Raw genomic sequence first — 60,948 nt, forward strand, 5'->3', positions numbered from 1 at the left:
CCTCTTGCCTTGGATTGTGTCCAAAGTGGCCACTTTCCATCTCTATTCCTTAATCATTAATTCCAGGGCCATTAGAAAGCTTCATCTAACACTCTACACCCATTCAGTGAGGTCCTGTGTCATACCCTAAGGTGATACTTATAAGGACTGAATTGAATTTTTCCTCCTCCTAAATCCATATCATGAAGCCCTAATGCCCAGTACTACAGAATGTTATTGTCTTTAGAGAAATAACCTCTAACAAAGTAACCAAGGTAGGGTGAGGTTTATATGGTGAACCCTAACACAGTGTGACTTGTTTCCTTAGGATATAGAAATGCAGACTCACACACACACACACACACACACACACACACACACACACACACACACATACTGAGGGGGATTGAGACTGCAGCTAACAGCATGCAAAAAAGAATGGGATCAGGAGAAACCAACTCTGTGTACACTTTGATATTGGACTTCTGGCCTCTAAAACAGTGAGTCAATAGATTTCTGTGCCTTAAATCACAGCTGTTTAAACCACCAAATCTACACTGTCTTATTTTGGAAGACCAGTATAAAATCATTCCCTCACTTTGCTCCTAGGAAGTAAAAGCTATGGCTGTTTCAGAGGGACCTGAAGCTCTGAGGGGTAAAGTACTTTGCTGAGGATAATACAGGCTCTGTGGCAGCCACTTCAAATCTGGGATTCAGTTTGGCCAGACATCAAGTATGAGGTACAACTTGCCTAGCCTTGGTGAGGCTATAGTCTCAGGTCACCCAATTTGGAACATCTGCAGTACTTTTCCAGGTACATTCCTCCCTCTGTTTCACTGTGGGCTCAGGGGCTTCCCGGCATAATGCTGCTGCCCTGAGGCCTATCACACACATATTTATCCACATGGCTATCTGTAATTTCTGAAAATTTCTTTGTGCTTTGCACTCTTGTCCCAAGATGAGATGACTATACAACCTTGATTCCTTGACAGGAGGACAGGGGCTGAAGAAGCACAGAGAGCATCCCTCCAGCCTGGAAGAATCCTGGAGGAACCGGTTAGAGCATTGACAAGTAAGCTGTAACTTATAGAACAAGATGCTGTGGGCAAGGGGACAGGAGGAAATAGTGCAGACATCAGGATGCACAAGCCCTTTGGGGCATCAAAAGCTCCAGAGAAACAGATCAGCAAATACAATAAAGAATGGCTCATAGGATACTATACAGGGTCCAGAACAAGGTGTGATCAGAGAGAAACAAAACAAAGCTTGCTGTCATATTTGAAAGCTATGTCTGATCCCAGAACAGGCAGTGTCTATTTGATGTTTGCATCATATTTTAGTTCTTGTGATCAATGGCTGTTTCACAATACATGGAGCAAACAGCAGGTGTTCCATGACTTTTGTGAGCAATGTTTAGAGTAAATGTGAATGAATCTCTACCTAAGACATGATGCTGTTGAGCAAGTTATAGATATGGAACTATCTATGTACTACATCACAGCATTGATTGGTTAAGGAATCCAAAATTCATTTATCACTAGTGTTTAAAGCAGCTAGTATCAAAGAGCAATGTAACATTGTAACACCTAAATGCACATCAAAGCTCATTGTCCCAATATCCAATTTTCTCAATCTCTAGACATTTGCTTCATTCCATCTCCTGGAACATATGTTTTAAGCTGTTTAAAATCCCTTTCAGTAAAAGTAAAGTATGGACACACATAATTATGCTCCCACACATAGATGAATACATGTCTGTGTCTGAAGCAGACCATTCCCTAGCATTTCTTTTTACTACCATAAGCCATATTGTCATATACATGAGTCTGTTTCAACACTAGTTCTTTTTAGGCCAATGGTCTGTTTACTTGTTCCTGGGCCTATACCAGTCATTATGTACTATGCTTCTTTCTCTGTAATATTCAAACATTCACAAGGCTCTCCCATCCAATTTTTTTCTACTCCCATCCTGAGTATCACCTTGCTGGGCCACTAGCTATTATCCTATGTCCTTCTATCATTTTACAGTCAAATTATCAAAAATATTTTCTTATATACAGACATACAGAGATATATAGATATATATTCTCTATGCTACTAAATCCAAAGAGAAAATCCCAGCCTTCACACAGTGTCCTCTCAAGCCCTGAAGACTTCCACTTTGCTTTCCTTTAGTCACTTTGCCTCCTTGTCTCTGCTGTTCCTTTTCCTATTTCTTAAACACTGAGGCTCTGGGATGTTTGGCCCATGATACTTCTTTTAACATTCCCACCACACAACTTCCCTAGGAGTATTTCCTAACATCTATAGTTTCCCTTATTACACATTACATATATGCATACAGTGTGTTCACCAGACACCACTTCCTTTTCCTCCTTTACATGTAGCTACACCACATTTCCCAGAATCTCACTATTAGGAATCCCTTGAATAATAATGCGGTCATATACCATCCAATGTGATGTGGACAAGAGGTTGTATGACACTTTGGGATCCGGCTACTGAAAGGCCACATATGATCCTTCATGTGCTCTCCTCTCACTTATCTGCCAGGTACAAAAGGGAAGATCTCTGAATACCTATGAGCCAGATAAGAGAAAGCTGGATCCCTAATAGCTTCCATGGAGAAAATCTCAACCTGCATCACAACCCTCCTTCATCAGCTTTGGGCCACAGTACAGCTACAAAATAATTCTTTATTGAATCAGCTCCCTGAGATGGAGAATTTAGCCTAGTCCAACTAATACACAGTCTCCAGGATAATTACAAGCAAATACTTAAAATCTAGGCTCATGCTTCTAAATGTACATAAAATAATTGACAAAGGTGCCCAAATGATAGGCTATAGAATCATTTAAGCAGATTAGGAAGTTACAGATATTCATTTATTCATTCATTTAATCATCCAACAAACATGGATCAAGTACTCAACATACCAGATACCGTGTTAGGCACCAAAGTTGCAGTAAAGAACATGGATAAATCTAGTCCTCATGCTAACAGTTTTCTGTAACTGAAGGACAGAGGATCTACATGTTTTCATATCACATCATAGCTACTAGAACTTCCACAGCATTTGCTCTTTCACCTAAGCATACCATCCACAAAAATACCCATTAAATAGTAATTCACTTCCCTTTCTCCTAGTCTCTGGTAATCTCTCATTTACTTTCTGTATGCATTTGCCTGTCATATGTACCATATATAAGCGTAATCATAATATTTGTCATCAATGTTTATATTTACTCAGCAAGCAGTGTTTTCATAATCCATGCAAGAGGAATTGGTAAACATGATATTATATATTACATATATATAATTTTCAATGATAAAGAACAAAGCTATGTCATTATTAGCAGGAAAAAATGCAACTGGAGAGAATCATGCAAATTAAGTCAGTCTCAAAAAGACAAATATTGAATATTTTCTCTGATTTATAAATCAGCTATGTATACATGACATGAAATTAGAAACAAAACTGTAGAGGAACAAGTATTCCTAAAAGGAAGTGTGAGAGGTAAGAGATGAGAGGGAATAGACCATGGAGAAATATGCTTAAAATACATTATATACTTGTTTGGAAATATCCTTATGAAATCCAGCACCATGTACAAAAAATATATGCCAGTAAAATTACTTTTAAAAATTAAATTTATCCATTCTATGGATGACAATATTCCATTGTATGGATTGATAGACTGCATGTTATTCACTCATCCATCAACATATGCTTGAAATGCTTGAAGCTTAAGTGTGAGTAATGTGTTAAGAACATTTATGTAAAAATCTCTTTGAAACCCTGCTCTTGGTTATTTTGGCTATATACGTGGAAGTGTACCTGTCAAAGGTACCACCATGCCATTTTACATTCCCACAAGCAATGAATTACAGTTTCAGCTATTCCACATTAACAACAGCTATTTTCCTTTTTAAAATTATATCCATCTGGGACTAGAGAGATGATGGTTCAGTGTTTAAAAGCACTTGTTGTTCTTGTAGAGGATCTGAGTTTGGTTCCCAGCACTCACACACTCATATCTAATCCCATGATGGTGTTAGACAGCTAAGGTTTACAGATACTTATATCTTAGGTATGAGTAGCTAAGTGCTAGCTGTGTTACTACAGTCTTTGATGGAAAGGGTTTACATATATTTGCTTTTTGCACTACCTTAACAATTATAGGAAATAGATTTGTTGTTGTTGCTCTAAGAATGAAAAGTGTGAGGAATGAAAACGTTTCCTCAACAAAAATGGGAAGTAAGAAGTCACTCACAGGTCTGCGTATTTAATCATTACTCTGCAGTTATATCAGAACCAGTTTGTTAGATTTAAGGGAACTGGAAAGAAAAAGTAGCCACCAAAAAAGAAAGAAAAAACTTAATGCCAGAAGAGAGCAAAAGAAGAAAAGCAACAATCAACTGTAGCTTAGGCTACCCTTAAGCTCCTCTCCCTGTGCAGAGAAAAACCATGATTAAAAGCATGGGTCTTTTCAGACCTTGGTATATATATTCAAGATTGTGCATTGTCACTATTGATGGTTTCTCTCTGTATTTCACCCATTTCATTGGTCCTTCTGTTAAAGACATTGAACTTCTAAAGTTTTGACCTACCTAAAACTTATCCCACTAGTTATAGGATGGCCTTTGAATCTCGGGAAGAGAAGCTGTGTCGGAGAGTGTTTTTAGAAACTGAAATTTGCTATGTCTCGGACAGCACACAATGCCTCAGGCACTGCAGGACTGCTCTAGACTGACCTCATGTCACATATGTCATAAACCCTTTATGTTACTCTGTTTCTCTGGTGCTGCCTTCATCATCAAATAAAAAAAAAAAACAAGAATTAAAAAGATTGTTCTCCTGAGAGTAGATCAGTCATGGGCCTAAGGGAAAACCCAATACTAATATTGTACTAAAGCAACATAGCAATAAAATAATTGATAATGACATATTGCTATACCAAAAGATAAGTTCATTGCTCAACCCTCATCTGAGAAACTTCGTCCTTCAGCAGATGCTATTTAACACAGAGATCCACAACTGAACATTATGCTGAGTGTAGGAGACTTTGGAGCACTCAGCCCTAAGTGGGACATCTGTATCATACCCTTCCCCTCAAGTCTCAGGGATCTACGAGGAAGAGGAGGCAGAAAGACTGTAAGAGCCAGAGGGGATGGATGACTCCAAGAAAACAGCATTGTGCAGACACAGCTGGGGCTGATGCACATATGAACTCACAGAGACTATGACATCATGTACAAGATCTGCACAAATTGAACCCAGATAAAATCCCAGCATGGAAAAGTAGACACAAATTCCTACTTCTAACCAAGCATCTAGCAGCCGATAACTGCTGAGAGAGGGAAAACAAATCAGTTTTCTTCAATGGAGTGACACTTGAGTATTTCAACCACACTCCAAGGCATGCCCCATATCTGGGAGTAGTTGACCAACACAAAATGGACTCCGTGTTTTTCACATGAATTTTTGTTTTGCTATAATTAGGAGTTTTTTGTCTTATCATTTGTTTTGACCTGTTTTTTGTTTGTTTGTTTGTTTGTTTGTTTTTTAGAAAGAGACAACATAATGGTGAGTGGGTAGGTAAGTAGGATCTGGACGGACTTGGGTGAGGGGAAAGAGCATGATCAAAGAAAACTCTTTCCACCATATGAATATGGGAAACAAGCCTAACTTGATAAAAGATTGTCCTCTGTTGGCTGTGTTAGTCAAGGCTCTCCAGAATCAGTACCTCAGGGTAAACAGGAATAATCTACAAATACTTTTACATAGCATATATTTTATGCTACATACACAAGTATGCGCATTATGCATTATAAAATATGCATATATATTAGTCCTTATGGGAAGTCTCAAATCCTACAGGTTGAATTAGCAAGCTGAAGGCCCAAGAGAGCTGATGTGTGGTTTCAGCCTGTAGACACAGCAGGCTCAAAACTCAAGAGCAGCCTATGACACAGTTCAAATCCAAAGGCAAGAAAAAGTAAATGTTCCTGTTGTAAGCAATAAAAAATTCTAAATAAGGGACTTAGGAGATGGTTCACTGGATGAAGAACTTGCTGAGTAACCATGAGGACCTGAGTTCAAATCCCCAGATATGGTAGTGCATACCTTTAACCCCAGCACTCAGGAGGCAAAGATAAGAGTATCTTTGTGAATTCAAGGCCAGCCTGGTCTATATCACAAGTTCCAGGATACAGAGTGGAACCCTGTCTTCTCAACAGCAACAAAAATCCAAGCATAGTGATACTATCTGTAACACTAGTATTGGGGGACAGAGACAGGCAAAATCCTGGAACTCTCTGGCTAGCTTGTCTATCCAAAATTGTGTATTCCAGACTCAGTGAGAAAATAATTAAAAATAAAGTGAAAGCAGTTGACAAAGACATCCTAACAACAATCTCTAGCTTCCATCCACACTCACATTGGCAATCACATCCACACAAACACACATGTGCACACATGCATATACTACACATACACACAAACCAATAATCAATAATTCTAAATGAGAAACATTAAATAAAGAAAGTATGTAAGCCAAATTGGAAAGAAAAAGAATGTATTACCAATGCCTGGCATCTTACTATACTTCTTAGGACCACATGATTACTCTCCATTACCTACTACAGAGCCTACTAGGTCTGACCCCATCCCATACTATCTTCTGCTGCAACCAGATGGGATTTTTCATAGTTCCCCATACTCTGTGCCAAGACTGCTGCTGTCTCAGGACCTTTTTACTTGCTATTCTCTCAAACTGGGCACTTTTCCCACAAGTCTATGTAAGATTTTAGGCTTTTGCTCAAATGTCATCTCCTTGGTTAGGTCTTCCTTCCCTAGTCATCCTGTCTCCATTCATTTTTATCTTTGTATCCTCTTTTATTTTTCTTGAGCTGGTAGTCTGACTCCTTCACTAGAATACAAATACCACGAGGCTTTGTTTTTTTCATCGCAGGCCTTGATTAAAGTAGGTATGACGTCTTTGCTGAGTGAATGAAAAAATGAATTAATCCCAACAGTAAAAATCTTCTTGTTGGTATTTTTCCTTCAACAAGATTAATCTTCAAGCTAAAAATGTCAGAGATGAGGGAAAGAAGATAGCAGAAAAGTCATGCAAAGGGTGAGTCTGTTGAGTCCCAAAGGCTCCAAGCAGTAAATGGTTGCATAGACATCTGACCAGGACAAAGACAATAGCAGTGTGGTCCCAAGGGTCCAGAGCAGTCAGGAAACAGTTGTCCTGGGTCCTTGGGCATGGCATGGAATCAGGGCTAGATTGCATTGTGGGAAAAGCAAAGGTAGGTTAGGAAATCTGTGAGATTCAGAATTCCTTGTGGATGAAGAATCTCAAAACCAGGTGTATTCTGCACACTCCTACACATACATGTACCAATATACATGCATATATACAAACACACAGATACATGTACACACACACATACAACCATAGCACAGTGCTGTGGGTTTACATATTTCATGTTGTGCCTAATTCCAATTCTGAATTCTTTTGGGCTTCTGGAAGTCTTTGAACAAATCTGACACAAACTGTCCACCTGTGTGTACCTGCAAACTGAGCATATAATGTCAGATTAGGAACTTCTTCAGAGCAATTCATGGAATCCTGATGTCTATGTAACTTGGATTAGAAGCCCCTGTTCTAATGGTATAACCCTGTCTTAGTTAGGATTGCTATTGCTGTGATGAAGCACCATGACCAAGAAAAGTTGGGGAGGAAAATATACTTCCACATTGCTGTTTACCACTGAAGGAAGTCAGGACAGGAGCTCAAACAGGGCAGGATCCTGGAGACAGGGGCTGATGCTGAGGCCATGGAGGGGTGCTGCTTACTGGCTTGCTCATCATGGCTTGCTCAGCCTGCTTTCTTATAGAACCCAGAACCATCAGCCCAGGGATGGCACCACCCACCATGGGCTGGGCCCTCCCCTATTCATCACTAATTGAGAAAATGCCTCACAGATGGATCTCATGGAGGCAATCCTGAGGCTCCTTCCTCTCTAATGATTCTAGATTGTGTCAAGTTGACATAAAACTAGCCAGGACTACCCCTTAATTGCACCACTGGGAACCATGATGCACTTCCTGGATTCTGTAGTGAAAAACTTCAGCCAAATTCTTGTTTTATTAATTGGACAATATTTATTACTTTTATGTGCAGGGTCTTTATTGGCTTGATTATAATTCTCACAATTGCTCTTCTTCTCATTTTTTAAAGATTATTTTTTATTTATTTATATTTTATGTATGAGTGCTCTGCATGTATACTTACATGCCAGAAGAGGACATCAGATCCTATTATAGATGGTTGTGAGTCACCATGAGGTTTCTGGGAATCAAACTCAGGACCTCTGGTTCTGAGTGCTCTTAACCACTAAGCCATCTTTCCAGTCCTCATAATTGTTCTTGAGATGGTTTATATTAACACACTCCTTGTAGACAGATGAAATGAATGAGGTCCTGGGACCTTGAGTAACTTGATGCAGGTCAAAGCAGCAGCAGTGGAACCAGGCACAAAAGCTCAACATTTCACTGCTACTCCTAACAATGCCTCTTATGAGATTGTTTATCTGCTTTTACAGGTATCTACATCCTTTCTTGTAGGAGGACTGTTTGGGGGTTTTGTTTAATGAGAGAGGGTTTCATGTAGCTCAGGCTGGCCTCAAAGTGCTCCACAGCCAAAACTAGCCTTGGACTCCCAATCTCCTGCTAGTACCTCTATGGTGATATTTTATTTGTATTAAAATGTTATTTGTATGTTAATAAATAAAGTTGCCCGGGGGTCAGAGCTATTAGCAAGCCATAGGAAAGCAGGGCAGTGGTGGCGTACGCTTGTAATTCCAGCACTTGGTAGGCAGAGCTGGGTAAGTCTCTGTGTGTTCAGGGATACAGCCATTATTGGATACACATGCCTTTAATCTTAATACCAATCATGGAAAACCTGGAGGCCTATACAGACAGGCCGTGAGGAGGCGGTCATGTGGTTGGGTTTACAACCAATGAGAAGGCAGGACAGGAACTCTATATAAAGACTTTAACACAGGGGTAGCTCTGGTTCGGAGAGGTAGGACCACCGCAGGAGGAAGGGTAAGGTTTTAGCTCTTAGCTCTGACCTCTTGGCTTTCTTCTTTGCATTGGTTCTGTGTTTCTTATTTAATAAGAAGGTTGGACACATCTACATACCTCTCCAGTGCTGGCATTCCAGCATCACCACAGCCAGCTTAGCTAGGTTCCTTCAGAACGCATTTCTCTTTAGCTGCATATTGCAGGTTAAAAACAGCAAACCCAATACCAAAGCCACACTGAGGCTGTTAACATGCCTTGGCTTTCATCTTTCCCAGGCTTTTTGTAATCAGTATGAGGGTTTGTGGTGACATGTGTACCCCAATAAAGCTTACTTGGTTATCAGAGGACAGAGCCAGCCACTAGATTAGACATAGAGGTCAGGCAGTGGTGGCATAGAACCTTAATCCTATCACTTGGGAGGCAGAGATCTGTCTGGATCTCTGTGAGTTCAATGCCACATTGGGCTACACAAGATTGATCAAGTATAGGAGAGAAACGAGAAACAAGCCAGGCAGTGGTGACACACACCTTTAATCCCAGCACTTGAGATCTCATGCTTGGGAAGCACACATGCCTCTAATCCCAGGAAGTAATATGGCAGGACACAGAAAGGTATAAAAAGCATGCGAAAGAGGAACTCTCTTTCTTGAAGCTGAGGATTTCGTAGAGGTAAGAACTAGTGGCTGGCTGTTCTGCTTCTCTGATCTTACAGTTTTCACCCCAATATCTGGTTCTGGGTTTTTTATCATAAGACCTTTTAAGATTTGTGTTACAGGGGTTGATCAGTATTTTCTCACATCAACTATCTCATCTCAAAAGGAGATGGCCCACCCATATATACCTATCTATGCTCAGACTACACATTGAGTAAAAGGCAAGACTCGTGGATCTCTCCAGAAGAGGCGAGCAGCAGCATCCATATGGCAAAGAGTTCTCTAGCAAAGGTTCCAGGTTCAAGTTTTGTTTCCTTGGTGGTAGGTACTATATATACTTCTGGCAGAGCAGTTCCAGAATCAGAGCAAGTACTTCAGTAAGAGAAGGATATGTGTTTTACTAGAGGTCTGGTAACAAAATACCACCAATTCAGAAGTTTCATCAAGAGAAATATGTTTTGTTTTTGTTTTTGTTTTCACAGAAACCCAAGATTTGAATGTTAGCAGGGCTGGTTCCTTCTAAGGCTATGAGGGAAGGAAAGGCTCTAGCCTCTCTCCATGGGCATTCTAAACATCCTTCTCTCTGAGTCTCTTACATGTTACAAAAATTCTTTCCCTATGGAGGCATAAACCATGTCTACCCCCTCTTCCTTATGAGGTCCCAAAGACAAATCAAAATACAATTCCACCAAAGTTCAATGTGGAGAACCAATGAATTTATTGTGATTACTCACAAAGCACTGGGTGAGGGGTTATTGACAGGTGTATAGGTGACCCCAATGCAGAGGCACTGGAAAGTCTTCACCTAGCATGGATGATAGCTTATTATAGCTGTATAGATAGAAACTTGTTGTTAACCTTCCACAGCCTATTATACTCTAGCCCCTCCCCAGATATGGAAGCTGCATGCAATTACGGCTAATAGGAGCTGCTAGAACCTCAAGTGTGGGTCCAATAGCTATCAGATCCCCACCCCTTCTATAAGGGAATATCAATAGTCCACAAGCCTGATCATGATGGGCTCTTACAAATAGGCACAGGTGATAGGATGAAGATAGCAGCTATTTTGTTCAGAGGATCCTATTCTACAATTTCATTTCCCTTTGTGTCCCAATATTCCCTTTCTATAAGTGAATCAGTAACACTGGATATGGGCCCACCCTCATGACCTCATCTTAACTTGATCACCACCATAAAGACCTTATCCATAATGACGTTACATTCTGAGGTACTAGGAGTTACAACACCAACACTGAGGGAAGCACAATACAACCTGTAATAAAGAATAATTGTCAGAAAAACAGTCATGGGAGGCTAGAAAATTTTAATGAGTTAGTAAGTCCTTGCTTTATGACCCACAAACAGTAAATGAGTAAGTTTGACTACAGCTGGAACATTATTGCACCAGGCACAGAGCATGACTGTAAAGAACTCAAAGACACACCTGTGCCCTCCCTGGAGGGGTGTTCAGTGTAGTTGGGGAATCTCAATAAGCCATGTAGCAGGTAAACAATTCTGATTGCAAACCTGTCATTATATTCTTTTAATTAGATTCAGTAGATCACCCATCCAAATAAGCTATCATTTCATCAAAACCCATGCCTGCTAGTTTTGCGGGGTCCCCAACCCCACCAGGATTCCACCTCGCCTCCCTCCTGGTATCCTCGCCATCATGCTCCAAGGTGTTCAGGCATCAAGAAGCTCCAGCTGAAACCAATACTAAACTCCAAATGCCACTCACTGCCTCAGGACCTCTCTCCTGGTATTCCATCTAATGGCAAGAACATATTTGCAAGACTGCTGTCTTGCATTAATACCAGCTGGAACCCCCGTCCCCCACTCCCACCCAAAAAATCGTTTTCTAGAATGAGAGAGCTCTGGAGAGCTTCACAAGGAGAAAAATGAAAAATATAGGTTTGGAAGAAAGATGGGGATAATATTTTAACCAGGGCAATGGCAGAGACATGAGTATGTATACAGAAACAAGCCAGCATAGGCTCTTATTAAGGATTGAGAATCCAAATTCAGGGAAACAGGAAAACAGGCCAATGGAGAATGATCCTCAGTGGCAGAAATGACTGCACTAATCTGCTGAAGGCTGTATGTGAGGCCACCACTATTTTGGCAATATGCTGTGTAGGAGCCTGGCATTGTCAGCTCCTTTTATTCTCACTGCACACCTATTTTCCAGACAGGCAAAGCAAGACTGAAGAAGTTCTAGCCCTTCAAGGCTATAGCTGCTGAGTAGAAAAGTTGCAATTTGAAGCAGATAGGATCAAAACTAAAGGCTGCACTCCTTTGCAGAGCAAGATAACATGAGAACAAGGTCTTCATAAAACACAAGATAGAGACTAGGTAGGTGAATGGCATAACAATCTATATTTGGATTGAGAGGTAGCTTCAGAAATTAAAGGGGAGGGAGGCTGATGAGGTGGCTCAGTGGTATAGATGCTTGTCACTAAGCCTGATGACCTGAATTCAATCCCTGGGATCTACATGGTAGAAGGAGATAACCCACTCATGCTGGTTGTCCTCTGAAGATATGTGCTGTGGCACATAAATCTACATAAATAAAATGAATGTAATTTTTTAAAAATATTTAAAGAAAAGTAAAAGACGGAGGATGGAGATGTGGCTCAACAGTTAAAAGCACTTACTGTTTTTGCAGAGGACCCAGGTTTGGTCCCCAGTACCCACATGGCAGCTCACAACTGTCCTTAACTCCAGTTCCAGGAGCTTCTATACATTCTGAGGGTATCAAGCATTCACATGGTACACAAACATATATGGGGACAAAACATATACATAAAATAAAAATAAATATTTTTTAAGAAAAGAAATTAAAAGGGAGGGGTAGGTAAGTCTTGATGGCAGCCTAGATAGTCAGAGCAAAGAATAGAAAGGAAAAGTAAATGACATGCAAAAAACAGTGGTTATGGGGAGGACAGAAGATCCTTCAGTGGCAAAACATAAGAGGGAGGATTCCTTCCACATACCTCAAAGGCTGACAGTGATATTCTTAGCCACAAGGCCAGAGCTCTCGTAAGAGTTTTAAGCAGGGCTGGAGAGATGACTCAGTCATTAAGAGCATTTGCTGCTCTTGAGGAGGAACCTGAAGTATGAATCCTTGTGGAGGCCACAAGTTCAAATCCCTGCACCCATGCTGGGTGGTTCACAACGGCTTTATAACTTCACCTCTGTAGCATGAATCTTAAAAGTTCTTATTAATAAAATCAAACCTGAGGCCAGTTATTGGGGTGAAATGCTGGAAGGTCAGAGAGAACAAGCCACAGCTATCTCACCTTGCCAATTCCTCAGCTGGTCTTTTTTCCTCAGACTGGAAGCCTCTGAGTCCTCATCCAGAATGAATCTCAGCTGAACTGCTGCTCGAAAGCCTGAAGTTTAACCAGCCAAATGCTTCTAGTTCCTGGTCCTCACGCCTTATATACCTTTCTGCTTTCTACCACCACTCCCTGGGATTCAAGGCTCGCTTTCTGGAATTAAAGGCGTGAATCACCATGCTTGGCTGTATCCTTGAACAGATGGATTTCCGCCTCTGGAATACTAGGATTAAAGGCGTGTGCTACCACTGCCTATCCTCAGTATCTAGTGGCTTTTCTGTTCTCTGACCCCAGATAAGTTTACTAGGGTACACAATATTTTGGGGAACACAATACCACCACACACCTCCAGGAGATCTGAAGCCCTTTACCGGCCTCTGCAGGCATAGGCACCTGCATGTGCTCACTCGCACACGTGCACACATACACACATGCAGGAAAATATTATATTCTAGAATGGCACACTAGATTGGTGACACAGCTTCATAACTACAATCATTGCAGGCAGATTACTTTGGCTATAGTGGAAGGTGCAGAATATTCTAGCAAATTCCAGCATAGGAATGGAACAGTAAACAAAACAGGTCATGAGAATCAACGTGGAAGAGAAAGCAACTTACTATAAGATACTAATCACAGTGGAAGGCTCAGAAAGGGCATGTCCTGGACTGGGACAGGGGATGATGGTCTTGGCTTCACAAGCAAATGCCATCAGGAAAGCAAACAATTCAAACTGATGGATGTCTATATGTCTAGTGGGCTGAATATTGCATGTTTTCTGGGAAGTAGTAACTAAGTTACAACTGCTATTAAACTGTAGTTTTGATCCTATTACTTCCTTTGACTCTGGTGCCAAAATTCTAATATCTGAAAGCATAACAAAAAATGAAATCAAGTTGAGCAGCCTGGCATGCAGCTTGGTTAAAGCAAGAGCAGGCTCAAGAGAAAAACTGAAGGAGAGCCAAAGATTCTTGCACTTACCCCTGTGTTTGCAAGCTCAGCACTCTCAGAAGGAATTAAATTTCACAGTTCTTCCAAGTAGATGGTGAAGATGCCCAGGAGCTGGTAGCCATGTGGACTGGTTCTAAACAGAGTCTAACTACTAGGCTTCCCAAAGAGGAATTTTTACCAAGGAACATGGTAAAGCACATGTTATCTCTCGTTATTCCAGTCACCAGAGAAACTGAGGCAGGAGGAGGGAGAAAAAGCAGAAACTGTTCATATGGGACTGAAGCAAAACAGTCCCCAAACAAAGAATGTAAGATCTGGCAGAGAGTAAAGGGACTTCAAGATGGCCTAGAGAAGCCAGTCTGCATTTAGCCCTCTTCCTCCAGTGTCCTGCCCAAGTTCTGTGTCCATGTCTTGCAAGGACAGCAATTCAACTACCTATTGTCTTTACACAGCTTTCTCAGATAGATTCTGAACTCAATGCCAGTGTGTCTTCAGAAACTAGCTTTTCTAACAACTTAGAGAGAAAAAAAGACTCACCTACTGAAAAGTTCTTTCATGAACACTTACTATGTCTTTAAGTCATTTAGGAGGCCCACAAAGCCCAATATGAATGGATCTTTTCTCCTCTCCTATAGCTCTCAAGACCATCTTTCCAAAGCTCATCTCTGCTCCTTCCTCATTCCCACTACACCCCTGAGATAGCACTGACCAAACCTCACACCAATTTGTTACTACTGTCTTCAATACCACTCAACCAAAATTTCTCTGTTCCAGCCTCACATGAACTGTCTTCCATTTTCTCTCTCCTCTTCCCCACTACCTCCATATATCATTGTGTTCTGTCCTCTATGAATTGAACTCACCTTGGCTCCTCCATTTTCTGACCCCTTCCTACTCTCTAATATATCTCTGGTCCATTCTTCCTCCTTTCCCTCACCCAAATGCTTCCACTACTTCTATGAACATATAGTCACACATCTACTGACATGAATGCCCATGTCATTCTGGTATAGTCATGCTGGAACCACCCTCAATTGTCTCTAGTGCCCATCCCATCTATCTTTTTGCCTAAGTTCCTTCTCTATCCTACATACCCAATCCCTACAGTGCTCCTTGCCTGGCTCAATATGAACTGAATTTACATGGCTCCTGTCCTTCTCACAGCTCCTTGGATGACTCACCCTGTCTGTTTCCTGAACCAAGAATCACATAATGGCTGTACTGCAGGACATGGTGACTTCCTTATATTTGGTTTTGTTGCTGGGAATGATATGCAACTTAGCCACCTCTCACCTCCCACAAGAGATTTTAGAGATATTTTATTTCATACTTGGGAACATTAAGCAGGAGGAAAATGTTTTCAGGGTAATTAGCTTGATCCCACTATTTTACGAAGTAGATCTATTTTAAAATATAACTGTGCATACACTAAATACATAGAACTTTTACTTTCCCATTAAACATAAATTGATTTTGTAGGGTTATACTTTACAATAAAATGGGAGGAAGGGCCAGTCTTTCCACCCCTTTGCTTTTTATCTGGTCATATGCCTCTTATTAGAAAACAATAATCAAAAGACAAAAGCCACATCCTCCTAAAAAATGCTGTCAACTGACTTTGGGGACAATGATCATAAATTTCATGGAGCTGCTCCAAACTACAAACCACCAGAAAAGAACGAGATCATTCTGAAACATCTCACTCTTGAACACCATAAAGCAAGGTCTTGTTGGGAAAATTTCATTTGACCCCCAGAAATTCTCAGTTAAACAGTTCTGAGTCAGAGAGATGCTGCCAGCCACCACCATGAGAACATGTAAAGATACCAGTAAGCCACAAGCCATGTGACAACTTGTAGACTAATAGATATGGGTTAATTTAAGATATAAGAACTAGATAACAAGAAGCCTGCCATGGCCATACAGTTTGTAAGCAATATAAGTCTCTGTGTGTTTACTTGGTTGGGTCTAAGTGCCTTCGGGACTGGCGGGTGAGAGAGATTTGTCCTGACCATGGGCCAGGCAGGACTGGAGAAAACTCCAGCTATAAATGGCACCCAACAGGTTGGCAAGTGTTTCCAGCTAAAACCTGAGAAAGAAGATTCTAAAACGGAGCTAAAAATAGCTTCCTAGTTGTCTCTCTCAAGTTAGCAGCAGCCTGCTAGTTTCAGCTACTATGGCGGGTTCCTGGAGTGCAAGCTTGACTGGCAATATGGCAGGAAGGAGGCCTCTCCAAGCCGCACATTATGCTGCTGCTGTGTAGTGGATTTAGCCTTTGTTAGTACAAAAAAAAAAAGAGGTTTCTGGACTACACGCTACTTGGATAAAAACATAGACTCACTATGGCTCCCAGAGCTGGCTGTAATGTACCACCACATTGGGAAGCTGAGGTGGGCAGAGCCAGCAGCCACAGCACCATTTCAGTCTTACAAATGCTGCAGTTTAAACCAATAGATTCACAATAAGACAGATTCAGATGGAACAAGACTTTAAATGCTTTACAATATGTGTAAAAATGCACGTAGACTTGGAAGAGAGAGAAAAAGAAAGTTTTAAAAAATAAAGTATTTTAAGAGACAGTAAAATCAGTATAAAAAATAAGCCACATAAAGATGGATATCACACAGAGAATCTGGATTACGTTGTCTTTGATATTCTTAACTGCAGAAAAACATTTGATCGTAAAAGCTGTTGAGTTATGCCAAAATGTATATTTTAAAGATACCCTGACTTCAAAATTTGGATCTAAGGATACGTTGCTTTGGAAAGGAGGCTCTGCTTTTGTTTCCACAGAAAGCCAGAGGCTATGGATTTATTCCAGATTAAGATACATCAGGTTTGACCAGCCAAGACCCCCTGAAAGGTCTCTGATGACACCATGGCCCAGATGATCCAACAACCAGAACAGTTTCAAGCCAACTGGCTCAGACGATACACCCTCACGGACTACTCCATAATCCTAAAATTTTCTTTGTGTCCCCATAAGATATATCACCCAGCAGGAAGTAGTAAGAGAAGCTACGCCCAAATTCCAAAATATACCAACCTGGCTTTGGAGATGGAATTGGCTCACTCCTTCTCTAAACCCAAACATATTGCTAATTAAAAAGGTTGAGAGATTCTTTTGTCACATATCAGAAGAGCCCTCTGGTGTGGGACAGAGAAAAACCAATATTTTTATTTAAATCAGGTTGATTATAAATGTGATCTCTTTCTAAAGAAGAAAAGGGGATATGATATAGATATATAGGATATAGATATAATAGGATAAAAGGGTAGATTGTTGAACCTACTTTTAAAGAGCAACTTGTTTAAAAATGTTTTACACTGCTATGGATTTTAGTTTATTGATAAAAATTTAAAGTTAATTTTGTTATACTGTATGTGTATTTTTACTCTTGTTTAAGGTATTATGTTTGTACAGATCATTTAAAATTGTAATGGATAATTAAGAAATAAGATTAATAATTAGTCATCTATGATAATCATACTTGTAGCCATGTTAGTTAAGTTTTCTAGGTATACACACATATAATTCAATTAGACAGGTAATCTTCAAACACTTCAAAGACCTACAGAATATGGCATTTAAAATGTTTTAAAAATTTAGACTTTCTGGACAGTGAGACATGTCTGCTCCTGACAGCACCGATTTACTTCAGAGAGGAGGATGGGCATAGAAGACACTCTATATGGAGTTTATCTTCGCCTTGGCAAAAATAGCCATTTGGGCAAGAAACTGATCTTGCCTGGACTGCTTGATCAACTGGACATGCAGGACCCATAGGAAGGTGACTACTGAACTTTGCATGGTGAAATGGTCCTTCAGGTTCCTGCTTCATAGAGGAAAGTGCCAGACATTCTACAGAACACAGAGAGAAGTGACAGAGAGACTCTAGGCCTGTGGGCTGAAGACAGATGCCCCAACTCTACAAAGGAACATTAGGTGACTGTCCAGGCTGCCAGCTGTCTCTGTCTACTGTCGCAAGACTCCCAAAAGTTGCTTGTGTCCTTCTTCCGTTTCTCAGATAATATTATATCCTTCTGGGGTCTTTGATGTAGTTGAAGACTAGATAGTTATAATTTTCCTTAGTTATGATAAAAGATAAGTTAGAGATGAAACCTTAGACTCACAAATATAGGATAGGTAGGATATCTTCTTCAATTTTGCCAAATACAAATAGACTAGATATTGTAACTGTAATTCTTGCTAGATAATTGTTTTGCTATATGTAATTTTACTATATGAAAGTTAAAACCTTCCTTTTTGAAAAAAAAAAAAGAAAAGGGGAAGTGCTGTGGATATTGCTCTGTATAAATAAAATGCTGACTGGCCAGTAGCCAGGCAGGGAGTATAGGCGAGACAAGCAGAGAAGAGAATTCTGGGAACAGGAAGGCTGAGTCAGAGAGATGCTGCCAGTCACCACCATGAGAAAACTCCAGCTACACCCCATTGTACAAACAAGGAATCTGAGGCACCAAGAGAAGCAGCTTGCCCCCAATTGTTCATCCAGTAAGTAAGCCCATGTTATAACCTAAGTCTGAGGTTACTCTTGGCTCTTTGTCTCCTTTCCTGTGTTTCTCAAGGAGTAATACCTCTCTCATTCCAGTGTTCCTAGATTTATCAAAACTGTCAGATATAAGGACGTAGCCCAGGAACAGACCTTTGTAACAGGCTCCCAGTTGAAAAAACATAATGCCTAGGTAAGTTGAATATTAGATCAACAAGAGGACCAGTGGGAGGCCTTTATTATGAAACACACAAAAAGAGAGAGAGAGAGACAGACAGACAGACAGACAGACAGAGACTGATGGGGGGGGGCAAAGAGATTATGTAGTGGTTAAGAGAACCTTGTTACTCTTGCATAAGACCTGGGTTCTATTTCTAGCACCCAGAACCTACATAGTGGCTCACACCTGTCCCTAACTCCAGTTACAGAGGATCTTACGCCCTCTTCTGATGCCTCAGGCATCAGGCACACACATAGCATGCAGACATACATGCTGGCAAAATACTCAAACACATGAAAATAAATCTAAAAAATTTTAAATGTACATATATATATATATATATATATATATATATATATATATATACATATATCCATTGATGATCTGATTCAAACTGATCTAGTTGTATGGGATTTTGTTGCTATTGTTTTGGTATGCTTCTTTGAGACAGGGTCAGACTTTGTGACCCAGAATGACCTGAAACTCATTATGCAGCCCCAGCATGCCTTGAACTCATATCAACCCTCTTGCCTCCTCCACCTATGTACTGGGATTACAAGCATGATCACCTGTCCAGCTCTTATTGTTTTTAGTTTTGTATGTGAATATAATTTTATATATAAAAAATTATATATATATATATATATATATATATATATATATATATATATATATATATATATATGAAACACATATATATGGAAAACACACACACACATATTCCTCAGAGGACTAGAAGGTCCACACAAGTTTAAAAACCCATTCTCTCTTTCTCATGTGAGGATCAATAAGTATTCAATCATTGTTCATTTTCCATTTCCCTTTAGCCCATCTTGTTCCCCACCCTCACCATGGAGGTGACTTTAATGCCACATACTTTGGCTTCACCTCATAAGCAATTCTGTACAGGGTCCAGAGGGCACCTGGATAATACCCCTTTCCTTCTCAACCCAACCCCAAGACTCTATGAGACGTTCTAAGTAAATAAACTCACAAGATTGCCTGAATCTTACCTACTACCTATCTCTCTCCATTTTGTCCAAGCACAAATTACCCACAAGACTCTGTAAGCTTTACAGTTTGCCAGAACCACTTTTAGAGCATCATTTAGGCTTAGGTCATATGGAAATTTTACCAGTTGTAAAAACTCACAAGTTCTGAAAGCAAGAAACAATTCATGGCAGAAAAGTAGCAAAGAATTATTTCCTTTTTTGTCCATAGGCCAATGGAAATTTTATATATCTACCAGGCTGCCCTCAATACAATTGTTTACAAGATGGACTCACAGTTAAAGATAGAAATACTCATCCTTTAAAGAATGAGAGCTTAAATTAAGAAAGGTTTTATTTTTAAAACAAAACAAATGCATTAACACACATCCAAATGCTACAGCAAGCATTTGTTGGGTTTTATGAGAGGAAAGAAACTACACTCTGGGTCAACTAAAAACTACAACAATTTTAGAATAACCACGGCTTATGGTGAGGTGGATACATGGACATCTAAGAAGCCACTGTGTGTTTGCAGCTGTGTGAAAATGCATGAGCAATGTGAAGTAATAGAAGGTAGGGTGGCTGTAGTCTCACTTTCAAACCCTTTCCCCACTATGTGCTCTTGTTCTGTCCTGTCGAGTTAGTCAGCAGGTAAATGTACAAAGAACTTAATATCAAAGAAACTTCCAAAAGTCAAAAATAGACTCAAGGTCACTGCTAGTTACCCCAGAGGGTGGGGGAGGGGAATTCTCAAAAGCCGTATTTCACAAAATGGCAGGCACTAAATCTAGTCACATGTGTTTGCAGTAGAAAAAGAAACACTGATCTTAATAAAGACTGGTCTTCTTCATGATGCGCAGGAACTCTTGCTCATTGACCTCGCCATCTCCATCTCGATCAGCTTCATCAATCATTTCCTGCATGGCAGTAAGGGTTCATCTTAGATTAAGTCACAAACTAAACTAAAAAGTGACTAGACAAGAAACTTCAAATAATGCTATGAGGAAAGACAACTGTGGTCTATCTAATGTGAGTGTGTCACTTTTTGTGATAGTTATTTGAAAACCAAATCACGCATATTGTCAAATGTATCAACTGAAAAGGAGTTAGAATGTAACCCTGAAACCTGAAACCCAAAAGAGTAAGTTCAACTGTACATGTGTATTCCGGAAGCATGGTCCATGGGCATTAAATTATCACTAGAAGCATAAGAGATACTAGCCTCCCTTCAAAGAAGTTGTCCTAGTAGAGAAAACAGAAGCTTGGAAAGCCAGGGGGCTCAAAGGTGGGGGTTTGAGTTTCTGACTAAGGCATTACTCACCTGCAGCTCCTCATCAGTCAAGTTCTCGCCTAGCTCCTTGGCCACACGCTTCAGATTTTTGAATGATATTTTCCCAGTTTCATCATCATCAAAGAGCTTGAAAGCTTTCAGGATTTCTTCTTTGGTGTCTTTCTCGGACTTTAGTAGAATATAAAACAGATAGTTACTCATATCCTGCAGCCCTGCCACTTCTTGGTCATCCTTTTGTCTCCAATAACCTGACTGAGCCATTTTAGGAAGTCAGGCAAGCCAGGTTCTCTAGTCCACGGTGGAATGTACTCCCTACCTACTTCCTATCTCATCATCTATTTCATAATCAGCTCAGAATTCAGTAGGAAAAGGCGCAGCTTGGTGGAAAAGCCAAGAAATCCTGATAAATGGGCATAAGCACTGGTTTAAGGGGCCAATGAATCATGCAGAGAGGATAGACTCCTGGTGCTGTTGGACAGTTTTAGCAGGTAGAAGACAACAGCTTCTGAAGTGAGCTGGGGCTCATCTTTCCGACACCCAACATTGGGTATTACTAGGTATATATACTGATTGCCCCTCTTGTGCTTTGTCCTGTTCAGAACTTTCCCCACTGCTAAAGCCAAGAGTGGAAACTATCTTCTTAGATTAAATCCCTGGCCCCATCCCACATGGTCCTGGTGATAGCCGTTGTGATATATGCCCTCAGTCACAGAAAAACAAGTATGACCCATTGTAGAAAAAGAAGACAAAGTCAGTAAACTTAACATAAACTCAGGTGTTACAAAGGAAATGTAATTTTACAAAGGAAATCTAAAACACTGTACAAACCAAGGAGATTCTAGATTCATTTTTGAAATATAGAAGCAGTGAGTAGGGTTATAATTAGAGAAAATACACTGTTTATGCTAATAGAAGACAGAGATATACTGATAAGGGCAGAGGAAGAAAGAGGCATTTTGCACACTGGACGTCAAAGAATTACTGGGGCACTGAGTACTCCAACAAAAAAGAGAGTAAAATTTCCAAAAGCATTCAAACCTTAAATATTTCAGGAAGGTTCTTGCCAGGAGCTATAACTGGAGATAAACGTTAGGAAGAACAATCTAGGAGCCAGTGTTAAATGTGAATTAGATTTGCGAGGTGGTTGCAGAATACCAAGCTTCCTGATTTCTTAAATCGGTACACACACGCACATGCATGAAGGCACACACACACACACACACACAATGTAGGTATGGTGATTTCAAAGCAATTCAACTGTTAAAGAGGTATGGCCTGTGCCCCGGGAAACACTTTGAGGAACCTGAAAGGGGTTACCTTTCTCCAGGTATACTGAGAGAAGGTGAGCCATACCAACAAGCCAGAAGACCAATGAAAGAGTAAAGATGGTCTGGTTCGGGTGACATGTTCATGTTCTCTCAAACCTTTGGACCTGCTAAAAGGATCTGAGAAACTACGGATGGATGAATGTGACTTTAGAAGTACCAAAACACCTTATCATTTCTAAAGCTCAAAGTTCTTGTGCCTCCAATTGTACATACTGAATTGTCAAAATGAGAAGCATTTATCTGAAAATGCCACGATACCTGATTTATTGTATGCTAATTTAATTTTTAATACTATTAAAATAAAAAATTAAAATGAGAAGCATTTGAAAAATCTGTGTTAACAGGTTTTCACTGCTTGTGATTATCATGTGGCTATATGAGACAAGATAAAATAATTTATGTAATGCTATGACCTTAAAGAAAGCCAAATGAAACCTAGGAATCCTCTCAATTAAAAATATAATCCTCAACCATATGAATGGTAAAGATTTTATTGAAGCTCTTTTTATGTCTAGATTCCCATGTATCTACCATTATAGATGGAAAGTATGCTCATTATCTCAACTAACTTACCATTTTCTGAGTCATCACTGTCAAAAAGTCACTAAAGTTCATTTTTCCTGTCCCTTCCTTATCAATTTCACTTATCATCTTCTTGATTTCTTCTTTCTTGGGTTCAAAGCCCAGTGCCCTCATTGCAACCTACAATGAAAACAGGATCATCTAAATAAACACATGTAAATGATGTAGAAGCAAAAATGACTGTTGAGGATATTAACCTAACACCTTATAAAATGATGAAAAATGATTAGGTAGCACTGTAATGCTGACTTAATTTATAATTGTAATCAACTTTATCAATTAGATCATTGTTTCAGGTAAAATATACACAGGGTACCTTTTTCTGTTACTTTTTACAGGGAGAAAGGAGAAAGGTGACAGGTAAAAGACAAGGAACAGGGAAACACAAGGTGGCAAAGCAGGAATGTAGAGAGCTTGCCTTTAGTTCCTTGATGTCTATAGTTCCAGTTCCATCAGCATCAAAAAGATCAAAAGCTTCCCGGATCTCCTGTTTCTGTTCTTCAGTCAGTTCAGGCTTAGGGCTCATTCTTTTTCTCTGGCTACTCGATGTCATGTTTGTCTTCTTAAAATTAGAGGCCTTCAGACATTATACAAACACAGAAACACAGTATTATAAGCCATAGTCCATATTTTATTTAAGACAGTTGTGGATATCCATATCTATTTCACTTATGCTCCATTCTGAGTAATGTACATATGACATTACATAAACTTCTGTAAGCTGGTGAGATGTCTTGTTGTCAAGCTTGACAACCTGAGTGGGAACCCAGGACCTACATGGTAGAAAAAGAGAAACAACTCTTCCAAGTTGTTCTCTGACCTCCATGCTCAGCCTAAGTCATGCTCTCCTTCTCCCCCACACAAATAACAAGTGTAAAAACTGAAGTAAAATTAACCCCAACTCTAAAAAAAAATCCTCTTTGAAGAAAAATCTTTCAATTTAAAACTGTTTAAATAAATATATTTTAGTTTTTACCACCACATTGTAAAAAATAGAAAATCAGCAATACACTAATTAAATATGGTTGTCTTCTACAATAACTATAAATTGAAACATCATTTCTATTAATAATGGGATATTTCACATGATTAAAACCAACTATATTTCATTGGGGGAGCACCAGCTTGAAGAGACTTTTTGTTTTAAAATAATTTATTACCATTTTCCTCCTTGTTCCTGCACAGATCAACATAGAGCAAGTGAATATACATATATGAATTTCTGCTGTTAACATGACCAGTTTTTCATCAGAGGATATAATTGGACTTCCACTGTTTTAAAGTTTATGCTACAGAAAGTTTATGTACTTGTACCTTTAATCAACATGTCACTTTAGGAAAGTAAATTTTTTAAATCAAAATTTCTTAAATCAAATTTTTAAAAATAAAGAAGCAACATTAAAAACTCTTTGGATGATAAGCTGGGCAGTGGTGGCGCACACTCAGGAGGCAGAGCCAGGCCGATCTCTGTGAGTTCGAGGCCAGCCTGATCTACAAAGCAAGATCCAGGACAGGCGCCAAAACTACACAGAGAAACCTTGTCTCGAAAAGGAAAAAAGAAAAAAAAAACCCTCTTTGAATGAGACTATCATTTTTTACCTAAAGATTCAACATGCTTGAATTTTCTCCTTTTCCAAAGCTACTAAACAGCAAAAGTGAGACCATATCTGTTTATAAGGAACAAGCTTATCATTTTATTATGAATAGATTGTCACAAATTTCCATATTGTATATTCAATTAAAAAGACATAGTGTGGCCGGGCGGTGGTGGCGCACGCCTTTAATCCCAGCACTCGGGAGGCAGAGCCAGGCGGATCTCTGTGAGTTCGAGGCCAGCCTGGGCTACCAAGTGAGTTCCAGGAAAGGCGCAAAGCTACACAGAGAAACCCTGTCTCGAAAAACCAAAAAAAAAAAAAAAAAAAAAAAAAAAAAGACATAGTGTGGCTTCAGTTTTCATTACCAAAGATGAAAATGATCCCTCCCAGTTCTAATACAACTGTAAACTCAGATAGCTAGTAATTAACGGAAAAACAGTTTATACCAATCGATTCTAAAGATCTGTCTAATAAATTGAGAGATAACAAAGTTTGCTGGAAAGAATAATTAATCTTTCCATGAACCTCTGACTCTTTTTTTTAACTATTGATTTTAGAAGCCAGGAAATCCCTTATTCTTCATCCTGAAAGAGAGCTAGCTGAAAATCCAATTATGGATACTTAACAAATATCAACTGTCCCTGTATCCAAGGATTTGAGTTCTAGAAATGTACTTAAAACATCTACTTAAGGTGCTAGCTCTCATGAACTCTGTTCCTCCGATTAATTTTGCCTAAATTTGGCCAAATGTAAAGTTACTAAGAAAACTTTGCCGGTACAAAATAAGAACCAATCCATGTGGCATTTGCGTGCCTTGTCTGGGAAGCTCAAAGCATCTGCTGAAAGCCATCAGAACACAGTAAACTTCTTAGTACCATGCATAAACTTTAGCCAGGTGGCAGCGGCCAGGAGGCCTGAGTCTGACTGAGGCCAGGGTCTATGGGAAGCCTAAGTGTTCCTTGCAACAGACTGATCACCTGCGGTTCCAGGAAAACCAGCAGAGGTCGAGAGGCAGGTTAGGGGTGACTGAAAGTGACTGGGGGCGGGGAGGGAGCAGTGGTTAAGCGCAGGCAGGCTAACTGCGGGCGGCTACACTTTCCTACCCTTCCAGCATAGAGTTCTAAGGAAGAACTAATGAGTCACCGCGAAGAACCATGCAGGAAAGGCTGTAGGGCCTCAATGAGGCCTAGGAAGGGCTCGGGGGCGCCGCGTAAGGTCCATGGAACTCCCAGCACTCACCATCGCCAAATGGACTCCTCTGCGACCAGTAGTTAAGGCAACGAAGTACTGGCAGCCTGGGCGCCTTTCCCACTGCTCCGCGCGCGCGCGACCCGCTTCCCATAGGTTTGCAGAAGAAGCAGGTGGGGCTAATCTAGCTAGACCCGCCCCAGGGTAAGAGGGCAGTGCGGCGGCTGTAAGGACTGGCTTCATTGGGCAAAATCGCGCTGCGAGCGTCAATTGGCTGCGCCGAGCAGAGCTAGACCAATCAACATGATGAAGGAAGCTCGGCTGATCATGGGCTCATAGCTCTCCATAGAAAAGGGTGACAGTCTCGGGTTGAATTTCGTGGGTTGCAGGTTGCTAGCAAGCTGAAGTCGACCGCAAGATTGTCTAAAACGGGTAAGAGCTGCGGCCTTGCCCTTGGAGGCCGCTGCTTGTGGGCGACAGAGCCGGGAGGAAGTGCGAGGGCATGGGTGGGATGTTCTAAAACCCGAGTTGGGGATACAGAGCATCTGGGGGCCAGGAAAGATTTGGCCTAACTGTATGGAGGGGTGACTGTGAATGGGGCATGCCGAGCGTTGTGTCAGCGGTTCACAGGGCTGGAGCTTAGAAACAGAATCCGAGCGAAGCTTTTTGAACTTAGCTCTACAAGAATCACTTTAGCTCTCAGGTTGATAAGCTGGGGACTTTCTGGGTTTAGAAAAGTCATCAAAATGTGCCCCGTTAGACGTGCAGACACTCAAGTCTCTTGGGAAGGAGCATTCCTGAATGAGACTCCCTTGAAAGCAAAGCCACAGGAATTTTGGAAATGTTGGGGTGCTTAGAGAAGTGAGAGGAATGTGAGCAAGGGGGTGGAGTTACCTGGAACTATGCCAGGAGTAATGGTGGTCCGAGGTCAGCTACAGCAGTGCTTCCTGCTTCCCTTCAAGGCATAGGATATTAGTTTGGGAACATTAAGGACATGGCATCAGTCTCTCAAACTGAGAAAGGCCAGAGACTTAACAGCAACCCATAAATGTAATGTAGGCCCCTTGCCCTCTTTCCTTGGAGCCATGAACCAGATTCAAAACTTTTGTGACCCATTTGACTCCTCTGTTCCCTCCAGCAGCAATCCCCCATATCCATCCCCTGGGTTCTCTCAGTTCTGTCCTTGAAGTGTCCTTTCTTTTCTCTCTGCTCCTCCCCAGCCCTTCCTCAGCAGTATGAGCTGGAGTTCTCACAGAAGCCTGTAATGCCTGGCATGCAACAACTTCTCCCCTCATACCCACACTGGTACCCACCTCCTTACCCCTGGCTCCCTCCCACCCAGGACACTGGTTTTGTGACTGATACATTATTCTGCATTGGCCTTACCCAGCCCCATGAACTTTTTAAAAAAATATAATATTAATTCTTTGAGAATTTTTTCACATATTCATACAGTTTTTTTGTCATCATTGTTTTGAGAGAGGATCTCACTATGTAGCCCTGGCTGTCCTGAAACTCACTCTGTAGACCAGGCTGGCCTCTAATTCACAGAGATCCTCCTGCCTCTGCCTCCTGAGTGCTGGGATTAAAGGTGTGCACCACTGCGTCCAGCATTGGCAATGTATTTGATCATATTCACTGTCCACTCCTCCCATTAACTCCTTCCAGAACTACATACCTCCCACCTTTCACTGAACTTTCACTTCACCTGGCCCTTTTGTAGACTAGACCTACATCTTTCCCCTCCAGTTCTTCAGCCATTGTCACCTTCTCAGAAAGATTACTCTAAGTACCCTATTCATTTTGCACACAAGCCCCTCATCTTGCTCTATTTTTATAGTAGCACCTGCACTTCCTAAGTCACTGTAAATTTAACGTTTTTGTTCTTTGTTGCCTCCACTAGAAGGCGGGCACACATGGGGGCAAGCATCTTTTGTTCACTGCTGGCACTCCAGTACCTGGAGCAGGGAGGAATACATGTTAGGTATTCAGTGAACCTTAGTCTATCAGCAAGTTGGTAAGTAGTTTCTTAATTTCCTATTATTTACCTATATACCCTCTACCAACATACACACCTGCTCCACCAAGTCAGTCTTGCAGTGAACAGCTCTGGTCAGGTCAGTCCCCTGCTTATAACCTTCAGTTTAGAGAATAAAGCCCATTGAAGCCTCCTGCCAAGTTTCACCCCTACTAACCTTCTTGACTTCATGTCCCTCCGTACTCTTTGCAAAAAGTGATTCTTAAATATTCCTCAAAAGTTCCTGTATTGGGGGCTTGGTCCCCACCCATGGTGTTATTGGAAGGTAGTGGAACCTATACAGAATGGGATATGCTGGGAGGCTATTAGGTCATTAGGGCCGTGCCTTTGAAGTGGATTGTGTGGTTCTTATCTCTCTTGCTTCTTGGCTGCTGAAAGGTGATCAGTCTCCAGCTTCCTCTACCAGATTATTTCATGTGACCAAGCAGCCTACATTGGTTCTCTGGGCTTGCTTTCCTTAGGACCCAAACACAGCTTTGTCAATCTTTGAAGTTTTCTGTTTTCCACACAAGCTAATGGTTTCTTTGAAGGCCTGAACTGTGTTTTAGTTGGTTTCTGCCTGACAGTGGCTGGTTTTTGGTAACTTGTGAATGAGTAAACAAGATGACACTCAGTCCTGTGGGCTACTTTGAGCCCCATAGCAGTCTGAGGTAAGCAGGAAAGATGACTGTTTTCCAGATCCAGCCTCCAAAACAACAGCAACAGGGGTAATTTAATAGATGTCACTTGAACTCAGGAAGAGATCATTGAGAACAGATGCTGAGGAAGTAGAGGCAAGGTTCACAGTGGCCAGTTGAGACAGGCCTTGAAGGATATGGGAGAATTCACTTTGGCAAAGAAAGGAAATATGAAAGGAGCAGTAGAAGCTAGGCTCAGGCATGGTAAGGGGACCCTGAGTGGCCTGTAGCAAATTCAAAGCTGGGTACCTTCTGTGTCCGAAAAGTAAGTAGTCAAGCTGACATGAAGAAGTGAGAGACATGTGGCATCTCAGGTCTGTGAAAAGACAGAGTCCAGTTGGATGGCCCCAGGGAAATAATGGCTCACCTGAGACCTTTCGCCCCTATCTAGCCCAATTTGAGCCCATATTTCTTCCTACCTCTTGTACCAAGCTTTGAGTAGTGGAATGTTGAAATTTTCTGTACTTTAGAACAGAATTAAGAACTAGGTAAAGCACTTTGGGATAAATTGTTATGCTCTGCCTTGAATGAAGTGGGAAAGGAAAGTTTATTCTACCCATGTTTGTCTGAGAGTTTCTGTCTTACTCATTGTTTCCTTCTTTCTGTGCCGGGGATCAAAGCCAGGGCCTTGTGCATGCTAAGCAGCCTGTATTAAGTATACACAGCATGGCCTCAGGTAAGCTGGAGAGGTATAAAGTGGTGGTGGAGTTCAGAAGAGGACTATTAGGAAGTGAGATAAAGTAGACTGCTGCTAGAGAAATAATATTTATGATGATAATAGCTGCTTTTAACAGGGTTTTTAACGAGTATTTGGCACTATGCTAAAGGCTTTGTCTCTGTTTTCCACTTAATTTTGTTTCTCACCATGATCTTATAAGGCTATTTGTTTTATAAATGAAGAAGCAGGTGCAATTCTTTTAAATGACTCCTAAGAGAATTTCCTAGTCAGAGATAGAACTGGGATTTGAACCCAGGCACAGGCTCTGGATTCATTAGTTTATATCTTTGAAGAGTGGAGGGATATGTGCTTTGGCAGTGGAGGTAAGCAGACATTTCCAAGAACAGTATCCTCCAGGGATAAACTTGGTTAGTAAGTTTGCATTCATCTCCTAGGTCTGTGTAACACCTGACCACATACTGCATAACTTAAAACAACAAGACTCCAAACCTGTAGGAAGCATTCCCTCCCTGCAACTATGATGGGATTCCGCAGGCAGGCAGGCAGGCAGAAGACCATCATGGCCCAGATACACTACACAGACTCCTGCTAGAGTTTAATAATGATGTTGGCAGGGCTGCAAGCTAGACATGAGAATCCTCTTGCCTCCATTTATGCCATCTGCCTTCTCATTTGCTTCCCTGAGGATCTGACAAATCTATTTGCAAAGTGAGGAGTAGGCATTCATGAGTCCTGAGGCCAGCAGGCAGGTGAGTGCCTGCCTATGCTAGGCCCTGTCTTGCATGCTTATGATTCAACAGCAGACATGCAAGCTCAGACTACTTACAAGACTGGTACAAGGTGCCCTGATTCTTGTTCTCCAGCAACTTCTGTCCTAATATGCATAGAAACATATGAGTCCAGTTACAGCCACATATGTTTGAGGTGAGTAGATGTCAGGTCCCTGCAAGTGTGCAGGGGAATGAGCAATAAAGAGAGGGATGGAGTAGGCACAGAGCTGCAGGTTAACTATCCATATTCATTAGATATATGCACAGAGACCCAGGAAAAGGCAAGTTCTGAAATATACTGAACTGATGTATTAGTTATTTTTCTTGTTGCTGTGAGAAAATACCTGGAGAAAAGCAACCTATGGAAGGCAGGGTTTTAGTATGGTATGAGAATACAGTCTGTCATGGTGCGGCAGTCATGATATCAGGAATGTAAGGTAGCAGGTCACATTGCATCTGCAGTCAGGAAGCAGAGAGAAATGAATGCTGGTGCTCAACTCACTTTCTCATATATTTTAATTTAAAAAGAATTAAGATTTTTAAGTTTTATTTTATGTGTATAAGTGTAGTGCCTGCATTGTATATATGTGTATCACATACATACCTAGTACTCACAGAGGTCAGAATAGGGTGTCAGATCCCCAAGCACTAGAGTTAAGGACAGTTGTAAGCCACCATGTGGGTGCTGGGAACCAAGCACAGTTCTTCCACAAGAGCAGCAAGTATTATTAACCACTGAGCCACATCTCCATTGCTTTCTCATTTTATTGAGTCCAGGATACCAGTCCATGGAATAGTGTCAACCACATTCAGTGTATGTCTTTGCACCTCAGTTAAACTTTTCTGGAAATGCCCTTACAGACATGCCTAGAAGATGGTTCTAAATCTTGTCAGTTTGACAAGATTAATAATTACAACTGATAACTTCCACTGTGAGTTTATAAAACTTCTCTATAAATGACCCATCAAACATTGTGGGTTATAATATCCATTTCAAGGAAATTTAGGCCTTTGATATGCCCACAAAATAGATACACTCATAAAATAAAATCCTCTGGGGATGTATGATGGCACCCATTGTTTGAAAGTGTCAGGCTGTGGAAATTGGATTGGAGCCATCACAAGACCCAGTCAGTGCTGGCTGCCTGACAATTCTTTCCCCAGTGGCATTCTCTGTATCTTCTTTCATGGGTAGACTCTTTTATGTCTGGTACATTTTGCCATTTACACATATTGCATCAGTAAATACATTCTTTGTGTTTGCAACTTGATATTGTAAGTAAAAGAAGAGGGGAGGCCTTTGCCTGGGCTGCACTTTTCTCTTTGGTAGCATCATTACATTTGGTTACTCCTGTCTCCCATTGTGAAGTGCTTGGTTGCCACCATTCTCCAATTGCAACCCAAAGAGTTTTGGTATGACTAGTGAAGGAGGTTATTTATTTGGCTTCCTGTCCTACCTCTAATCCAAGTGCTCTGTAAATTAAAGGGCCCACGATACCCTGGGAGAGCAGCCTCTAGCACAGGGATATGCACAGGGTACTTTGGCTGATAGGTATAGCTATGGCTCAGCTATTTATGAACACTTTCCCATAACAGCTAAAGATGCTTTGCTTCACATACTATTAATGTCTTTCTCTAATTATATCTTTAGGAAGAAGAGTTGATTGCGAACAAGACTGTAGTTTGAGCCATAATGGAACAAGCAGTTGGTGGTGAGTCAAAGAGAGGCCAGGTCACTGGGACACATTTGGGAAAAGACATTTCCAAAGTAAGTACTAGCATTAAAAAGTAGAGGAGGCCAGACTGTGGTGGTGCATACCTTTAATCCTAGCACTCGGGAGGCAGAGGCAGGTGGATCTCTGTGAGTTCAAGGCCAGCCTGGTCTTTATAGTGAGTTCCAGGACAGCCAGAGCTGTTATACTGAGAAACTCTGTCTTGAAAAACAAAACAAAAAAATAGAGGAAAGTCAAGCCATTGATATTACCTGTGTATTGTTAAATGTACTTAATTTATTTGTTCAGTCAGTGCTGGTTGGTTATGTTTTTGTATATTATGTACTTTGATTTAAGATGTGCCAGTTACTTATTGCTGTATAACAAAAGAATCAGAAAGCAAGGGTTTAAAAAAGCAATAATTGGAGCTGTAGTGATAGCTCAGTGGTTAAGAGCACCAGCTGCTCTTGCACAGGACCTGGGTGTAGTCCCCAGCACCCACATGGCAACTCACAACCATCTGTAACTCCAAGCCTAGTGCATCCCCTTCTTCTGCCTTTAGAGAGTACTGAATGCACATGGTGCACAGACATACATGCAGGCAAAACATCTATACACAACAATATAATAATAATTTTTAAAGTAATAACATCTTTGCTCATGACTCTGGGACCAGTTAGATTTTACACTAGTCTTCCCTGGGCTTGTTCATCTAGCTGCAATCATGCAGGCACCTCTGGTGTGCATGTTCCAAAGTGAACTCATGCATGTGGTGGTAGTAAATGTTGGCTGTCATCTAGACATGTTGGTTTACCTAGACTTCCTAGTGGAATGGTAGAAGTCTTCTCAGATGGTGGCAGTAGCCCCTAAGAGTCTCAGAAGAGACTTGAAGGAATTGTTGCCTCATCATTGTCAAGCCTTCTGGAGGTTCTTCACATAGGTCAGGTCTTCAAGTTATTGTGATATAGTTCACTCTTGATAAACATCACACTTCCAAAATATGTCTATCAAATATTAGTAAATTAGATATTCTCCAAGATGATTCTGGGGCCACCAAATCAATCTAGTATTGGTGTAGAGCTCAAATAAGGCTTCATGTGGGCATCTTTGGTCAAAGACCTGTGGCCAAAAATCATAATAAACTGCTAGTATCATCAACCTTCTTTTTCTATTTATTTATTTATTTTTGTTTTTGGCTTTTGGTTTTTAGTTTTTGGTCTCTGTGTAGACCCGGCTGTCCTGGAACTCACTCTGTAGACCAGGCTCGCCTTGAACTCACAGAAATCCACCTGCCTTTGCCTCCCAAGTGCTGCGACTAAAGGCATGTGTCACCACTGCTCAGCTCTTCAACCTTCTTTAATGCTTTGGAATGAGCTCTTTTTTCCACTGAGTGACTTTCTAAGAAATAATGTCTAAATGTAAACTACTAAGAAAAAATATTATTGCATATTCTACATAGGACCACTCTTAAAAAAAAACCATCCTGCTGAAGAAAAAGTAAAACCAGAAAGATGGAGACAACCCAGAAGCCCCAGCCATGCTCTTGAGATTATAATACAATTGAATTAAATTACTTTGTGGTGCTGGAAATCGAACAGATATAACCCAACAGATATGTTCTATCATTGAGCTATACACCCCACTCTGATCCCATTCCTCTACTATTATTAATACTATCATCTCCGAGATGCTCATTCATCCATTTAGTCTATTCTGGAGTCTTACTACTTGCTTCTTATCTGAAATTTCATTTTTATCAGTACTTAACTCTCTTTCTTTTTTTTTCTTCTGTGGCCTCAAAAAGTTAGTGATAATTTCACATGGCCTCCTCACATAGCCTTACACATATGATTAAAGACATTAGCCTTTACATGTTCGACATCTCTGAACAGAGGCTAGTTTGATTCTCATCACTATAAAAATCTACTGACTAGCCATTGGCTCAGTTATCCCCAAGCAGTATCAGTGTATCAGTGTAAGGATGGAATCCATGTCATCCTATCCAAGAGTAGATTACTGATTAGTCACATTTAAAATCTGGAAATGAGAGAGAGGCATGATGGCACACCTTTAATCCCAGGACTTGGGAGACAGAAGCAGACAGATCTCTGTAGGTTCAAGGCTAGCCTGGTCTAAATAAGGAATTCCAGGACAGCCAGGGATACATAGAGAGACCCTGTTTCCATAAATAAATAAATCCATAAATTCATAAACAAATACATAATTATGAGTTTTTTTTAAATGTGTGTGCATGTATATATGTGTATGCCTGTACTTGTGTGGTTTATGCAAGTGAGTGTACAGGTGTGCACACCCATATGTTTACACAAAGAGGCTAAAGGAAGACATTGGATATCTTCATTGTTCTCTGCCTTATTTCTTTTAGATAGTCTCTCACCATAATAATTATTTTTCTATTGCTATGATAAAATACCATGACATAGGCAACTCGTAAAATAAAGGGATTATTTGGGCTTATGATTCCAGAGGGATAAAGGTCCATCACCATTACTGCAGGGATGCTTGGCAGTAGGCAGACATGATAGCTGGAGCAGCAAGATGAGCACTCACATATTGAAACATAAGCATGAAGCCAAGAGAGAGTACTGGGAATTACAGGAGACTTTGAAACTTCAAAGCCCACCCCTAGTGACATATTTTCAGCAAGGCTATATCTCATAAACCTATCCAAACAGCATCACCAACTGGGAACAAGGTATTCAAATGCCAAGATTATGGGGAACATTCTTATTCAAACTGCTATACTCTGTAAACTAGAAGATTGCTGTTTTGCCTAATGTGGCTGGTCAGTAAGCTCTCAGAATCTGTGTCTCTATTCCTTAAATCTGGGGTTACCAGCATGTACAGCCATGCCTGACTTTTCATATTGGTGCTGGGGATTTGAACTCATGTTGTATCTTTGCATAGCAAATACTCTTAACCACTAAGCCATCTGCACTCTTAACCACTAAGCCCATAAATTGATTTATTTAAAAACAATTAGGCTATGAGCCTTATGTAATCCCTGAACCTAGAGGTGCTAGACAGTATCAGTAGGGAGCTCTGAGAACTGGCCAGACTTTTAATAAAACAAGAAAAACCAGAGTTGTTCTAAGTGCATACAGTCTGCCTATGCAACTGAGGTAGAAAGAGATGGAAGGAAGAGATTGCCAGAGATGCAGTTGATAGGCAGTAATGAGGCTGATCATTTCTACAGATTATGAGAGCCATTTCAGAATGGATACCTTGATTAAGTGAGAGGTAAATCTGCAGGCAGTACCTGGCTCTGACAAGTCCTGAGTATGTCACATAGCTTAGTTATGTCAATGTTTAAGGTACAAGAGGGGAGGTTGGTGGACTGGTTAAAAGCAACTGATGCTCTTCCAGATCCAGGTTCAGTTCCCAGAATCCACATAGTGCCTCACAGCCATCTGTAACTCCAGTTCCAGAGGATTTGACACCCTCTTCTGGCCTTCACAGGCACTCCATGCACACGGTACACAAGCATACATGCAGGCAATATACCCATACATGTAAAATAAAGATAAATCTTTTTAAAATTATTAAAAAGGGGGGGGAGATTGGTTGCTTTATTCTGTAATAAGGAACAGAAGTTCTTTTTGGTCTTGACTATCCACATAGCCAACATTGACTAACTCTATACAAGCTAAGAAAATTGGGGTCTGTCATCTTAGAGAAGCCCAGATACAGCTTTGGAAAGACCTCAGGGAGTAGGAAAGCTATTACAGGCCCTCCTTAGGAACAGAGGTAGTGTGATGGGTAATCTTCACTGTCAACATAACTAGATTTGTAATCACCTAGGAGACATGCCTCTGGGAATGTCTGTGAGGTTGTTTTCAGATATATTTAACTGACAAGGGAAGACCTGCCTGTAGCTAGAGTTTTCCTGCCTGGCCCAGGGTCAGGGCAAATCTCTCTCACCTGCCAGCCCCACAGCCGCTCAAACCCAACCAAGTAAACACAGAGACTTATATTGGTTACAAACTGTATGGCCGTGGCAGGCTTCTTGCTAACTGTTCTTACAGCTTAAATTAATCCATTTCTATTAATCTATACCTTGCCATGTGGCTCGTGGCTTACCGGTATCTTCACATGCTGTTTGTCATCGTGGTGGCTGGCAGTGTCTCTCTGACTCAGCCTTCCACTTCCCAGCTTTATTCTCCTCCTTGTCCCGCCTATACTTCCTCCTGCCTGACTACTGGCCAATCAATGTTTTATTTACTAACCAATCAGAGCAACACATTTGCCATACAGAACATCCCACAGCACCTGCCCTAAATGTTGGTGGCAGCATCCCATGTGCTGGAATCCCAGACTGAATAAAAAGGAAAAGGCCAGATGAATGCGTGTGTCTGTGTCTGTGTCTGTCTGTCTGTCTGTCTCTATCTTCCTCCCTCTCTTCTGACCAGAAATGCTTCTGTGTGTCTGTGTGTCTGTACCTCCCTCTCTTCTGACCAGGAATGCAATATAGCCACCTGCCTCTCCTGCTATCATGTCTTCCCACCATGATGGCCTGTATCCTTTAGACCATGGTAATATTATTTTCCTTCTTGGGTCTTTGATGAGGTTGAAGACTGGATAGTTACGGGTACAGTCCTCTTGTATCTTAGCTAAGAACATATTAGGTACTAGAGTCAGATTCATCAGGATAGGACAGCTATTGGGGTAATCTCAGTAATTTGCTATTTACCTGCCGGGAGCCATCCCCGGCAGTGGATGGGTCCTGCAGAGGGTGTAAGGAGTAGGAGGGAGAAGGAAGTGAGCCAGGCCATGGTGGTCGGGAGAATCTTGCAGCCTGACTGACTAGCAGCCAGAGTGTGTGTTTATTATTACAGAATTTAATTAGCATGGATAAATTCATGATGTTCCAAAACATAGATCATCTCATTTTTGGTTTTGGACATGTGTTTTACTTCCTTTTGCTCATCTTTTAGTCATCATTAATAAACTATGACAAAACAGAGTTATCATTTCCAATCATTTTCTCTCAAGTTTTGACATCATTAATAAACAGAGTTATTCTTTTTTTTTTTTTTTTTTTTTTTGGTTTTTCGAGACAGGATTTCTCTGTGTAGCTTTGTGCCTTTCCTGGAACTCACTTTGGAGACCAGGCTGGCCTCGAACTCACAGAGATCCACCTGCCTCTGCCTCCCAAGTGCTGGGATTAAAGGCATGCACCGCCACCGCCACCGCCACCACCACCACCCAGCCAGAGTTATCATTCTTACTCTTAAACCCCATAACCCAATTTTTGAGAATCTAGAGACATATGGCAGCCTGTACTCAGGCTGGTTGCTTTGGTTGTTCAAGGACACTAGAGCAAAACAAAATCTTCAACCACCCTGGGCATTTTGCCATGTCTCAAACAATGTATTATTAACTCTTAGTGGTCAGAGTGCCCAGGAAAAATCCTCAGGCCAAAGCTAGTGCAGTTATTATTCAAAATCTGACATAATACAAGCAATGTTCACATTTATATCCTTATATATGTCTAATCCTGGCATTCTGTTGTTCCTTGGTCATATGACATTATAGTGGCTCTGCATGAGCTAACTTCTAAGAGAGGGAGGTCCTAACATCTCATACTTTTACCATCTTTCCACTCCATACTTTACTTATCAATATGTCTCTATGTAGGGCAGAGTTGTATGCTACGTAATTATCTGATTGTACAGTGGGAAGAACCTTGTAATCTGAACTGTGGCCAACTCCTCTAGCCCACCAGATCTTGTTGACTTTTTTAATTTTACTTTGTTTTGAATATCTTATTCCTGTGTAAGTAAAGGGACAGATGTTTCAAGAATGTCTCATAGCCTCATGAAGAGACCTCTGGCTTCTTTATGTGTCACAACCTCCAAGGCGTAAGGAAAACCTTCAAGTAGATAAGAATATCTCCCTAAAAGCTGGGTGGTGGTGGGGGATAGTATGTTCAGGACTTTCCTGGGTGAGCTCAGAAGCAGCATTCCTGGGAGAAGGCATAAATGATTCATAAGGAATTTTCCATCAATCCAACATCCTCAAATTGTACAAATATTAAAAGTGCCCCAAGTATGTAACAGGTGGAGATGAAAACCAAAGGTGGCATGGCAGCCATCATGTGGCTCAGCTCTGCTGGATCTTTGTCAAGCAGCTGTGCTGGCTTTATGACTCCTGCCATTCCATTCAGATATGGCTGTGCTATTTACCTATGGTCTGGACATTTAGCATATGTTTCTTGTTTAAAGTTGTTCTTGTTGGTTGTAGTTCCAGTTTTACTTATACTTTGCATTAGGTTTAGAACCTTCTTATTTAGATAAAAAGGAGAAATGTAGTGGTATTTGCTCTGCCCATGGCCTTGGGCTATATGGCCCAAAGGAGACAGTGCTTCTTGCTTTCCTATGTGACCTCTTTCTGAAAGGGAGAGGGATCACGTGTTCCCTTTTTCCCTGCTTCCTGGCATGATTAGATGGGTAGGTGGATTTGCTCCTGGTCAGAAATAAAATGAATCCTTCTTTCCTTAAGTCGCATCTGACAGATGTTTTCTTACAGTGATGAGAAAAGGTTACTAATGCAGGTGGCCAGATTATTGAGCAGGTGCCAGTGAACATTTGCATTGATATCCTAGAGTCCTAATATTTATGCACCTGCAGGTGGTATACTATCCTTCCATTACCCTACTTCCCAGAGTTGGAGTTTAGCCAAGAAATTGGGCACACTGTGGAGACTGGAATCTAATACCACACCCCAGTGCTGATTTATCAGTTCCTCTAAGTTCAGAGAGGACACAGCAAAGCCCTGGGTGTGAGTGATGAATGGCTCCCCAATTCTGCCCGGATATCCCAGCAGCATGGCCCTTAATACATGGGCAGGAAGGGGTTAAGTGGTCAGCCCAGAGTCACAAGAGCCACCCTCCTTGTGGGCATGGAGGCAAAGAAAATCACTGTCCTGTGAGTTTGGAGACAGATGCTTTCATTACAAACTCTCAAATGGCTAGGTTTATTTTTTTCTGGCCAGGGATTACCAATCAAGAGCAAGAAGGCACTGCCTTTGGCTTTTTTGCTTGTTTATATTGTCTGGTGTGATCATAGGAATTTTAATTCCCTTCCACTAAATATAAAATGTGGATTATATCATCAAATTTACCAGGCTAGCCTAGTGTTATTAGTTTTCTCTTCCTTCCTTGTTAAATGCAGGAGAAGAGGTGACACTGGTGATCAAACACAGTTATACCAAGCTTTTCCCTGAGCTCAGGCAGTTTCAGACAAACAGATGTGTATGCTTTTATCACTTCCATCTTCACAATTCTGGACCTTTTGCCATCTCTTTCCCCAGGCTAAGAAGTGCACGGTGATTGGAGGCTCTGGGTTCCTGGGGCAGCACATGGTGGAACAGTTGCTGGCACGAGGCTATGCTGTCAATGTATTTGATATCCGCCAAGGGTTTGATAACCCCCAGGTGCAGTTCTTTATAGGTGATCTCTGCAGCCGACAGGTAAGGGACCCACTCAGCCTCAATAATTTCCCACAGGGCCCTGAAGGGAAAACCAAGTACTCAAAGGCCAGGAAAACTATAGTTTGAAAAAATATATATTTTGAAAAATGTCGAAGTTACAGGAAATAATTTTACATACCATGTTGTCAGTATTCAGAATGAATGACTGTTGTCTGTGTCATGGGGGCTTTATTGTGTCATAGGAGCATGAAAGCAGCCATGGGTCATAGTCCAGTGAGCAGACAAGGCTGTGTGCCAAGCAAACTTTACCAAAACATTTCATCAAACATATTATAGGTTGCAGCATGCCAACTGCTGCCTTAGACTATGCAGATGCTAGGCCATATGGTATTTATTCCATTTAACTGAGATATTGTTCATATGCCATAAAATTCATATTTTTAAAAATTTATTTTATTATATATATAAATGTTTATGTCTATGTTGGTATGTGCATATGAGTGCAGGTATCTACAGAAGCCAGAGGTAGGTGTTATATTCCATCCCTCATCAGAGTTTGAGTTACAGGTGGTTGTAAGTCATCTGATGTGGGTTAATGGGACTCAACTTGGGTCCTCTGAAAAAGCAGTGCATGCTCTTAACTGCTGATCCACCTCTCTAGCCCCCAAATTCACATTTTTGAAATGTACACTGAAACAGTTTTTAGCAGCTCTTCAAAACTGTACAGTCATTCCCCATTATCTACTTCCAGAACATCTTTACTTCAAAAGGAAATTTTATACTTGTTCACTTCCCACTCTCATCCCAGCCCCTGAGCACTGCTCACTCATCCACTTTAGTTGTTCCATTCTCTCTGTTCTGCAAATTTCATAGGTGGCCAGCTTTTTTAACACAATGCTTTCAAGTTCCATCCATGTTGTATGGGATATTTATATACTGAATATTTTTAGGTATTGTCAAGTTGCTCAGCAAAGCTGTCAAAGCTGTTGTGTCTGTTTATGGCAGCTATCCATAGTTATGCCTTTCCCTTCCCAAGTGACTCATTTCATTCCATAATGGTTTCAGCTCCTTGCTGATGATGACATCATCAGCATTTCTGGTACTATTGTCTAATTGGATGCTTAAGAAGATAACCTTACTGGTTTTGTCTCTTTTCCTTTGCAATTAATGCTCTGGTCCTGTACTCCCATTGTCATTCCCTAGTCCAGACCTGTCCTCCCCAATAAGTACGTTCTCTCTGGCAGACACTGTACTTTGGGTACTGTTTTATCTCTTCCTACTCCCCCGTCGTCTACTACTGCAGCAGGACCAACTCTGGTCATTTCTACTGTCACTGTCTGTACAGTATCCTCACCAGCTTTGACTCCATAGCCCCTTTGTTGTCTCTCGAATATATTAAAGGACCAGCCTTAATAATATTCTTCCCAGGGGCCCAGAAGAGAAACTACAAATGGCGAGAATTATTTTCAGAAACTGAATCTAAGTACACCAAGCTCTTTGTCTGTCTACTTTATTTCTCAGGGATAAAATCCTATCTACACAGCTTCAGTTCTGTTCTCATGCCTAGCTCCTTTCTTGCCTGATTTATCTGTATTTATCTACAGTCCCCTCTAAGTTCTATCTTAATTCTGCCTCATCTAGGTTCTTCTCATCTCGTTCTTACCCATCTAATACTTCCCCATCTGGCTCTTCCTCATCTTCCATCTCATCCTCAAGTTCTCTAGTCAAAATCCTCCTTATCCCTCTCAGTTCTCTGTCCTCAAGTTCTCTAGGGTATTCAGTTGTAAACCCAAGCAATAGCAATCCTTCCCCTCCGCCAGGTCACCAGGCTTGAATTCCTACAGGGTCATAAAGGCAGGTAAGAATTTTCCTCAAGCAGTGACACTGTCAGGCTTTCTTTTACAACCCACAAAGGGAGTGGTTAAAGGAGGAGGTCAACTGAGAGCTAATATCAAAAAGGAAATTTATGTGCTCAGTCTACATTCCTAGAAGTGGTTAAGTAAGAAGTTAGGAGTCTATAATGTTAGTAAAGCTGTATAAGAAATGAGGGTCTCACCTTAAATTGCACATGAAATAAAGCTATCCACCTGACCTAGGAGACCAGCGTTGTTTCCATAAGCGTGTTACCTTAGTTCAGAAGATCATTTGGCCTTGGATGCTTGATAGTTATTTTAGATAAATACACTATTAGGAGTTCTTGGAAGCACTTATAGCATTATAAGAAAATCACTGTAGGAACCAGCTAATATATATATATACAAAAGCTAAAATATCACCAAGACTTCTTAAGGCATGGCTTGACCTTTGGAAAAGTCTCCTTGACTTTTCCAAGTAGTAGCTTTTGTGATAGTAGCTGGGTTCCATTACATTTTCCTGCAGCTTGCAGCAGTTGTCCTGTATAACTTTCATCCCCCTACACCATTCTCTTCTTGTCACATGTCATCCAGGGTTCTCCAAAGAGACAGTCCACAGTGAGGCGGGGACCATGAACAGGGCAGGAAGGACAGAGAGACTAAGATTGAATTCAAAGAATAAGATTATGTGATTGTGGGGACAAGTGGGAAGTTAGTGGGACAGGCAGGAAACTTGGGCAGAACTGACACGGTGCCCTGATTAGAACCCTTGTCTCTTATAGAAACCTGTTTTGTTCTTAAGGTCTTCTTCACCAAGAGTTTTGAGGATATTGTTCTTTTGTTGTTCCCCCACAGTCACCCCTAAACTAGTGCTGGATGCAGTCACTGGGGTGATACATCAAAATCTCCTTCAGGTTGTAACCCCAGCACTGGTAAAAGACTTCCCACACCTGTATCTGATTCCAAAGGAAGACTACAGGTCCTGCATAACTGCCACTCACGTAAGGAAGCCATAACTACAGGTCCCATATTCATTAAGAACATAATAGGAGAAAAAAACCACATCCATACATATCATATTCATGTGCACATGCCTCTGCACATTTGTATTAAAAGCTTCCATTCAGGGTTGGGGGATGGATGAGTTTACAAAGTGCTTGTCTATGCTCAATGAACTGGATTCCCGGAAAACACATGAAATTTCCAGACATGGTGGAGCACAATTGTAACTCCAGATCTAGAACAACAGAGACAGGTGGACCCTGTGTTTGATGACTAGCTAGTCAAGCCTGGCTGTTGATTTCAGGATAGTGAGAATTACACCTCAGGTTGCCCCCTGACTGCCACATGCACACCGGGGCACACCAACCCCCAATATCAATAAATAAATGTAATTTTTTTTTTGGTTTTTTGAGACATAGCATGTTCTCTAGTCACACTCAGCCTCTCGAGTATACGCAAGGACTGCGGGCAAGGTGCATTGAACCAGAGCATACGTTTGCCAGACAAATGTGATAAAGGGTCAGAGGAATAAGGCAAAGCTCTAACAGTGGATCCTGAATTCTGAGCTAAGGAAAGAAAGGTGGACATGATGCAAGTAAAGAACATGACAGGGGAACACTTAAAAATGATCCTTTTGCCTCAGCCTTCCAGTGCTGTCAGCCAAAGAACCCCCTCTCAATGCACTCTATTTAGCTCCTCGTTCTGCCTTCCAAACAACCAGATGAAAAAAAAGATGCTTACCAACTGAAAGCAGGGTCTCAAAGTAGTTCAAGATCTAATGTATTAAGATATAGATTACATACTACTTTTTGGAGATTTTTTTATGTGTATGGGTGTTTTGCCTGTATGTGTGTCTGTACACCACATGTGTGCAGTGCCTGCAGATGTCAAAAGAGGGCATCAGATCCTCTAGAACTGGAGTTATAAATGGTTGTGAGCCGCCATGTGGGTGCTGAGAATCAAAATCAGGTCCTCTGGAAGAACAGCTGGTACTCTTAACCACTGAGCCATCTCTGCAGCCCCCATGTCTTGTGGTGTCTTTTGTAACTAACACGAAGCTTTTAGTTCAGATTGTTGTTCTTTGTAAGTCATCTGGCTTTTCTCTTCATGGCTTCAGGATTTTCTTTAAAATATCCAGGCCTCTGTTTTAGTCTTTATTATATTCTCCCTGTATCTTAGCCTCTGTCATGTGTTCATTCTCTTTCTTTATACTGTTATATAAATTCTCTCCTTTATATAACTTCTCATGGCCATGTCAGTTACCCTCTCAGATTATTTTCTCTGTGCATGAGGGCGTGGACAAGTATACATGTTTGTGGAGGCCAGAAGTTGGCATCAGGTCTCTTTCACTAGAAAGAGCTTTCCACCTCATTCTTGAGACAGGATCACTAAACCTGGAGATCATTGACTCAGCTAGGCTGACTGGCTAGGAAACTCCAGGTATCCGCATGTCTCTGCTTCTCCAGCCATGGACTTACAGACATACCTCTGTGCACAATTGGTTTCTTTTGGTTGATTTTTGGTTTTGTTTGGTTTGTTGTTGTTGTTGCATTGTTTTGATTTTTAACATGGATCCTGGGGATCCAACTCAGACTGTTATAACTTGCACATCAAGCAGTTTGCTGACTCAGCCATCTTCTCATTGTGTCCATCCCCCTGGCCCCCCTATTACTTTGAAGCCAATCTTCAACATATCTATCAGTCTATCTGTAAACATAGAAAAAATTTCAGAATTTGTCTCTAAAACGTAAAAATCATTTTTATTGCAAACATTACACATTCACATCTCAGAGGTACCATTAATAGCTCCTTAATGCCAATCATTCATTAATTACTTCATAAGACTTCTGTGTAATTGTTTTTCCAAATAAAGAGTTAAACACAGTCAAGACTGTATTTGATTAAAATGTATTAGTCTCTTAGTTCCCAAGATGGCTTAATGTGTGCATTGACTTGGTGGTGCTTAGTTTGTTCACTGTCAGGCAACATTTCCCAGGGTCTGGATTTTGCTAATTGCATCTCCAGGGCATCAGCATGTCTCTGTGCCACCTACTGTTTCCTGTGAACTAGTATATCTAGGACTGCATTGTCCATTAAGGCAGCCACTGGGCACATATGGCCATCCAGTACTTCAATTGAGACAAGTCTGCAGTGATAGGCACGTTAAAATACATGTTCAATTTCAAAGACTGAATACAAAACCAGTAAGTATCTCAATAATTTTATATTGGTTATGTCTAGATGATACAAAATCTAGACTTTGAGAGATTTACACACATGCATATTTTGAGACAGGGTCTTGCTTTGTAGTCTAGGCTACCTTGGAACTCACTGTGTCAAGGATACTAGCCTCAAACTCACACTAATCCTTTTGCTTCCACCTCCCAAATGCTGGGATTACAAGTATGAGGCACCACACACAATTTCATTTATTTCTATAGAACTAAAGACTTGATATGGTTCAGGTTCCCCTGTCCTGGTACATCAAGACTGCAAACCCCTATGCATGTGTGCGCAAACACACATACACAGGAGAGACAGAAAGAGAGAGTAAAAATATTAGAGATATTAAATAGAGAGAAGAGTATTTGTTTTTATCCACATTTCCTAGTTCACAGCTCTTTCTCTAAGGCAGGCTATAGAAACTATAATTCATCTTTCTAAAGATGAGTCTTATGCTCTTCTCCCTACCCAGTGTCAGAAGGGATCCATCCCCATACCTAGGAGGAAAGAATGCTACACAGAGCATCCAAGAAGAATCTGACCAGACAGACCTTGCTGGGCTTCATTATTCGATTTGCTTATGTCCATGCTTCAGTCATGAGACTGGAGGTTGGTGTATGCAGGGTGGGTGTGGAAGCTCCATACCATTCCCTTAACAACTCACCCTGTGCATCTCTTTACCTGTAGCCTTTGTAATTCCTTTATAGAATCAGTAAATGTGTTTACCTGAATTCTGTTAACCACTTGTACAAGTTAAACAAAACATGAAAGGGAATCTGGGAGTGTAGTATCTGTGGATGCATAGATTCTGTTATCTAACACATTATTAAAGGAGTCTACGTATCCATAGTTAATAAAAAGAAAATTCAGGTGGGCAGAGGTCTACTTGTCAGAGGAATGTCAACTCAGTAAATGTATAGGGCACCCTCAAATGAGAATGTCACCATTTGATGAGAAATGATGAGAACCATCAGTGGATGCTGTAACCAGTCCATGGAATTATCACCCCACAGATTTGGTAAGAATCTGGCAGCCATCACCTTCATTGAATGATCCAACTTGGCATTAACCAGAAGTACCCTGATAAGAACACACCAGCACTGACTGATGTGGAATGTTTGCCAAAACTATTAAGCCTGAATCTAATCGTGAACAAACAGACAAATGCAAATTGAGCAGAAGTCCATAAATTAACCTCCTTGATCCTGTGAGATGGTTCAGTAAGTGAAAGCACTTGCTATAAAAGCAAGAGTTCAAATTTCCCAAATCCACAAATAATGAAAAGCTATGCACGGTCATGCAGTCCTGCAAGCGAATCATTAGAGAGGTGGTGATGGGTGAATTTCAGGAGCTTGTTGGCCAACCAAGGTGTCTTTTAAAATGTAGGAGTTAGAAACAGATAGATCTATGAATTTGAGGGCAGCCTGATCTATATAGCAAGTTCCAGGTCAGCCAGAATCACATAGTGAAACCCTGTCTCAAAAAAGGGAGAGAGGAAGACATCCTACATCTTCTTCTGGTCTCCAGATGTACGAGCACACGCACGCGCGTGCACACACACATATACACACAACAATATAAAATACTTAAAAAGAATAGCCTATGTGTTGGAATGTGCCTAGTGTTCATCATTTGATAGTTATTTGGGCAAAAGTCTACATGCCTAGAAGATGACACCTTACTCTCAAATGGTTTCCCAGGACGATCATGTTTGTGTATAATAACAAAGGATCTTATGGCAGCTAGTGATTTTCTTCTGGTGATAACTATGAATTATACCTAAAGTTCACTACTTTGTGGAAATTTGGCACAATGGTGACATTTTGTCATTCTGTTCATTTAGCCCCTCAGATCTTTTTTCCTTAAGAGTTATTTTATTCTCTATTCTCCACTCTCACTAACAACTCTTATTCTAACTGATGACCAAATTGCCTCTTCTTTGGCCAGTAGGAGTCTCTGTGTGTTAGTTCTTAAGTCTTTGAAACCTCCATATTTCCCGATATGATAAAACAAGGTCTTCCTGGTTCATTTAGTGTGTTTCCTGCCCCAGATATGCAGCCACCTGTTTGTCTTACTTCTAGAAGTAGAAGTAAGTGAAACTGACTCATTTTATATACATCTTCTAGTCACTGCATTGTCTGGCTTCTCATACTCCCTTTTTATTCAGGACAAGATAATTAAAGGGGGCAATTAAAAGAAAGTATGGTTTTATCTTACATGCTCCTGTGTAGTTTGAATCTTTTACAAAGAGTATGTTTCTGTGTTGCTTATATAATTATAAAAAGCCAAAAGACCTACAGGCCACAGATGACAGAGAATATGAGAAGGCTGTTGACCTGCCCTAAGCTGGAATGATTCTTTTGTCTTTGTGTGCTTTCCCAGGACCTGTACCCAGCTCTGGAAGGTGTAAGCACAGTTTTCCACTGTGCGTCACCCTCACCATCTGGTGACAACAAGGAACTCTTTTATAGAGTGAATTTCATTGGCACCAAGAATGTCATTGAAACCTGCAAAGAGGCTGGGGTTCAGGTAAGGGGAATGCTGTGGTGACTAGTATCGGGAGAATGTTCTTGCTTTTTCAGAGGGAGAGAAAGCGGAGTGGTTCCTGTTACTGTCTTCCTGGGATTATCCAGGATTGCCTCTTCCATGTTGAGAAGAAATTAAAAATTAAGCCCTGGGTACCAGTTGATATCGCAGAAGGCCAACTGGTGTTATACTCTTCCAATACAGATAGACCATCTGAGTGCTCAGACAGGCTAAGGCTTATTGGTCTTTGCTTAAAGAGCTATGAAATTTAGACATTGCTTATTTTCTCTGTTGAAACAACATATACATAATGTTTTCAATATAGTTTTTACCACTGTAACCCTTTTTCAAGTATGCATTCAGTGATATTAACTATATTCACTTCATTGTCTAACCATTATCACTGTCCTTCTCTGTCCAAGTAGTAGGCAGAAGTTTTGCATCCTTCTGCCCCTCCCTAGCTCCTGGCAGCTATTCGCCAGTCTATCTCTCTTATTACTTTGGAAAGCTCACATGAGTGCATTCAAACAGTTTTTATCCTTTTGTGGTGTTCTTATTTTACTTATCACAATGGCTGTAAGATTTGTCTATATTGTAGCATGTGGTGGTATTGTGTTCCCCAAAATATTGTGTACCTTAATAAACTTATCTGGGGTCAGAGAACAGAAAAGCCACAAGATACTTAGGCTAGAAAATGTTAGCACACGCCTTTAATGCTAGCATTCCAGAGACAGAAATCCCTCTGGATCTCTGTGAGTTCAAGGCCACATTGGAAACAGCCAGGCATGGTGACTCACGCCTTTAATCCCAGAAAGCAGCCTTTAATCCCAGGGAGTGGTAGTAGAAAGCAGAAAGGTATATGAGGCGTGAGGACCAGAAACTAGAGGCATTTGGCTGGTTAAGCATTTGGCTGGTTAAGCTTTCAGGCTTTCTAGCAGCAGTTCAGCTGAGAGCCATTTGGAGATGAGGACACAAAAGCTTCCAGTCTGAGGAAACAAGACCAGCTGAGAAGTTGGCCAGGTGAGATAGCTGTGGCTTGTTCTGTCTCTCTGATCTACCAGCATTGACCCCAATAACTGGCCTCGGGTTTGATTTTTTTAGTAAGAACGTTTAAGATTCATGCTACAGTAGCATGTCAGCATTTCCTTCATTTTTCAAGGCTAATACTTCCCATTTATAGATGGAGAGAGACGAGGAAGACCTCCAACATAAACATCTGACCTACACACACACATACACACACACACACACACACACACACACACACACACACACACACACACACACGACAGAATAAATATAAGTATTTTATTTATTCATGCATCCATCAGTAGACATTTGTGTTGCTTTTGCCTTTTGGCTGCTATGAATTGTACTTCTGTGAATGGAGACTACAAATACCTGCCTAAGTCCTTGCTTTTGATTGTTTCAGGTATCTACTCAGAGGTGGGATTCCCGGATCATTCAGTGCTGAACCTTTTTAAAAATTCATCACATTGTTTACTAACCTGCTTTTATTTTAAAGGAAAAAAAGGAAAGCACTGTTGTTTATATCTGATAGAAACCTATCCTGACTTGAACCTAAGGGCATACAAATTTTGGCCTTGCATCAGCTTACAATACTGTTAAAAATCTGGTTCCTAGAATGACCTTAATGGAAACCACAGCCTCTGGGTGCAACAGCTCATTTGCTCACAGTGCTGCATGCCACAAGTACTCTGAAACTGAGAAAAGGGTTACAAAGAGTAGGGGCTTTTCTCCCAATAATCTTCCTGGGTACTTTTGTCCAGTTCCCAGTAATCAACTGGTTCAACAGGAATAGGTGAGAGGGAGCTCTTCTGGATTCCTATCACTTGAAATTTTCATTGGCTAATCATAGTACTTCTGTAAGCAGGAAGAAGAGAGAAATAGATGCCAATATTCAATTAACTTCCTCCTTTCTTCCTGTTCCGGACCTCAGCCCATGATCCCATTCAGGAGGGATTTCCTTCTACAATCTAAACCTCTCTGGGAATGCCTTCACAGGGATGCCCAGCAGGTATCTCCTAGATCATTCCAAACCCTATCAACTTGACAATCAGAACCAACTGTCATACTCAGCTATGCTTTATACTTGACAAGAACTTTGCCCTGCTGCATTTGTCACCTACTTTTCTTTTCCTTAGGTAGCCAGGGGCTAAGCAAAGTCTCTGGTAGTAAATAAAAGAGGTGAAATTCAAAGCAGACCCTCTGTTACCAAGTTCTAGATTCTCCACTCTCTACTCCAAGATGTGTATATAACTGGATTTCTGTGAAGCCCCCTGCTGCTGTTGGTTAAATGGAAGACACAGAACAATACAAATGGGCAGAGTGTTTACTACTAGCATGGCTAAAGCCACCTGTGTCCCCTTCCTCAGGGCCAGGGACCCTTCTTCACCCATGTGGGGCAACAGTTCTGAATCTGGCTTGTTATTTCTATTAATTCCATGCACTTATAGTATGAGGTATTAGCTTGCATGTTATAGAACTTTATATCAATAATACCATGCTGAACATGTCTTTCTGAAACTTTTTTCAACGAATATTGTTTTTGAGCTTTATGCATCTTGATATATATATATATATATATATATATATATATAAAACTCTTGTTCATCCTTTAAGGGGTAGGTAGCTTCGTGCATAAGGCCAAAAAGAAATTGATTTGAGGAACATTTTTTCCAACACCAAAAACAAAAAAGTCTTTAATGCATTTTATCTCGAATATTTAAAGAATTACTTCCCATATTTAAATCTAATTAACCAGAAATCTATGATTATATGCAACAGGGTCAAGATCAAATTTTTTTCTAAATAATTAGTTCAACATGCTGATGGCTTAATCCAAACTTTGTGTAAATATATGCTGCCTGCAGCATACTTTGGGCATCCTATTTTGCCTGAGTCTGTTCCTAGGTTTTCTGTCTACTGCACTGACCTCTGTCTGTTCTCATGGGTTTAGGATCTACCTTAGTATTTGGTAGGGCACACTCCCTGACCAACTTCTTCAAAGATCCCTTAGCTGCTCTGAGCCTTTAGTTCAAGTTTTCCCATCCAGTGTAGAATCAGCTTGTCAAATTCCTTGATGAAACTAGGATTGTTGCAGCAATTGCATTTATGTTCTGTGAAATTTTAAAAAGGTCTGATGTCTTTCTAACATTGAGTCTTCCTATCTATGAATATGCAATATCTCCCAATCTGTAATGCTACTCAGTGTTAATTGTACTGTACTTCACAAAGGTTTTATACATCTTTTGTTATGTTTATTCCTGTATACTCCATCATTTGTTAATCACCAACTTATACTACATTTTCAGTTATTGCTACTGTTTAAGAATATGGCTAATTTTCATATATGTAAATAAATATAGATATATAGTGGTTTTAGGGTTTTTTTGTTTGGTATTTATGTGTGTGTGTGTGTGTGCGTATGCATGTGCACATTCATGTTCAGGGGCTTTCAGAGGCCAGAGGTATCAAATCCCCTTGGAACTGGAGTTACAAGTAGTTGTGAGCCATATCATATAGGTGCTGGGAACCCAACACAGGTTTACTTCAAGAGCACTAAACACTCTTAACCACTGAGCCATCTCTCCAGTTCCTAATTTCCTTATATTGATTTTGAATTCAACTACTTTGCTGAACTCCCAATATTTTCTATAGGCTTGCCCATGTTTTCCATGTAGGCATTGTATCTTTTTATTTCTGTCATCTACTAATGCAGCAGTTTTCAACCTGTGGGCCACAACCCCTTTAGGAATTGAATGACCCTTTCACAGGGGTCACATATTAGATATCCTGTATATACAGTAGCAAAATTAAAGTTACAAAGTAGCAATGAAATAATTTTATGGTTGGGGGTCACTACAACATGAGGAACTGTATTAAAAGGTCTCAGCATTAGGAAGGTTGAGAAACATTGGGCTAAGGAGATTGGTTTGGTTTCTTGTTTTTTAAAACATTATAAATTGGTGTTTGTCTTCTACCATCTGGCTAGGACTTGTAGAATGATGTAGAATAAAAGCAGTAAAGGGATAACTAATGGAGCTAATGGTGTCAGTATCAGATGAACTGCTCTTAACCAGAACGATGCAATCTGGGGACCTTCAAAAGAGAGCATCCTCCTTCAAAATATAGGTAGCTTGCTTTCCCTCCTTCCCTCCTTCCTTCCCTCCTTCCTTCCTTCCCTCCCTCCTTCCTTCCTTCCCTCCTTCCTTCCTTCCCTCCTTCCTTCCCTCCTTCCTTCCCTCCTTCCCTCCTTCCTTCCCTCCTTCCTTCCTTCCCTCCCTCCTTCCTTCCTTCCCTCCTTCCTTCCTTCCCTCCTTCCTTCCCTCCTTCCTTCCCTCCTTCCGTCCTTCCTTCCCTCCTTCCTTCCCTCCTTCCTTCCCTCCTTCCGTCCTTCCTTCCTTCCCTCCTTCCCTCCCTCCTTCCCTCCCTCCTTCCTTCCTTCCTTTTATACTGCTGTTGTGGACTAAACCTTGGGCCTTATACATGCTAGATGCTTGGCTCTACTAGCAAAGCATGACTTAAGTAATATCCATATGCATATGTTCGTGTTTACATGGCAAGATTGGTATCAGAGTATCTGGTGGAATTTTGTAAGCAGAATTTTCTCTACAGGTTGGTAGTCCATCCTTCTCTCCATGGAGATTCTCCCATAGATTTCTACCATGAATAGTATTAGTTTTGTTTTCTCCCTCAGACGTGATAGGATGGGAAAAATGAGATCCACTCCTTTTAGATTGTAATACCATAATGTGTCTAAAGTCCCAATGGCTAAAAAGGTGGTAATCTTTGGGTTATCTTAGAAGATTTAAAAAAAAAGGCACTCCAGCAAGTGACTTGGAAGTGCTTTGTGGATGGGGCTTGCTCATATACGATGCCTAGGCAGTTGGAATAGCAATAATTCCTGACATGTGTTTTCCTTTAAATGTTTCTCTGCCAGAAACTCATTTTAACCAGCAGTGCCAGTGTTGTCTTTGAGGGTGTTGACATAAAAAATGGAACTGAAGACCTCCCTTACGCCATGAAGCCCATTGACTACTACACAGAGACCAAGATCTTGCAGGAGAGAGTATGTACTTTAAAGCCAATTAAATGAAGAGATACCTCAAGTATCTGCACTCATAAGAAAAAGTATCTGTGAACATGGAAAAGTTAGTAGTTTGAGACCCAAGTACCCAACATGAGATGTACATTCAATACGTGGAATTAAATTTCAAGAGGACAGAATGACTTAATGTGGTCAGATACTGTTCTCATTATTTTCTGGGGACTACTTCCTTTAAACTCCAAAATGATCTAATACAACAGGCACTCTTACCATCTTTAGATTACAGGAAAATACACTGATTCAAAGAGGGATCCAGAGTCTTCATCAGGGATCTCATAATTTCAATGTGACTGTATTGGGCAGAATTATGGGTTGAGCACTGATGTTTCCAGGACACTGGAAATCCTATACTACAAGCTGGGGTACTCCTGGGCTCCACAGTAACTTGGGAAGCTGTGGACTTATGATTCCTAGGCCTTTGCAGCACATCACACACTGAGGTTTGCTCTCCAAGCCAGTATTTGTAAACTGAAGCTCTATACTGAACTGGCATGGGTCTCCCTGCTCTGTCTGTTCTCACTTCCATCTCAGAACAGGACACAGTTACATAGAAATCACAGCAGAGCCTGTTCTCACCTAATTAAGAAGTCTTATGTCCAAGCTATGCCCACCTATTCCATGGAACTAGGCTTAAAGGAGACCAAAGCCTACCATGGGCCTTCAGATAATAGTAGTTACCCCAGAGGCCCTGTGCACTGTCACCTGAGGTGCTAGGCTTCCAACCCACAGCTGAGTTTGTTCATGACCTCCAATTGGAAGCCTGGGCTCAAGCCATCAATGTGTCACTAGCATGGACTTTTGAATATTCAACTAGAAATTAGAAAAACTGGAGGTGACTCCAGCAGTAACTTACCTTATTTTAAAGATCAACACCATCTTAAATCCTTTGAATAATAATAAGTAATCTTTGGGATTAGTCTAGCAGCTTTTCAAACTCCATAGAGATAGCCATGTCAGAGACCATTTGAAAGCTTGGTCATTCCCCTCAGCACCACAGATGCTTAGCAGCATATGAGGGGGGTGGGGTCAGGAAGCTCTGATGGCCATATATTCAATCGATAACTAGCTAAAAGTGGCTAGGACTATAATCTGTATATGTATATGTCTTTATGCTTGCAAGACAAGTGCCTTGCTGATTGAGCTAACTCCTCAATTAGATGTGTCTGTTGTTGACTGAACTGTTACATACTGAATAATTATGTTTGAAGCCTTGTACATGCCACTGAATTCATGAGCTCTTTTGGGGGTAGTAGCCTTATGGAGGATCTTAAGAGTACCTCATTAACTAGAACTCTCAAACCTTTTCCATAAATTGAAGCCAGGATCCACCTTCTGGCTGAATGTGTAAATAGCCATTGAACCCAACCTGAGCTTTCTGATTTCATCCTAGCCAGTTTTCTCCTTCATTGTTGGTTTTCCATGGAGAGGTGGGATACAGAATTATAGTGTGAGATGTTGTCCCAAGGCAGACACTAACTATCTAGTAACCTGCACATACACCAAGTATGTCATTGATCTGTCTCCTAATGGGAAGTACTCACACAGAGTAAGGTACAATCTTAGCTCAGAAGAAGTCTTACACTGGACCCTTTCTCTCCTGCTCTCTTTCAGGTAGTACTGGATGCCAACGACCCTGAGAAGAATTTCTTAACCACAGCCATTCGTCCTCATGGCATTTTTGGCCCAAGGGACCCGCAGTTAGTCCCCATCCTAATTGATGCGGCTAGAAAGGGCAAAATGAAGTTCATGATTGGGTAAGGCAACTACCATTGTTCATTATGTCCCCTTCAGACTGTGTGAGTACACATGCAGATAATGATTTGAGAGTGCCAAGCAGCATTGTAAAATAGTCTGAATCTGTTCAGGCTTCTGTAACAAAATACTATAGTCTAGATAACTTCACAAATAAGAGTAACTCACAGCTCACAGATCTGGAAACTTGAGAAGTATTATTGGTTGTTTTTTACTCTTTTGGCTCTTTGCTCTTTGAGGGACCCACCACCCAACTCCCAGATAAATCACACACAGAGACTTATTCTTATAAATGCCCAGCTTTAGCTTGGCTTGTTGCTAGCCAGCTTTTCTTAACTTTAAATTATCCCATCTATCTTTTGCCTCCGGGCTTTTTCTTTTTCTTACTTCTGTATATTTTACTTTCACTCTTACTCCATGGGTGGCTGGCCCCTAATATCCTCCTCTCCTTCTCTTCCTTCTCTCCTCCCAGATTTCTCCTTGTATTTATTCTCTCTGCCTGCCAGCCCCACCTATCCTTTCTCCTGCCTCTCTATTGGCCATTCAGCTCTTTATTAGACCATCAGATGTTTTAAACAGGCAAAGAAACACAGCTTCACAGAGTTAAACAAATGCAACATAAAGGAATGCAACACATCTTTGCATCATTAAAACAAATGTTCCACAGCGTGAACAAATATAACACATCTTAAAATAGTATTATACAACAGTCCAAGATCAGCCATCAGCAAAATTGGTATCTACTAAGATTCTAGTCCTCTTACCTGTGTCTTTATGTGGCCCAAGGATCGAACAGCCTCTCTCAAGCCTCTTTTATAAGAAACGGCTGTGATCCCACTCACGAGGGTAGAGCTCTCATGGTCTAATTGCCCTGCAAAGTTTCCACCTCAGAACATCAGCACATTAGAGATTAGGTTCTAACAAGAATATTGAGGGAACACAAACATTCAAACAATACATATGACCTTCTCCATTGTCCTACATGTTGATTTCCTGGAACTGCCATCTCAAATTCCCACAAACAATTCTTAAAACAAAAACTGATTCTCAGTTATGGAAGCCAGAAGTCTGAAATGCAACTATTAGCAGGACTGGCTCCTTCTGGCTGCTGTGAGGAGGATATGTTCCAGGCCTCTGTGGGTTCTTCCTTGCTGCTTTTTGCATGCCAGTGCATTACTCCTACTTCTTCCTGCCTTTACACATGGCTCTCTTCTGTGATATCTGTGGCCAAGTTTCTCTTTTATTATTAAGACATCAGTTATTGAGCTCAGACTTCTACCCTAGTCTGACCTTAACTGATTTCATCTGCGAAGACCCCATTTCAACATAAAGTCAACTCCACAATTTCCAGAGTGGTATAAGGTTTGGAAGGATACTATTCAGTTCTGTATACTCTTTTAGGTACAGTGGGAAAGGATGTGTGTCCCTGCTTAGAAATTAAGAAGCTGAAGCTCTGGAGGGAAACAATGACCCTTGACTCTGCATATAGAAGGCAGTTAGTGTGTTGAAAAAGTAGAGGATTACAGCAGGTGTGGTTGGCTGCCAAACAGGCCTTTTCTTTCCTTTTTCCCTTTTCCTTTTTCCCTTTTCCCTTTTCCCTTTTCCCTTTCCTTTCCTTTCAAGACAGGGTCTCACTATGTGGCCCTGGGTATCCTGAAATTCATTCTATAGACCAGGCTAGCCTGCCTCTGCCTCCCAAGTGCTGGGATCCAAGGCATGAGCCACTATGCCTGGTGGCTTTTACATTTCTTTTTTCCTTTTTATCCCCATGTCTTGTCTTCCTTTACTTATTAAATCTCACTGATGCCCTGGCTTAAAACTTTGAGGGATTTCAGAGACAGTGAGAGAAAACTGGAACACTATTGGCCTGGTATATCCTGGGAAAGTGTTCAAGATCTATACCTTAAATCAAAGCCCAAGAAGATATACTAGTGCTGGTCATGCTGGGGCATGCAGGATACCACAGTCTCACATTCATTGGTTGGTCCTTCAATATCCCACTGCCCCAAAAGTCCCAGTAGTTCTGCATGGCCACGTTTCATTACCTGTTGCAATCATTCAGGTGTACCAGAAGCAGGCACCATTAAGATAGAAGTGGGTTCGTCTCTCAAATGTCTCAGTGCTAGGGCTTTGTGGGGCTGGCAGCCAAACACTCAGCACAACTGAAACACTTGTGTACCTACAGAAATGGGGAGAACCTGGTTGACTTCACCTTTGTGGAGAACGTGGTTCATGGACATATCTTGGCAGCTGAGCACCTTTCCCAAGATCCAGCTCTGGGTGGGAAGGTAAGTCACTTGCTTCTCCCAGCACTTTCAGACCCACTGGGAAGTTCTACATCATTGCAGCATCACATTACTTTGGACAGCCAAAAATCTAGGACCCAAGCTTCAAGGTTTTGTTCTCTAGAGCCCCCATGCTCACTCTAGGCCTGGTCACATGTACGTTAGGCAGATGCTTACTCCTCACTTTTCTCCTCATATTTCAGATCTCCATCCTCCCTCACCACCCACACATGGCTCATTTTGCTCAGACCTGACACTCCTCTAGCAAATGACATATATGAAGACACCCAGAAGTCAGCAGAGTTGAGAAGGCCTACTCTGTTACCCCCACCTTGCCTTCTACCTCTCAGGCTCACTATCTTCCTTGTTTCTCACTGCTAGCTCTGTAATCCTTCCTGAGCACTCAGTGCTCTTTTCTCCCCCATTAACCTTTTCCATTTTCCCACTTACAACTTATGGTTTAGAACAAACAACATGTTTGAAAGATCTAATATGGACCATTTGTTACATGCAAAGATAAAACTGTGAGTTTTACCATGGGCTATAATTACCAAACATAACTTCCTAAGTACAAGCTAAACTTCACTTTATAGTCCTGACCTCTTTGTAGAATTTATATCACCTTCCCTCTCTGCCCTTATACACTGCCCATTCTGAGAGTCTAAGACAGACTGTGATACACTGCAGCAGCTAGGCATGTGAGGCCTCATAACACATATCTCACCATTTAGTGCCTCTGCAAAAGAGATAGGGCAGGCAGGACAGTGTGCCCCTGCTTTCCCACAGTAAGAGTTATAAGTGGACCCAGTAGCTAGTTGAGTTTGGAGACCCATGTGTGACCTGTTCACCCCAGCAGCTGTGCAGGGCTCTCTAACTTCATGTTCCTTTACCAGGCATTTCACATTACCAACGATGAGCCAATCCCTTTCTGGACGTTCCTGTCCCGCATTCTGACAGGCCTCAATTATGAGGCCCCCAAGTACCACATCCCCTACTGGGTGGCCTACTACCTCGCTTTCCTGCTATCTCTGCTGGTAATGGTGATCAGTCCTCTCATCCAAATCCAGCCGACTTTTACACCAATGCGGGTGGCACTGGCTGGCACATTCCACTACTACAGTTGTGAGAAAGCCAAAAAGCTCATTGGGTACCAGCCACTGGTCACCATGGATGACGCCGTGGAAAGGACTGTGCAGAGTTTTCACCACCTGCGGAAGGACAAGTGACGTGCCCCAGTGCCCTCACCAATAACTTTTTCCTCTCTGTTCTGATGAACCAATATCCTTAAGTGAGTTTCTTCTGAGCTATGTGCCCCTTGCTGGTTAGATGGTAGCATACCTGACCCTTTTCATGAAAAAAGTGACAACAACAGGAAACATTTCTTCCAGGATAGCATTGGACTTCTTAAAGCAGACAGACACATAATCTACTACTTTGGTCTTTCTCTCTCCCTCCCCCTACTTATCTCTTGTAGTTGGAAGCTTTCCTGTCCTGACAATCCGCTCTTCTCCTGGCAGCTGCTTCCAAATTGCCACACAGAGACTTAATATTTATAACTGCTCAGCCAATAGCTCAGGCTTGTTACTAACTAGGTCAACTTAACTCTTTTCTATTAATCCATGTACTGCCCTGAGGCTCATGGCCTTTACCTCTAACCCATTTTGTGTGTCCAATTTGTTCTTCATCTGGTTCCAGACTCCTCTGACTCTGCCCTTCTTCATCCCAGAATTCTCAGTTTGGCTTTCCCACCTAACTTTATCCTATTCAGCTATTGGCCAGTCAGCTTGTTTATTAAAATAATCACAGCGACAAATCTTCACAGTGTACAAGAGGGTTTTCCACAGCACTGTCTCCTGTGTTCATTATCATAAAGACAACCCTGAGTATACCAGCATTAAAATGAAAACCACAAGACTTTGTTCAAGGTCTTAAAAATTGAAGCAAAGTCAGAAATTGTAAACACGGAGTAAGCCTTCAGACATACATTTCATATGATCACAGTAGAATAGTTAGAAGTATTGCTGACTGTAACCCCCAATCCCCAATCCTTAAGGATAAATCCACTCCTGGTTCCTTGCTGCCTTGCATGCTGTCAGGGTCTCTTTAAAAATGGTTTCAGTGTCTGCCTCCATTGTTTAACCACAAAACATTTCCCTTTATCCACAGAATCTGGTAGTGATCTTTAGTTGTCAGTAGTGATGTGATGAAGTGTGTGCTAATGTGGTACATTGTGTGCTGTGTTAGCTGGTCAGCTCCTAATAACATGGGATATTGGACTGGTTGACAATGAGCTGGAGAGAGTAGCCTTCTTCATCTCCATGATGTTTGAGTAGAAACTCCTTCATGAGATGATGCAGAATGGGCTACAGACATCCTAGCAGCTCACCTCAAAGAACATATCAGGCCATCTTCCAAAAAGAGTACAGCCCATCTAACAATCCAGCATTTTCTGTTCTCTGAACTCATTAAAATGTATTCCTGAAGAATTCTAACTTCTTCATCACTATTTAAGGGTAGGAAGGCAACTGGGGGAAAATACAATAAAGGTATAAAAGCCATACCGTTTGTGTTGCTGGCTTATTAGCTCTGCCTGGGGAGAGACCATGCTGAGCTGCCAAGGCATTCAGATATAAATGTAAATAAGATGCCATCTTTGCCCATGAGGCTTACAGTAATGAAATTATATTCATAAACCCCTGAAGTATGATAAAAATGTATGCATTTATACACTTATGTAAGACAAAGTAAAGTTACATGGTTTCTGCAGAACAGGTGATGCACTGAGGTTGGACTTGAAGGATGTAGAAATGGTCACTGATGCAGACCCATCAATTGGTATTTCAGACTAAAGAGATCAATCTCATAGTCAACAGCTTTCAGCAGCATGTTGTGTTTCTTGACCATATATGAAATAATAGTGTATCTTGCACTTACTGGTATAACTTCAGTTTAGTAGAGGACACAAGTGGGAAGGCTAGTTTGGGAAACAGTAGGACATTGGTCAGGCTGAAGCAGGAGGCAGGGAATAACCTTTATTCTGTAGGTCTGGACAGCCTATGGTGGTTCATAACAATTAAGGATTTACTCAGTGGAGGGCAAAGATCAAGAAAATCCTGACTGCTCTCCATGAGTTAAAACTGAACACTTAGTGGACGTACTTAGAAAGGAATCAGAATTCAGCACAGAGAGGAAAGATGTACCTTAGATGGGAACAAAGTTTAGGAGTTGCTCAGAACTGCTGGATGAGAAGGCAATAGACCTAGCTAGCAAACACTGAGAACCACATGCCTTAAAAGTCCCTTGAAAATGTTAACAACTATTGGGCCAGAGATGTCCCTTGTCAAGCTCAATTGCCCAATGCATTCTTCCTTCTATTTTGTAAGCCTTCTGTCACTGTGACAAAATACCTGTTATAAACAACTTGAAAACAGGAAATGTTTTAGAGAACTTATTCTATGGTTGGTTGGCTCTGTTGCTTTTGGGACTGTGGTGCCCTATCCTGCCACGCCCACGACGGTGTCACCCCCGTGACAAATGCCTTGGATGAGGCGGTTACGTGGGAAAGGGGGGCTCGTGGCCCTCGGGTCTATGCCCCCGGCGACCCCTTATCAATCTTCCCGAATCATGGTGCCAGGCTACACGGAACCACGCAAAATCTGCTTGCAGACGCTGGCTGGCACTCTGCTTTTTTCTCTTTGCAGCTGTGACTATTGCTGTTTCCTTGTGTATTGATTTCAGGGAGTTAGCTCTCAATGTTTCTGATGTGCTCCATAAAGAGAATATTGATTCCTCAAAAGTGGCCTCAATACCCCCACCTATATTTCAAGCTTTTAGGCAAACAGTTAAAGAGAGTCCTAGAAGTTTGGGGGAATTTATGAATGATTTAGAGCAAAAAGAACTTATGACTCAGAGGGACAAAGATTCTAGCGAGGAGAGATGAAAGTAAAAGTCCAGGAACTCATAAGCAATCCACACGTGCAGCCAACAGCAGCTGCAAGGAAGCAGTTGCAGGAACTAACCAGTCCTACAAGAATTATCAAGGGACAAATAGAGTTTCTCATCAAGGGCCGGTGGTGGCAACCCCCTAACTTTAATCCTAGATATAATAATTATTTGGAGCCATTGCCCTTTATGGGAGCTTATGATAAACATGGGAACCAATGGGTGAATCATAATAGTATGAAAACAGAATGGCATAAGTTACAGTTCATGGAAAGAATAGCTAGGTCCCAACCCCCCTGGTGCCTTCTCACCTGCAGGCAAAGGTTAAATATTTTCACACAAATGAAACCATGGTTAGAATGATGGTAGGAAGGGTTTTTGATACAAAACAAAGGTCTAATAATTACGTAGAAGGAAAACTTCAGCTAGGGCCGTAATGTTCTCTATCTGGATGAGGGACCACAAAAGAGGAAATAACACCTGTACTCATGAGATCTATTAATCATTCTGAGAAAATTGTGTGACCACATTGTTAATTCTATGTCTATCGCCCCACTGGCCGATTGCCATGTTTCCTCAAATGAATGTATAAAAAACACTGCTTGATCTGAGTAAAATTGCAGCAGTTTCACAGCATACTCTCGTGTCTGTGTCTGTCTGTCATTCGCCGAATCCCACTTATCCTGAGTACCTTCGACCTGTTCTCCCTCGGTCTGGTGTTCCTACTGAGACCCAGTCCACGGCACTATCCCATTCAAAGACATACCTCAAAGACCTAACTTCTTCCCACTAGGCCACACCTGTTAAAGGATCCACCACTTCCAGTTGCACCAGGAGATGGAGTCCAAACCTTCAACACAAATAGTCCTGTAAGAGATATTCAAGAATCAAACTGTGGCTTTTGTTTACTTGTGTAGTCCACACATTTTCACTAGGTGCTGCTCTGAGCTTCTGCAGTGAGTACAGTGGGCATAGATCCTGCCTGTCTGGCATGGACATTGTAGCAGGACCACACAACTAATATATAACACAAAACTGTTCCAAATTCCAAGAGAAAATTGGGGCTAAGAATATGGCCCAGTGATAAATAGCATGTGTCGCTCTTGCATAGGACCCAATTCAGTTTCCAGTACCCATTGGGAGGCTCACAAACTATCTATAACTCTAGTTCCTGGGGT

The 60,948-nt window shown here is 41.2% G+C and overlaps 2 protein-coding genes across 5 annotated transcripts; one reads left to right on the forward strand and one right to left on the reverse strand.

The window, feature by feature from the left end:
• Window positions 1-20,078: 20,078 nt before the first annotated feature.
• Window positions 20,079-25,986, reverse strand: Cetn2 (centrin 2). 3 transcript variants are annotated; one of them, XM_052741133.1, is made up of 5 exons: window positions 25,780-25,986; window positions 23,364-23,522; window positions 22,937-23,065; window positions 21,066-21,203; window positions 20,079-20,661 (listed from the first exon to the last, which is right to left on the reverse strand). In XM_052741133.1, the coding sequence occupies exons 1-5, from the start codon at window positions 25,969-25,971 to the stop codon at window positions 20,572-20,574; spliced, it is 708 nt and encodes a 235-aa protein (XP_052597093.1). In that variant the 5' UTR covers window positions 25,972-25,986; the 3' UTR covers window positions 20,079-20,571. The 3 variants fall into 3 exon arrangements, with proteins under 3 accessions (XP_052597093.1, XP_052597103.1, XP_052597114.1); XM_052741143.1 differs by lacking the exon at window positions 25,780-25,986 and adding an exon at window positions 25,644-25,742; XM_052741154.1 differs by lacking the exon at window positions 25,780-25,986 and adding an exon at window positions 25,684-25,704.
• Window positions 25,987-26,035: 49 nt separating this feature from the next.
• Nsdhl (NAD(P) dependent steroid dehydrogenase-like) lies at window positions 26,036-60,406 on the forward strand. Of its 2 annotated transcripts, XM_052741109.1 has the most exons (8): window positions 26,036-26,160; window positions 31,544-31,660; window positions 38,937-39,095; window positions 46,517-46,663; window positions 51,624-51,752; window positions 53,403-53,545; window positions 55,729-55,831; window positions 56,722-60,406. In XM_052741109.1, the coding sequence occupies exons 2-8, from the start codon at window positions 31,586-31,588 to the stop codon at window positions 57,052-57,054; spliced, it is 1,089 nt and encodes a 362-aa protein (XP_052597069.1). In that variant the 5' UTR covers window positions 26,036-26,160; window positions 31,544-31,585; the 3' UTR covers window positions 57,055-60,406. The 2 variants fall into 2 exon arrangements, with proteins under 2 accessions (XP_052597069.1, XP_052597078.1); XM_052741118.1 differs by lacking the exon at window positions 46,517-46,663.
• The last annotated feature ends 542 nt before the right edge of the window (window positions 60,407-60,948 follow it).

The sequence above is a fragment of the Peromyscus californicus genome, unplaced genomic scaffold, assembly GCF_007827085.1.
Source record: "Peromyscus californicus insignis strain IS unplaced genomic scaffold, ASM782708v3 Scaffold_10__1_contigs__length_136768540, whole genome shotgun sequence".
NCBI classification, from domain to species: Eukaryota; Metazoa; Chordata; class Mammalia; order Rodentia; family Cricetidae; genus Peromyscus; species Peromyscus californicus.

Coding starts and splice junctions, on each gene's coding strand:
- Cetn2 (XM_052741133.1), bottom strand. CDS start 25,971: ATGAAGCCAGTCCTTACAGCCGCCGCACTGCCCTCTTACCCTGGGGCG. Junction 21,204..22,936: donor CAGTGATGACTCAGAAAATG/GTAAGTTAGTTG, acceptor ATTCTACTAAAG/TCCGAGAAAGACACCAAAGA. Junction 20,662..21,065: donor TGACTGATGAGGAGCTGCAG/GTGAGTAATGCC, acceptor ACTGCCATGCAG/GAAATGATTGATGAAGCTGA.
- Nsdhl (XM_052741109.1), top strand. CDS start 31,586: ATGGAACAAGCAGTTGGTGGTGAGTCAAAGAGAGGCCAGGTCACTGGG. Junction 46,664..51,623: donor GCAAAGAGGCTGGGGTTCAG/GTAAGGGGAATG, acceptor TTTCTCTGCCAG/AAACTCATTTTAACCAGCAG. Junction 51,753..53,402: donor CCAAGATCTTGCAGGAGAGA/GTATGTACTTTA, acceptor GCTCTCTTTCAG/GTAGTACTGGATGCCAACGA.